The 67,470-nt window shown below is 41.4% G+C and overlaps 1 protein-coding gene across 2 annotated transcripts; it reads right to left on the bottom strand.

The window, feature by feature from the left end:
* Positions 1 to 30,060: 30,060 nt before the first annotated feature.
* LOC120575217 (mucin-5AC-like) lies at positions 30,061 to 44,712 on the bottom strand. Of its 2 annotated transcripts, XM_039825904.1 has the most exons (7): positions 44,686 to 44,712; positions 39,687 to 39,743; positions 35,167 to 35,187; positions 34,691 to 34,853; positions 34,329 to 34,594; positions 32,058 to 32,203; positions 30,061 to 31,977 (listed from the first exon to the last, which is right to left on the bottom strand). In XM_039825904.1, the coding sequence occupies exons 2-7, from the start codon at positions 39,739 to 39,741 to the stop codon at positions 30,418 to 30,420; spliced, it is 2,211 nt and encodes a 736-aa protein (XP_039681838.1). In that variant the 5' UTR covers positions 39,742 to 39,743; positions 44,686 to 44,712; the 3' UTR covers positions 30,061 to 30,417. The 2 variants fall into 2 exon arrangements, with proteins under 2 accessions (XP_039681838.1, XP_039681839.1); XM_039825905.1 differs by lacking the exon at positions 44,686 to 44,712 and having other exon boundaries at positions 39,687 to 39,756.
* Between the last annotated feature and the right edge of the window lie 22,758 nt (positions 44,713 to 67,470).

Here is a 67,470-nt window from a genome sequence, read left to right as displayed (position 1 = left end):
GGCATTTGGAAAGCCTAAATAATTGATAGTGGTTTTAATTGTTATTCTTCTCCTGTCAGAATTCCCAGAGATGTGAGCCTTGTGACAGTTGAAGGTGTCTTCTTAGAAAGAGACAATGCAGGTAAGAAAGAACATCTTTCTACTAATATGTACCCAGCTCTACTCTGTTACATGTAGTTATATATTTGGTATGTTCTGCTTTTCAGGTGTTGCCTATTTGGGAGCTTTCCATCCCTTTCCCAGCAGTGCATGATCTTCCTGGGGATCGGGCTGTGTCGGCTGCCTCAAGGTTGGTGCTGCAGGCACGGCCACTGCTCTCTAAAGAGCAAGGAGGCCTTTCTCCTCGCTACATTTCGTAAAATGTAAAATAGATCAAATGTGCTGTTTACTGGAACTTGCACTAAACATAGTAGCACGGATGTAGAGGAAGATAAATAGGCCTATCAAACTAAAATACTAATGTGTGGTTTATTAGTTAGGTTTATGTTCCACTATATTCCTGTTTGTCAACACACACAAGTAAAAAGTACAGAAACGTCAGTGTGGAGAGTGATGCAAATTTTTGTCTGTTTTCTCTTCAAAAGGACCGTTGTTCTTCAGAGTGTTGTGACTGCTGTCCAAACATTTCCATATGTGACCAGTGCTTCAGATTTGTGGAAATGTGTGACTGTCGCCTGTCAACCATGCGCTCATGTCGTGTCGTTTCGTGTAAGTAGCCTTCAAACACTCCACACCATTAATGAGATAAGTGGATACTCATGAGCCCTTTTCTCATCCATCAATATGTTGTTAAATCACTTTGATATTGAGCTATATAAATAAAATGATTTGATGTGACTAGTGATGGGACAACCGACTCTTTTACGCGAGTTGGTTCAACCGGACGGTCGTTGGTTGGCCTACCGAGTTAATAGATTCGGTCAATGGTTCGCGTGCCCTTGGCGGCGGAGGGGAGTGATCGCGCGTTTACTTCCCCCGCTAGGAACCAAGACACCGCAGAAGACTCAAGCGGTTGTGGTTACGTTCGGTCTCGACATACTATTTACACACTCATACTGACCAACACTAGACTCACGCACCAGCCCCGGTCGGTAGCCTGCGTCTCCTTGTGACAGTCTAACTACCATGTAGAAACATTCACTTCTAACATTTAACTTAACACAACTACCAAGATACGTGTATTTGTATGTGATATAATACTTTCCCCTTGGTAATGTAGCCTATGAATTTCCATGAACACAATTCTAAAATGCACGAGACATAAAGGCTTCTGCTATCGGTTGATAACTCAACTCGAGAACCTAGACACCCGTTTGATTATAGACTCATGCATTAGGCACGGTTACGGTCTCATTCAGTAGCCTGGTGAGCGGTCTCCTCATGACAGCCTACCTACCATGTAGCAACATTCACTTCTAACATTTAACTAACTACCAAGATAACATGACGTGTATTTGTATGTGATGTACTTCCCCATCGATAATGTGTGAATTGCCATGAAGACAATCATCTAAGAGAAACAAGGCTTGGTTAATAACTCAAAATAATAACTCACGCTTGATTACATTAGACTCGAGCGGGCCTGCCGGTTGCATGGTTACATTCGGTCTTGTTCAGTAGCCTGGTGCGCGGTCTAGGTAGCTCATTTCCTGATTGATTCTACCACCACCATTACAGTGGAGGCGCTAATGAGCTACATTACTACACACACAGTAGCAGAAGAATACCAGCTACACACAACGGCACGAATGAGGTAAAAGAAAAAAACAGGAGTGAGTCGGTTCATTAACGTATGGCAGTCGCTTCTCCCGGTTCAGCGACACAAGTTGGGTTAATTAACCGGCTCTTCGGTCAGTTTGTAAACAATAGACGTGACTAGTTTTCAAAGCATCAAAGTCAGATATTGGTTTAATTTAATTTAAACTCGCCTGCCAGGACAGGACATTTTTCTTTGTCCCAATGACTTGCAAAGAAGACTTGAAACCAATATGTATACATTTGAAAATCTATCATTTTCTCTCCATTTTGGTCTTTTCATCCACACTAAGCCAGTGGTTTCTACCTAAAATGGGTCTGCAAAGACACTTATGCTGAGGTCGAATAGTCAAAAAATGATGTCCTATGTCTTTTTCTAAACATTTTCTCCTTGACCTCGATAGAAAGCGTCATGAGGTGAAGAAAAGATATGTAGGACAATTCATTAAGTCTTAGGGAAAGACAACACAGTTCTCCCTCAGAGAATCCTACTGCACTTACACTCGATGTAATTATGCAATGGCGGATGTTATTGACGTGGGTCTGTTGGGTGAAACTACAATGTTCAGAAAATGGACTACTAAAAGCGTATTAGATACTTTGCCCTGTGTGTTGGAATTGAAATAAAATAAGAAATATAGGCTACCAGTCACAAAAGTAAAAGGAAATGGTTGCTGAGAATGTTGCTCACACTCACCTTCCTGTCCACTTATATTTATCCTCATGAATCCTAATTAGTATGATTATATGAAAATAATTCTTAAATGTATGCAATAAGCATATAATTTGTTTTTGTGAACGGCCAAATGGTGCATTGCTTTAAATGTTGCTGCCGCAAGGAATTGTGGGACAGCATTATCTCCTTTCCTTTGGTAAAGGATGGTCGAGTGTACCCTATGCTAAAGGAGATGAGAAAAGCGGTATTGAAGGACTTTTCCTGAGCATTTAGAGAGTTCCACCAGCTCTTATCATGGCTGCCACTTATACCTCTTTCACACCACCCACCAGGGTTGGGCTAGGGTTGTCTGATCAGGGTTCAACCCTCCTTTTGGAACTTCAAACCAAGCCAGTCTACATGGGTATATCCCTGGTCATGACAATTCAGAGATCACCTGGGTCAACTGGGAGAAATGCATCATAACATTTACCTTAAGTGGAGGACAGCTATAACACACTCCAGTCCTAGCCAGCAGAACTAATGTTTTAGTAGTTACTTGAATCTTACTTTCTGATTGTTTCGCAGTGATTACATTCTAAAGCACAGAGAAATAACCATCAAACACTTCTCACATGGTTTTGTGCAGAATTTGCACATTTTATCTTGTTTGTTCAAAGTGTACGGCAAACATAGGCAGCGACCAGTGACAACTGCCCCACTGCATTTCCAACCAATCACATAATTTGTCCCGCCTCGGCTGTTAGCGACCCCAGGTCGTGCGCAATTCACATTGAAATCGACTCGACAACTCTCTGACATATTCAATCACATGACACAGGGGACGGAGCTCATAGTCTGTTGTCAGAATGTAAAGTGTTGTCTAAGTGCTCCTTGCCAAAAAGCTCACCGTACAAAGTTTAAATACATCATTTTAGTGAACTCTTGTGTCTGATATGTTTTCACACAGTGTGCCAAATGGGACTGTGCCTGCACCTGTCAGCCTCCGGAGTGTGACTCCTGCAACTGCCTCTGCTTCGAGATCCGGATCAAGTAGAAGACGAGGATCGAGGTGCACCAATGTCAACTGAGTGACCACAATTACTTTAGTTTCTGAGTTCTTTAAAATATGTTTTTAAAGTGTATGCCTTTTATTAGAGAGTTTATAGTGGAGGGATAACAGGAAAAAGTGTTGGGGAAGACTGCGATTTATGCTCAGCATATTCATTTTAAAAAATGAATTTATAAAATGAATGGAGTTAATGGATGAAACAACCAGACAGTAAATATGTGATAAATTAAATACCTGATAAATCAACGTACTTCATCACATTGATTCAAAAATGTACAGAAAAACAGTTTTGCTCATTGAATTTAAATATCTAATGTTGATATTAAAACATTAGATATCTGCTATAAACCCATATAATATGATACCATATTATATTATACATGTTGATACTTCTGTACTTTATAATCTAATAAAATTGAAATGTCAAAGGGAGCGATCTATTGATGCAAAATCACAATGACAGTTTTGTACTAAGTTTGTATTTTGCATACTGACTGCCCAGATACATAGTATAAATAGAATGGCAAAATCTCTGTGGACCAATTTATCGCCTCATATCATTTAGCAGCATGCAGCTAAATCAGGTCCCTCTCAGCTCAAGGACACATATTTCCTAGGAAAAAAGAACTGGAGCACACTGATTCATTTGCAGCCTTTGATTGTGCAAACAGACTAACATTTCAACAATTCAGTGTCTTCAGCAGAGTCAAAAGAACGTTGTATTCAGCTTTCAGAATTAGAATATTACTCAGAAACAGGGTTTTTAAATTGTCAAAGAATGATAAACCTCAACATAAAAACTTCTTAACTGACACTATCTGTTGTTTAACACTTCATTTTGAATTCGAGAGGACATTTTTATATCTTTTACTTTTGATGAAATACAGAATTGTTGACCTGGTTTTGTTGATACCTTTTCTATTGCATATTTTGAGAAGTTTGGAGTTCATTAGTTTAAAGCTAATGTGTAGTGTATCTTTCAGTACTTTCCTGACTTCCTGTCAGTAGTTTCATCAGCAATCTCCTGAAACAGCTAGTCACTGTTGTTTTTATCAAACAAACAGGTAGGAAAAGTATTTTTGGGGACTATTTTCAGTGGTGGTTTAATCTACATTTGGTGCTCTAGTGAGCATTTGTGGCAGCAGAACTGTGTATGTTTTCATGGAATTTGGTGACTTGAATAAAATATAGAATATCACCCGACTTATACTTTAATGTTAGAAAATGTTGTAAGTACTACTAAAGTAGCTTTGTGCTGTTATTTTAAACATTCTGTTTTTGTTTTATTCTGAAATATTTTAAAAATGGATCCATCTAAGTGGTTTCTTTGGCCACTTGAGGTCAGCCTTTATCAGTCCCATAGCTACTCTCTCTCTCTCTCTCTGTGGGGTTGCAGCAGCTCTCCACTTCTATTCATTATGGTAGCAGAAATGTTGTCCATTTTGATTCAGAATAGTCGTATTGAAGGGTTAGTTGTAAGTGACAGACAAATTACCATAAGTCAATTGGCTGACGACACAACTTTGTTTCTAAAAAATGAAAATGAAATTCCTTTAGCCTTACAAATTATCAGAGGTGGAAAGTAACGAAATACATTTTCTCACGTTACTGTATTGAGTAGTTTTTTTGTGTATTTTGTATTTTTTAAGTAGCTTTCAAAATCGGTATTTTAAAATGTACTTGATTAAGTTTTGAAGGATTGTATTTCGCTACATTACAATCCCAATTTCATTTTTTTTTAACGGCCGTTACAGAGTAAAAAAAAAAAAATGAAAGGAAGAAAAAAAAATTGCGCCCGGAATGACTACCCCAGACCAGAGCTCTATCACTCTGCACCAGACCATAGACTGTAACTTTTTTTGTGCGAACGTATGCAGCTTCTTTTATTTTATTCTTTTTTACATTTTTACAAAGCGTTTGATTCTTTTGAACACCCTTTTATTTTGAAAACTTTACATCACTTTGGATTTGGGAAAAAATGTATGAATAAGATGCTTTATAATGGAATCAATAGCTCGGTAGCTCTAGGCATGGCACCTGTCCTCGATTTGAGATTAAGAAGGGAATTCGTCAGGGTTGCAGCAGCTCTCCACTTCTATTCATTATGGTAGCAGAAATGTTGTCCATTTTGATTTAGAATAGTCGTATTGAAGGGTTAGTTGTAAGTGACAGACAAATTACCATAAGTCAATTGGCTGACGACACAACTTTGTTTCTAAAAAATGAAAATGAAATTCCTTTAGCCAGAGGTGGAAAGTAACGAAATAAATTTACTCACGTTACTGTATTGAGTAGTTTTTTTGTGTATTTTGTATTTTTTAAGTAGTTTTTAAAATCGGTATTTTAAAATGTACTTGATTACATTTTGAGTGAAGGATTGTATTTCGCTACATTATAAATCCCATCCGTTACTGAGTAAAAAAAAAAAAATGAAAGGAAGAAAAAACATCGAGCCCTGAATGAGTAGGCCTACACCAGACCATAGACTGTAATGCACCCTGAATGCACCAGCATTATTTATTTTGCGTGAACGTATGCAGCTTCTTCTTCTCTGGTTGTAAATCGCAATTAAAAAGAAGTAGAAGAAGAACTGCACCGTCGGACCCATGGATGTCGGACCTGGAACTGAGAGGGAGACGTTTTAGCATGGACGTAAATCAGCTGTTATCCCTCAAAAATGACTTGACTGAAGCAGAGTGCGCACCGACATCTGAAGCTTGGCTAGATAATTATGCTCCAAAGCAACAATGATCCAGGGATGCAGCAGTCAGGACCAGCTTTGTGATAAATGACAAAGTCGCCAAAACAGTAAGCCATTTTCTGAAGGGGCAGACTGATCTCATGAATTTTTTTTTGCGTGTTATCAAGACGCATAATCGCATTTTTGCGTGTATATCAACGCAAATCGGTCGTCATTGTCCTACACTGCGAGTCAATTTCCGCCGTAGCGAGTAGTATAAAGGAACGGGGGATTGGGTAAGGAGGTAGCTTGGGGTGGCGGACGGGTAAAACACAGGACCTTCGTTTTTTTTTTTTTAAGTTTTTGTTTTTAATAAGCCTTACCCAATGTTTCTTTCCTAAACCCAACCATTTGTTGTTGTCGTAAGCGTGTTTTTGTCGTTATTTTCCGTGCTTTTGTCACTGTTTTGTTACTAAAACCTTTCCCTGTGTTCTTTTTCTAAACTCAACCATTTTTTTTTTTTTCTTAACAGGCGTGTGACGTTGTTGTCGCGATAGCACGTCGCGTTCTTGCGATAACACGCAATGTGGCGGGGCCACGTGGTGGGTATGTTTACATCAGCTGTATAGCGTGTATCATACACGTGGATAGCTGAAAATGGCGTACAATAACACGCCATTTGGCTTTATGAAAGTGGCGTATATATTTACGCAAAGTCATGATGCCATGTTGGAAGGGGAGGTAATTAAAGAGTGTTTGGTGGACTCTGCTGCGCTAATATTCCCAGAGGAAAAAGAGACGTTTGAGAACGTGTCGCCTGACATAAAATTAATATTGAGCAGAATAAGTTTAGCCTACTGGTCTGGCCCTCCACAACAGTCCCTGTTTCTCATGTGGCCCATTGGGAAAATGAATTGCCTACTCCTGCCAGGACAACGTATGTAGGAGACTGGCTGAATTATTTTTTGGTTTGGTTTGAATTAAAATAGCCCCCCCACATCATTACATACCCTTCACCAGACCTAGAGATTGCCATGGTTTTATGTCGATTAGCCTAATAGCTGGTTTGATTTGCATTGAGAGATGATTTTATGGAAAGTACACCATGCCAATCTCTAGGTATGGTGAAGGGTATGTGATGATGTGGGGGGCTATTTTAATTCCAAACTAAACTTAATCAGGATGCATAGTATCCTGGATCCATGAAATAACTGGCCTTTATAATAAACATCTTCCTGCCTCTATGGGAATCTAACATAGGGGTGTATTGACTTTAGTTGCTAGCAGTTTAGACATTAATGGCTGTATGTTGAGTTATTTTGAGGGGACAGCACATTTACACTGTTATACAAGCTGTACACTTAATACTTTACATTGGAGCAACGTGTAATTGCTTCAGTGTTGTCTCATTAAAAGATATAATGAAATATTTACTAAAATGTGAGGGGTGTACTCACTTTTGTGAGATACTTTAATTAACAGTCTATGGGTCTAACCCATTTATGGTGAATAACACGTGATTTGGCCTTTATTTGCATTATAACTGTTGTTTGTTTGCAGAGGTGGGTAGTAACGAGTTACATTTACTCCGTTACATTTACTTGAGTAAGTTTTTGAAAAAATTATACTTCTAGGAGTAGTTTTAAATCACTATACTTTTTACTTTTACTTGAGTAGATTTGTGAAGAAGAAACTGTACTCTTACTCTGCTACATTGGGCTACAATGAGCTTGTTACTTTTCTTTTTACCTCTTTGGTATTCTACGCGTCATTGTTTGTATTCCCCCCGCGTACGCCTCATTTTAATGTTTTATTTTGAAAGAGAGAGAGATTTTGATTTTTACAAAACACTTTATTTACATAATTATAATTTGTGCAGGTTCACAATTAAATAAAGTGCTAATGCATTAAAATCTCAGTAGTTGTATTTAAAAGAAAAATACTATCTGATAAAAACTTGTGCAAAAACCAGCTCATCATCAACCACAGAACAAACAATGTCATTAAAACACCAACGTAGTTTAAAAGCATCAATGTCTCCGATATGTTTGTAGAATCTGAACTCTAACCAGAGTCTGGCCCTGATGTTACAGAGCCAGACTGCCCTGGCCTCCTGCCCCTCCCTGTTCTCCACCCTGTTCTTTCTGCTGATATAAATCGTCATTTTGGCTTCACCTGAAAGGTAGTTCAGGAGCTGCCATTTTTCTTTTTGTGCCTTTTTATAGACAGCTCCCATAATAAAAACCCTCTCAGTAAAAACTACGTTAAAAAGACTAAAAACCAATGTTAAGAGAGAAGAACTCAGTGAGTCTCTTACACCCAGTGAACATGTGGTAGACAGTCTCTCGCAGTTCACAGAACAGGCACTGGCTAAAAACAGTCGGGTTAAGAACAGAGATAAAAGGATTGGAGGCGACAGCACCATGTAAAATCCTCCACTGGAGGTCAGCGGTCCATTTTTTGAGGGGAGGCTTATATAAAACCCTCCACTGGGGACAAGGATGTCCCCCCCCCCCCCCCAACCTGTCATTCCAGACAGTGGGGGGTCTGCCACTCAGTCCTTTTTTATTGATGGCTTTCACACAGTTCTGGTAGAGTGTCACTTTGTCTGCTCCGTGCAGGGTAGGGCTGGGTATCGTTCAGAATCTTTCGATCCGGTGCCAATTTCGATACCTCAGTTTCGATACCGATTCCTAACGATACTTTTTTCGATACCATATGTTTTAAAATCCATTTCAACATCAACAAAAATACATTAAACACAAAGCTTTTATTTCCACCTTAATTGTGAATCAAAACAGTTATCAAAATTTTAAAAAATCTGGTAAAACTGCTCACTCAGAGTAACATTAATAAAAGTGCCTTGCCTTGCAAGCTCAGCCTGTCAGTCAGTCATCAGGGCAGAGAAACCACCGTTGTGGCTGCTTGTAAGAGGAAGTGGAACGGTAACGCAGCACCGACCGCTTTCGGCTCGCCATTAATATCATATCACAGCAAACGCTGTCTGCGTGAAGTTTTTAAAAACTGTAACCACACTTGAAACCAACCGTGACTCTGTGACTTTAACAAAACTGCAGACAGTTTACTCCGTCCGCACCTCTCCGTGTGCGTATGTGTGTGTGTGTGTGTGTCGGTCGGAGCTCCGCTCTGTGTCAATATGCAGAGAGGACAGATAAGCTTGCGCTTACACGCTAAGACGCTTTTGGAACCGAAATTTGGCACCAAAAGATAAAGAATTTTTCGATACTCATAGGATTGGAATATTTTTTTCGATACCATAAAAGTAGCGACGTTCAGTACCCAGCCCTAGTGCAGGGTAAGCTTGCCCGGGCTACTGACAGCTAGCAGGGGGCCGGTCTCCTCTCCAAACTCTGGGCTCATGCAGACTTCTGGGAACAGGTCTGTGGGGTCTGGCATAGTCTCTCCCCGGCTGTACTCCATGAGGAGCCTCCTCTCTCTCCCACTCAGCTTCTGGGTCCATAGGTTGAGGATTCGTTGTGTGACCCGGATGGAGGTCATACCCAGGAGAGAGCCCAGAGCCCCGGCCCCCGATAGTCCAGGCCCTGCTGCCTCCACCAGCTGCAGCAGGCTCAGGGTCCTGGATCGGTTCAGGGCTGCCAGCAGATGTCCAGTCTGCTCCCGTTGACCAGCGGCTCCTTCAACAACCAGTGCAGAGAGTCAGACCTATCATTCAACGTACAGTTAAAAAGGGCCCACGATTTAAACACGCCCTGATAAAAAGGAGGAAACCCACTTAACTTTAAAAAATTTAGGATCAGTTAAAAACAGAGCAGCATCCAGCCCCAGTTTACTCACATGTCTGAGGATACAGCTGGTCACGTTCCTCCACACCAAGTCAGGCGGCCCCGTCAAAAACTTCTGTATAAATTGAAGCCTGAAAGTGGCCGTTCTGCTGGCCAGGTGGACAAGGCCCTGTCCCCCCTCCTCTCTTGGTAAAAACAGCACCCCCTGTGGCACCCAGTGTAGACCCCCCCCAAAAAAATCCACAATTTTTACAAGCTAAACGGTGCCACAAAAGGGATGCAACCAGATTATTTAAAACTAAAACTCTACCTCTATAAGACATCTGAGGGAGAAGCCACTTCCATTTGTTCATTTTATTTTCAATTTTGTCCATGACGGTCTCCCAGTTTCTCCGCACCATGACCTCAGTACCGAGGAACAGACCGAGATATTTTAAACCGTCCTTTTTCCAGACCAAGTTTTGGGGGAGAACCGGGAGACCGTCATGCCATTCACCAACAGCGAGGGCTTCACTTTTTTGCCAGTTCACCCTCGCTGCAGATAAAATATTAAAACCCGAAACAGTGTTTTCTAAAATATCCAACTCATGCTGGCTCTTAATAAAAACAATGACATCATCAGCATAAGCCGACAAAACCATGTTCTCACTAAAACCAGGTAAAATCAGACCTTCAATGTTGTGGCGTAGTCTGCAGAGGAGGGGTTCTAGGGAGAGTGCATAGAGCATCCCGGACAGAGCACAGCCCTGCCGGACGCCTCTACACACTCTAAAAGGAGCACACAGACTGCCGTTAAACTTCAGCACACTCTCAACCTCACTGTACAACACCTGGATCTTGGCTATGAAACCAGCGCTGAACCCAAACTTCCCCATTACTTTCCAGAGGAAGCTGTGTTCAACGCGGTCAAAAGCCTTTTCCTGGTCCAGAGAAATTAGACCAGTGTTAAACCCCAACGAGCTGGAGACCTCCAAAACATCCCGAATGAGGTGGACATTGTCCACCATGGACCTGCCGGGCACACAGTAGGTCTGGTCCCGATGGATGACCTGCTCCATAGCTCTCCCCAGCCTGGAGGCAAAGACTTTGGACAGAAGCTTGTAATCCACACACAGCAAAGACACAGGGCGCCAGTTTTTTTATGTCCTGTAGGTTTCCTTTTTTAGGCAGCAGCGTAACAACTGCCCTGCGGCAGGACATGGGCATGGAGCCAGAGGCCAGACTTTCATTAAAAACATCTAAAATATCGTGTGCAAAGATGTCCCAGAAGGCTTTAAAAAACTCGACTGTGAGGCCATCAATGCCTGGGGCACGTCTCCCCTGCATACTCTGAGGTAGCCCACTCAGGAACTCCTCCTGTAGAGCCTCCTGCTCCTCATACTCACTAGAGTAGAGAGAGGAGTAAAACTCTACAGCTCGCCTTCTTATCTGCCTCGGCTCCATGATCTCCTGCCCTGTGTCTGAGAGCAGTGTGTGGATTACCCGCCTCTGCCCATTCTTCCTCTCCAGGCCGAAGAAGAAGCTAGAGGGAGCATCCATCTCCGAGATGGTCTGGAATCGGGACCTGACCAGTGCACCCTGTACTTTAACGTCCAGCAGGTCTGCTAAAGCTAGCTTTTTGATTTTGAGGACTTCAAAATGTCCTCGATCTCCTGTGGACTCACTTAATCTCTCTAGGTCCACTATATCACTCTCCAGGTCCTGCATAGATCTGGTGATGTCACGTGTGACGTTGAGGGTGTGCTGTTGACATAAAAGCTTGCTTTCTGTCTTACCATGGTCCCACCACTGCCTAAGACTGCTAAAATCACCCTTTCTCTGTCTAAAAATATTCCAAAAATAAATAAGGACCTCTCTAAAATTTTTGTCAAAAGTTAAAACCGAGTTAAAATGCCAATAGGCACTTTTCGGTTTCACATCTCTTATAAAAACATGACATAAAACCAAAGAGTGATCAGTAAAAACAGCAGGAACAATATTACACACTTTAAAAATATTAAAATGTTGTTTAAAACAACAAATGCGATCAAGTCTGGCTGAGGAGATCCTACTCTCTCTGAGGTGGGACCATATGTATACTGTCGGCAGTCTGCATGCATCCTTCTCCATACATCCACCAGGCCATAGGTGGAGACCAGCCGCCCCAGAGCATGCTGGGAAGCTGGATGCGGCTCTGCATGGTTAGGATCTAAAAGAGCATTTGCAGTACAGTTAAAATCCCCACCCAAGAATAAAAAATCCTCCGATGCACAGTCATTTAAAACCCCACCTACCTTTTCTAAAAAGATCTTTCTCTCTGCACCGGTTGTTGGGGCATACAGGTTAATAAAAACAGCCGTAAAATGATCAAACCGAGCTTTGACTAAAAGAAGCCTCCCCTCGATAAAATGCTTGACCTCCAGTGAGACCGGAGAGAAAGCTGTGGAGAAGAGGAAGCCCACTCCTCCACTCAGAGAGGAGCCATGGCTCAGGATGGCTTCCCCTTCCCACTCTCTCCTCCAGTCGGCCTCGTTGCTGCTGTCAGTATGTGTTTCTTGTAAAAATAAAACATCAATGTGTTTCATTCTCATGGTTTCATAAATGCTGGCTCTTTTTGTTACACTCCTGGCTCCATTTACATTCAAACTTCCAACTTTAAAAACATCCATAATAATTGAGATGTTAAAAGCAACAACAATAAACAATAAATTAATCAACATTGGAGCGTATTTCATCATAGACGTAGTTGTTTTTTTACTTTAAGAACAAGTTTTTTCAATCTAAAACCCTCTTGAACTGTGATTTCAGGCTCCTCCTTTCGGCTGTTGTGAAATCTAACAGAGGAGCAGAAAAGAACCAAATCGGGAAAATACTCTTCTATTTTTACACCTTGCTGATTTTTTGTTTGTTTTAGGAAACATTTAATTTCAACAGCAGTATATAACTTCCTCTGTTGACTGTTACTGTAATAGGGAACTTCACTCTCATCAGACACACATTCATCACTCTCACTACCATCCGTACAAACCTTCCTCACACTCTCCTCACTCACTCGGCTCGTCTTAGCCTCACTGGAGGCGCTGTTTGATTTCCGTCTGCGTTTAGCAGGTAGTTTGGATTTAACTGCAGCCTCTACTTCCATCACTACCTCCTCCAGCACCACCTCCTCTACCCGTTCACTCCACCTAACACTTTGCTCACCTACCGTTTCATTTCCCTCCTCAGTTTCATTCTCATGGTTTCATAAATGCTGGCTCTTTTTGTTACACTCCTGGCTCCATTTACATTCAAACTTCCAACTTTAAAAACATCCATAATAATTGAGATGTTAAAAGCAACAACAATAAACAATAAATTAATCAACATTGGAGCGTATTTCATCATCTAGACGTAGCTGTTTTTTTACTTTAAGCACAAGTTTTTTCAATCTAAAACCTTCTTGAACTGTGATTTCAGAAACCTCCTTTCGGCTGTTGTGAAATCTAACAGAGGAGCAGAAAAGCCTCTACTTCCTCCATCACTACCTCCTCCATCACTACCTCCTCCAGCACCACCTCCTCTACCTGTTCACTCCACATAACATTTTGCTCGCCTTCCGTTTCATTTCCCTCCTCAGTCTGCACCTCCCCTGTCTCCCCAGACTGTCCCTCCTGTGTGTCCCTGAGCTCACCTGTCCGTTCCCCAGACACCCCTTCACCTTTTTTTTTTCTTTTTCTTTCTCCTCACCCACTAAACTACTCTCATCTTCACTCACACTCTCACTCACAACATCCACACCAACACCCAGTGTATTTACAGTACTACTCACCCGGTGCGTCCGGTCAGACACGGCATCGGCACCTCTCTCTCTCTCTCTCTCTCTCTCTCTGTCCGCACCGAGCTCCACCTGATCTTCTATAAGAACGGTGCTGCCGTTATCAATTGAGTAGGCCTATTGATTGGTCAGTAGGCAGTGCTTTTACACCGGTTGATCTCTGATCAACAACTTAACCTGCTCCCGACCAGGTTAGGCGTCCAGCATGAGTTACCACGGCGATTGAACCCGGTATCAAGTGATCCACCTTCGTGATAAAGAAAACCCTGGGTTGAAACTGAAGTTAGCTCGTTAACCCCAAATCTTGCTTCATAGTACAGGCATCTGGCCTCATAATGAAAGCATGGTTACCTTAGTAAAAGTGTAGCTCCATTACAGCTACACTACCTTGTTCTAGTTCTGCCTGCAGAGCCTGGTAAAAGAAAGTAGGTTTGGAAATCTGTGTTACTTGTGCTTATTTATTTTTATGTATTATTATTTTATGGATTATTTTAATGTAAGCTATTTTGTAATTAATTCATTTTTATTTATTTTATTGATTGGATGAACTATAATTTGCCTAAAGATGATTATTTAGTATTTTTGTCTGTCTGATTGAATGCTTATGTTAAAAAATAAATCAGACATTACTCAACAGTTACTCAGTACTTGAGTAGTTTTTTACTCTTACTCAAGTAATTATTTGTTATGGGAGCGGTTGGGTTTGTTTGTTGTCGTCCTTGACACAGAGGACAAGACATGTTGCTGGAGCGGCTGAAAGTAGGTCAAGGGGCGTGGCCGGGCGATCCACCTACTACCTGCACAGCTGATGGCTATCCTGCAATCTCTTTCTGCTCAGCTGTTGCTGATTCTCACCTGTGCCTACGACTGCTGTGCCGCCGGCCTTTCGCTCCTCAAATTTTCCATCTCCTCGTTTGGAACCCTGTGAGAGTTGTTTTTGGACACGCCATGCTCTGCCCACGCCGCTCCAGTCCTGTCTCCTCCACCAGCGCAGCTGACTGTCTCTGGCTGCTGAGTGTTTGTTTGTGACATTCATTAAAGACATTCTAAACGTTTTTCTCCGTGTCTGTGTGTGATACTCCGTGTTCTGGGTCTTAGCCACAGCCATAACATTATTTGGATGGCTACTTTTTACTTTTACTTGAGTCATATTATTCTGAAGTAACAGTACTTTTTACTTGAGTACAATTTTTGGCTACTCTACTTGTGAAGAAAAGAAGGATGGCCCTCAGAACTAACAATGTATGGTACTTTTACTTTCAATTGATTGTTTGAAAACATTTTATGGGATGGTCCGAACTAAAATTGCACATTATATCTTTCTAAGGGTCTTAAATAACGTGTGACATGGGTTATGTTGTTATTACATGTGTATACATTTGTATAGATGTTTATACCCTTGTATAGATTTGTCTTTAATTAAAAACAAATAGTTTTGGATTTATGACCCCTTGTCCTATTTTCTCTACATGGGAGAGATCCCCCCCGTTTTACAGTTAAAAAAAAAATGTAACTAAGTAACTTTTACTTAAAGTACATTTTAAATGAGTTACTTTTACTTGAGTATTTTTTCAGATAGGTATTTTTACTTGTACTTGAGTATTTCATCAAAGTATTAGTACTTTTACTTGAGTACAATATTTTAGTACTTTTTCCACCTCTGCCTGTCACTGCTGTTTATTATTTCTGAACTACTTAATATTTTCAAAAATGGGTGGAATAGACTTTTTTTTCTGCGATGTGATTTTGAATGCAATTCGTTACAAGTCAAACTTTCTGATTTCCATCAGCAGGTCCTTCTCTATTGGAAGTTAATCTACAAACATAATTTCACACCTCATAATACTACAGTTTGGAATAATAGATACATATTGATAAGCAGAAAATCTGTGTACAAGGAGGAATGGAAATCCAAGGGAATCTGGGCAATTGCTCATTTTATGGAAAGTAATGGACTCTTGTTACAGCACGAGGAGTTTTGTGAGAAATATCAACTTCAATGCAATGTCAAGCGATGGTTGAAAGCTATACCAATGTCTCTGAAATCAATGGTGAGAGAAGACGTTAGGTACTCCAAGGTTTCTCCTGGTCTGATGCAGCTCTCTATCCAAGGAATTTAATTCTGTGATTATAAATGTACCAAAAAAGTTATTAGAAATATTCTATTGGAGGAATAGTATCCCAATCCAGTAAAAAGACAATATATGTTGAAAGAATTTGGGGATGGAGAGGTTAAGAAAATAAGAAAAAGTTATATCTCATTTCCTCTTCTCACGAAGGTAAAAGAGGTCAACTTTAAAAAATTTAATGAAATCTACCCAGCAAACAAATTTTTAAGACTGAGATTCAATTTTGATACTAATAACTGTGTTTTTTTTGTGAAAATGAAATTGAAAATTTAGAACATGTTTTTTTCGGAGTCGGTGCAATCCTTCTGGAGAGATCTGCAGAGCTGGTTACTACTATTATAAATGTAGATACTTTAAGACCAAATCCTCCCTGATCCATTGGAATAATGAGTTAAATCTTTTGTGCAAGTCATTGAAATGAGTTAAAGATTTTAAAAAAAGCCCTTGAATTGATCTATTTATTTGAAATTCTTAATTTAATTTGAGATAGCCCCTTCTCTTTATTTATTTTTTATTTATTTTCTTTTATATCATTCCTTATGTTGTTTTGTAAGGTATAAGCTCCTAGGTTTTGTTTTATATGCTCGACCCGAGGCAATAACTCTGTTTTTTAGATGGATTTGTGATTGTGCCTTATTTGTTTGTACATCTATGTTCTGAATAAATGAACAATAACATTTTTTTTTTAAAGTATGCAGCTTCTTCTCTGGTTGCAAGTCACAATTAAAAAGAAGTAGAAGAAGAACTGCAATGTGTCGGACCCATAGACTGTACCATAGTGTGAGAGCCATTTGGGTTTATGTTGATTATGTGTTGCTGTTAAACCTCCCGCCACTAGGGGTAGCTGGGGCGCTGTCCTTTGAGTTGGAACAGAGGTGATTTAATCAATGTCGAATTCGGCACAGGTGGGTGGAAGGAGAAGGGAGCAAACAGTTTTTGACCGTGCAACATGGTATGAGAAGGAGAGTGGAATTAATGTGTATGTGTTTTAATGCTTACACATACAAATGGACTCTATGTATTGGAACTGTCTAAGTGTACAATAAATGCTTACTGGTGAAGCTTGACATTGGCTCACATAGTGCACGCGTCTTAATAGTTCACTTATCCACCCAGCAATCTTGGTGGACGTTTTTGAGTAGCAAAGGGTCCCTACAATTAAGTCAAAAACTGCTCAAAGGAGGAAAACGAGGAGGCGGATTTTGCTATTGGTGTTGTTGCGTCGCTGAGAGGACGACGGGGGACCATGCCATTTTTGCTTCGTACAACGTTGGATTTCTTCGTTGAGGACAACGTTGGATTGTTTCGCTGAGGACAACGTTGGATTGCGCTGCACATAGGCACAGCCTATCCATCCCCAACACAGATCCTCACCTGAGTCAGACCGGAGCCAGCGGAGACCGGAGCCAGCGGAGCGTCATCAGCTGTGAGCCGGCCAACGCTAAGGTATGTGTAGCGCTACAGACAATGAATGGCCATTACTGTAAGTGTGTGCACACGTGACTTTGCGCGTAAAATCCAATGCATTGGTACTGACCGTTTACGCACTCGGAGCGCGTTTTTCGTTATGGGACTATGCAAAATGCATTATTGACTATGAGTGAAGAGTTTAAACCTGACTCTGAACTCGTAGCGCGGAACGAATCGGACATTACAGACTCCGCTGTTAAAGGTTCGGACCCTTCTGTTAAAAAAAGAAGTGTTAAACTGACCGAAAAAGCGCTTCTGGGGAAAATTGGTAACCTGCAACAAGAAAGAAAGGTAAAATTAAAGAGGGCATGGAATCTGAAAGACACAATTGTTGGTTTGATGAATGAAAAGGGCTTTGTACAAGAGTTGAAAGGTACTTTTGCAAAGTTTATTGCTCGTTGTGATGAAGCAAAAGAAATACATGCAATGTTGATGGGTTTTCTACCTAAAGAAGAGGCGGAAAAACACGACATGTGGTTTAAGGTAAAAATGCTCAGTGCCACTGAATTTATTTCTGATGTAAACAAATGGTTGATTTACAATGAAAGTTGCCAACACGCTGAAAGTGTTGGTATGGATGTGGATCCTCAGGACAGCATTTCATGCGTCCAATCCAAAGCTTCCAGCAAAGGCTATGGGCGGAAAAGTGCTGTCTCAAACAGCAGCAGATCTTCAACTTCATCCATAAGGCTTCAAGCTGAGGCAGAAAAGGCTGCGCTGGTAGCACGTGCTGCTGCACTAAAGGAAAAACATGCTTTGGAGGAGCAAGCGGAACAATTAAGAAGGAAAAAAGAACAACTTGAAATTAACACTGAAATAGCCACTTCTTCAGCAAAGCTAGCAGTGTTGAACACTACATGTCATGGCAGTACACGTTCAGACGGAATGAGTTCCTACTTTGAAAAGGGAACAGCACTGAATCCTCACGCTGAACAATACATCCCACAGCAAAAGGACAGTTCTCAGCAAAAATATGCAGAACCTGCCAACACTCATGCAACAGTGGAAAAAACAATGGAAAAGGAAAATGCAGCCAAACAGGCAGGCTTTGAGTGGAAAAGGTCTGATCAAACAAAACAGAGGCAAGGAGAGTTAAATCCTTCTGGTCATCTGGTACCGCATACCCAAGGCAATCCTCAACTTTCCGGAGACTTCTATAATCTGTTACACAGGCAGAACGAAATAACAGCCACCCTTGTACAGATGCAGAATTCACAGCTGCTGTCTCACAGAGAAGTTCCCGTGTTTGATGGAAGTCCTCTGGAATATAGATCATTCATCAGAGCTTTTGAACAATGTGTGGAGGTCAAGACAAACAACAAAGGAGACTGTTTGTATTATTTGGAGCAATTTACTAGGGGGCATCCTAAAGACCTAGTGTGCAGTTGCCAGCACATGTTGCCAGAAAGAGGCTATGCAGAGGCAAAAGACCTTCTACACAAACACTTTGGACAAGAAGTAAAGATCGCAGCTGCTTATGTTTCTAAAATAATCGGATGGCCTTCTATTAAGGCAGAAGATGGTAAGGCGCTTCAGGCTTACGCATTATTCCTGAGAGAGTGTTGCAACGCTATGGAGGATTTGCAATATTTGGACGAACTCAATATGCCAGCCAACATGAAAACAGTAATTCAAAACCTTCCTTACAAGCTCAGAGAGAAATGGAGAACACTTGCGTGTGACATATCTGAAAAGCAAAGACGTAGACCTGGCTTTAAAGGGGTGATAGAATGATTATATAGGGTATTTCACACTGTTCCTTATGGTCTCCTAATGGGGTATGTAACATTGGTTGGGCTGAAAATGGCCTGGTTGATATTTTATGGGCCCTTATGTATCCTTGTGTTTTGGCCCTATTTGTAACAAGAGCTTTTCTTCCAAATATGGTAAGGTCATGAATATTTAGATGAGCTGCGCGGTGATTGGTTGAGCGACTTGCCATACGCAGACATTAGAGACGCGCGCTGATTGGTTGAGCGAATCCCCAATACACATACATTAGAGAAGCGACATAATCTCATATTCCAGACACTGCAATGTTTCATTACCAAATTCACTTCTGAGACTTTTTTAAGCGAGAAATCAACTATATAAAGCTGAAATATGGGCCGTTTTACAAAAATTTATGGCTAATTGCAAATTTGGTAAGACGTGTCGGACTTTAGGAGCTCCACACAGTCTGACGAAAGCGGCAGCCTGCTGGGCTCCATACCCAGGGCAAAGTCACCCCTTTGTGGATACTGCACTACGGGGCTCCGCGGCCAGCTCCGGCATAACTATAATATATTTACGGTTTGAATTTCGTCCCGCCACTTTGATTTTAAGGCATTTTTATGAGCGTGAGGCGTCTTTGTAGGACGAGCAGCTGCTTGCAATATGTCCCATTCATTACAACGGGAAAATACCGCGCAGCTAGCTGCACTGTCGCCATAACTAAATTATATTTACAGTTTGAATTTCGTCCCCGCACTTATATAACATCATTCCCCAATGTCTTATAAAGCTAACCGTTGTGTCTCCGATTTGATTTTAAGGCATTTTTATGAACGTGAGTCGTCTTTGTAGGACCAGCGGCAGCTGCTATATGTCCCATTCATTACAATGGGGAAATACCGCGCTAGCTAGCTACACTGTCGCCATAACTAAATTATATTTACAGTTTGAATTTCGTCACGCCACTTATACAACATCATTCCCCAATGTCTTATAAAGCTAACCGTTGTGTCCGATTTGATTTTAAGGCATTTTTATGAACGCAAGGCGTCTTTGTAGGACGAACAGCTGCTTGCTATATGTCCCATTCATTACAATGGGGAAATACCGCAGCTTGCTCACTTTCGCATAACTAAAGTATATTTACAGTTTGAATTTCGTCACGGCATGAATATTACAGGCAGTGTTTGGAATAACGCCGTTTAAAAGAACGGCGTTAGGTAACGACGTTATTTTTTCAGTAACGGGGTAATCTAATTACTTTTCCCGTCATTACAACGCCGTTAACGTTACTGGACGTTAAATGCGGTGCGTTACTAGGCACTGATTGAATAAACTGTGTAATCCGAACGCACCCCTGGCTCGCAGCTAGTGAGGAGGTGGGTTAATAACGAGATAAGAGATTATGATTGGCTAAGGCAGAGTCATGTTTCATGGTAGCCAATCAGAGCCAGTGTTTTTACACACATGCCAGCACACGCGCCACACACACACACACAACAGCTAAACAGATTCAGCAGAGATGGCGAGTCAGGAGCAATCCAATGAAAAGTTGGCGTTCAAGGTGGAGATATAAGCACTACTTCAAATTAATTGTGGTCAAAGGCAAGAACGTGCATGTAATGTGTACATTATGTCCAGGAGTGAAGACTTTGTCGACATCCGTTGTAAGAAATGTAATGAAGCATCTCACACCGACACACGCATCTACAAAGCTAGTGGCCAAAACCAGCGATACCTTCACCACCGATGATAGCTCGCTATCCACTAGCAAAGAAGGACTCGGAGCAAAGTCCTCCAAGCAGCAAAAGCTAGATCTGTCTGCCTCACAACAAAAACCTATGACACAGGCTGAAGTCAACCGTATGATAGGCAGGTATGTTGTTAAAGTATATGTGTCATATAAGTTTATATGGTGTAACTGTTTACTTTTCTTACAAAGATAATACTTGAAGTGCAGGATAAACCTCTTGCTGTCTGTCGACGTGCTATAAATATTGAAAGTTATGTACGTTAAACACCTGTCTGTTCTACTCATTTCAACAGACTTGTGAAAACTGCTAAAAAAAAATCCAAATTCTTTGACATATAGCAACTTTTTTTTAAAGTAACGCAAATAGTTACTTTCCCTGGTAACGAGTTACTTTTATTATAGAGTAATTCAGTTACTAACTCAGTTACTTTTTTGAACAAGTAGTGAGTAACTATAACTAATTACTTTTTTAAAGTAACGTTCCCAACACTGATTACATTTTCCTCAAAGGTCTTACAAAGCTTAGCTAACACTTGTCCGATTTCGGATTTCAATTGAATGTATTTTTGTGAATGTCAGAGTTAGGAGGAGGCTAGCTAGCTCTCATTGATGGACTCCATCTCACCGCGGATCTATCAATGAGACTCGCGGACAAGAGGCGTTTATTTCCCCGATTGTTTGTTTAAATAACTCAACACACATACCCATTATAAGATTAACTGGAACTTGCGGGCTGTGGTAAAAGATTGCGGGCGGTAAAAGCCCGTTCGCTGACAGCTGGGTCAGGGGCGATGTAGCAACGCAGGCAGCACCAACACCGGCACTAAACTCCGACACACAGTCGAAGAAAATTTGCAATTAGCCATCCATTTTCGTAAAGCGGCCCATATTCAAGCTTTATATGGTTGATTTCTCGCATAAAAAAGTTTCAGAAGTGAGTTTTGTAATGGAATAGCAGAGATCTGCGTGACCTAGCTAGATTCAGAAGACTACCTGATCTCAGGTCAGTTGTGTAGCCTATGTAAATGTTGGGGCATGACTGTTCTCTTAAGGTTCCGGATTTTGAGGTGCTTACGCAAGCAACTCAGCTTTGTTGGGATTCGCCCGTTTTCAGAGGCAGTTTCAAAATATGAGATTTTCATAGTAAAGGGGTGTCAGTGGGATTTTGAGCTTCTATGTATGTCCTATTTACCCACCAAACTGTCGTTATTCAACTATGACAGGGTAAAATCGGTTTTGCATTCTATCACCCCTTTAAGGATATCGTCAAGTTCATTGAGTACCAAGTTAAAATAATCTCTGAACCAATTTTTGGCAATATACAAGATACAAAAGTTGTAAATAAAGGAGACAACAAGGCAAAGATACAGCAAAGGGCACAATCCAAAAGAAATAGCTTTGCAACTGCTGTCTTTATGCCTAAGGAACCACTTGTGAACGCAAACAAGAAAAGTATTCATACTCGAACACAAAGCGTATCATCTACAACGTCAAGCTCAGGTTCCTGCTTGTATTGTGCACAAGGACATGCATTGGAGCATTGTCCACAGTTAAAACAAAGAATGCATCGGGAAAAGTTGGACTTTCTAAAAGCAAAGGGAGTTTGCTTTGGATGCTTGTGCATAGGGCACATGAGCAAGGAATGTAACAACCATATATCCTGCAAAGTTTGTAAACAAAGGCATCCCAGCATCCTTCACATCGAGAAAAGCCAAAAGAGCAAAGGTGAAGGCCAGTCTAAGGAACTGTCGGCAGGTAGAAACACTGTCTCTACCTGTAGTCTTACAGGGGCCGGAGGCAGTAACGGCATCCTTTCGATCTTACCTGTTAATGTTAAGTGTACAAAGGGAACAAAGGTTGTTCAAACGTATGCATTTTTGGATCCAGGAAGTACGGATACTTTCTGTTCTGAAAGCCTTATGGAACGATTAAACGTCAAGGGGAAAAAGGACAAAAATCCATCTACGCACAATGGGCCACAACACCACTGTCCCAAGCTACGTTATCAAAGGTTTGGAAATCTCTGAACTTACCGGCAAGCAGTTTTTCGAGCTTCCTAACATGTTCACACAAGGGGAAATGCCAGTGACAACAAATAACATCATCACCGAAGAAGAGTTGTCTAAGTGGTCTTATCTAAAGGATGTACGTATTCCACGGATCAGCGCTGGTGTCGACTTGCTGATTGGCACGAACTCCTCAAGGTTAATGGAACCATGGGAGGTGATCAACAGTGAAGGAGAGGGACCATATGCAGTAAGAACCCTATTGGGGTGGGTTATTAATGGACCTTTACGTGGAAACAGTGCAGAGCAGTGTGAGCATGGCTACCCTGCTGTCACTGTTAATCGGATTGGTGTTGACAAGCTGGAAGAGCTGCTGATAAGACAGTACAATCACGACTTTAATGAGGACTTCTTTAATGACAAAGAGGAAATGTCAAGAGAAGAAAAGAAATTTATGGAAAAAGTGGAAAGTTCAGTGCAACTTAAAGGTGGCCACTACATGATGAAACTGCCTTTTAGGACACCACATGTAAACATGCCAAACAACTTCACTGTCGCTAAACAGCGCGTCAGTGGTTTGAAAAGGAGGCTTCTGAAGGACGAAACATTTCACAAGGAATATACGGACTTCCTCACTGACGTCATCAACAAAGGATATGCTGAGCGAGTGCCAGAGAGCCAGTTGGATCGCTCTGAGGGAAAGGTCTGGTATCTCCCTCACCATGGCGTGTACCATCCGCAGAAAGGGAATCTGCGCATCGTGTTTGATTGTGGGGCAGACTTTAAAGGTGTCTCCCTGAATAAAACGCTTCTGCAAGGACCGAATTTGACAAGCTCTTTGTTAGGAGTCTTAACAAGGTTCAGGCAGGAACGCGTGTCAATCATGGCGGATATACAGTCAATGTTCCATCAAGTCAAGGTTGATGATGAACATATAGACTTTTTGAGGTTTTTGTGGTGGCCAGAAGGAAACTTGGAGAAGGAACTTGTGCAGTATCGTATGACTGTTAACTTATTTGGAGCTGTATCTTCTCCTAGCTGTGCGTGTTATGCTCTGCGAAAAACCGCTAAAGACAATCAAAACAGTTTTTCCGCAGAAGTGATTGACACAGTCACAAGAAACTTCTATGTGGACGACCTTCTGAAGAGTTCACCCTCTAAAGAAGATGCTATGCTCATGGTTAGAAACCTTACTGCCATCTGCAGGCTAGGAGGCTTCAATCTCACGAAATGGAGTAGTAACAATCGTGAAGTGTTGTTGCAAATTCCAGAAGGACATAAATCCAAGCACTTCAAGGAGCTGGATCTGGACAGAGACAAGTTACCAGTTGAACGAGCTCTTGGACTACTTTGGTGCAGCGAATCTGACACCTTAAAGTTCAAATTTAACATCAGAGAACAACCTCATACAAGGCGTGGAATGCTATCTCTGATCAGTTCTGTGTATGATCCTTTGGGTTTCTTAGCCCCATTCACAATCCCAGCTAAGATCAATTTGCAAGACCTATGTCGACTGAAGTACGGTTGGGATGATCCAATACCCCAATCCTTTCAACAAAGGTGGAACAAGTGGTGGAAAGATCTTGTAAATATTGGAGGATTCAAGATCGGTAGCTGTTACAAGCCAGAAGGCTTCGGACAGATAACTTCTGCTCAGTTACATAATTTCTCTGATGCCAGTGAGACTGCATACGGCACCGTTACTTACCTCAGGTTGAAAAATGACAAGAACAAGGTCCACACTACTTTCGTACTTGGCAAAGCGAGGGTGTCTCCCCTAAAACAAGTGACTATTCCTCGCTTAGAATTGACAGCTGCGGTTCTTGCTGTTAAAGTGGATAAGATGATAAGATCAGAGCTGCAGCTTCCATTGGGGAAGTCACAATTTTGGACGGACAGTACATCAGTATTGAAATACATAAAGAATGATACACATACTTTGGATACAGACCTTGATGATGACCCAGAAGTTAAAAGGAACTTCACAGTGAATGCTGTGGTCACTGAAGACGTCTCGAGTGCCACGCATAAACTGATCACTTAATTTTCCAGTTGGAAAAGGTTGAAGCTGGCCGTGGGTTGGATTCTCAAGTTAAGAACGATATTGACGACTTTAAGTAAGAAAAGGAAGCAGTTACAGTCGGCAGATGACGACACGTGTCAACGGACTGTCAGTTTGGGCATACAGAAATGTAAAGCTGCCTTAGAGGACAAAAGTTGTCTGCAGATGATCTCATTGAAGCCGAGACCGCGATTGTTCGTTTCAGTCAACAGGAAAGGTTTCACAAGGAAATTGCAGCATTAACATCTGGGAGGTCCAAGGTAAAGAGAGAGAGCCACATCTATAAACTTGACCCAGTTTGTGAAGAAGGGTTTTTAAGAGTTGGGGGACGGCTAAGCAAAGCGTGCATGCCCGAAGCTGCAAAACACCCACTTATCTTAGCCAAGGAACAACATATCTCCACCCTTTTACTCCGCCATATTCATGAGCGACTGGGCCATGGTGGTAGAAATCATGTACTCTCTACTCTAAAAAAAAAAACCTATTGGATTACAAACGCCAACTCAGCGGTGAGGAAAGTAATTGCTGGATGTTACTTCTGTAGACGTTGCAGAGGTAAGGTGGGTGAGCAAAAAATGGCAGATCTACCCACGTGTGTGCCTGATCTTCCACCGTTCACAAATGTTGGTGTGGATTATTTTGGGCCAATTGATGTGAAGAGAGGACGTACCATTCTAAAGCGCTACGGAGTACTTTTCACTTGCATGACAAGTAGAGCAGTCCATTTGGAAGTCGCTTACTCACTTAATACAGATTCTTGTATTAATGCATTAAGAAGATTCATCTGCCGTAGAGGACAAGTTTCTACGATGGGATCAGACAATGGAATGAATTTTGTAGGGGCTGAAAGGGAGCTCAGAGAAGCCCTAGCTTCAATGGATCAGGACAAAATTCAAAGGACTTTGGCACAGGAAGGAATAAAGTGGAGTTTCAACCCCCCTGCTGGATCCCATCACGGTGGCGTATGGGAACGGATCATACGTATGGTCAGTAAGATTCTGAACGCTGTTCTTCGCCAGCAGTGTTTGGACGATGAGGGATTCCAGACTGTGTTATGTGAAGCAGAAGCCATACTTAACGATCGTCCTATTACAAGATTGTCTGAGGATCCTAATGATCTCGAGCCATTAACACCAAATCACATCCTGTTAATGAAAGGAAAGCCTATTCTTCCATCTGGACTCTTTGAAAAAAGCGATCTGTACATTAAAAGGAGATGGAGACAAGCTCAGTACATAGCTGACCTCTTCTGGAAGCGATGGACTCAAGAATACTTACCATTGATGCAAGAACGACAAAAATGGAACGAAGTACAAAGAAGTTTCGTACCTGGAGATGTAGTTGTTGTCGTCGATTCAACAGCACCCCGTGGATCCTGGATACTTGGACGTATATTGCAGACGTTTCCTGACAGGAAGGGACTTGTACGTTCTGTCAGTCTTCAAACAAAGACCAGTGTAATCAAAAGACCAGTGACGAAGATTTGTCTTCTTTGTGAAGCAATGGACTGATACGAGACTAATAAGAATAAATGAAAGTTCTACCTGTGGTCATTGGAAGGCCAAGGAATATTCGTTTGGGCTATGGGAAGTTATTTTTTTGTAGTTTCGTTTCAAGTTCAATGGCTCCTTGTGTTACAGTCGTGAATTATTTTGTCTTCTGCCAGAAACAATTAGGGGCTGGTGTGTGAGAGCCATTTGGGTTTATGTTGATTATGTGTTGCTGTTAAACCTCCCGCCACTAGGGGAAGCTGGGGCGCTGTCCTTTGAGTTGGAACAGAGGTGATTTAATCAATGTCGAATTGGGCACAGGTGGGTGGAAGGAGAAGGGAGCAAACAGTTTTTGACCGTGCAACATGGTATGAGAAGGAGAGTGGAATTAATGTGTATGTGTTTTAATGCTTACACATACAAATGGACTCTATGTATTGGAACTGTCTAAGTGTACAATAAATGCTTACTGGTGAAGCTTGACATTGGCTCACATAGTGCACGCGTCTTAATAGTTCACTTATCCACCCAGCAATCGTAGTGGACGTTTTTGAGTAGCAAAGGGTCCCTACACATAGACAGTTAATTTTTATTATATTAATATTAAGAAATATACAGTCTATGATCGGACCCATGGATGTGTCAGCGAGCGGCGAACCGGGCGAACTGAGCGGGAGACGTTAGCATGGACGTAAATCAGCTGTTATCCCTCAAAAATGACTGATGCACAGCGGGCACCGACATCTGAAGCTTTGTTAGTTAGATATGCTGCAAAAGCAACAAGGCATCCAGGGATGCAGCATTCAAGACCTACTACACATACTACATCTAACTATCTCCTAGGGCTAGTTAGGTGTGTAGAAGCTAGCTGCTATAGTCTGGGCGGTGAACATTAGGGTCTGTTAATATTAATAATTATAATTAACAGTCTATGGGTCTAACCCATTTATGGAGTCAAAACATGTGATGTGGCCTTGATTTGCATTATAACTGTTTATGTTTGTGAAGAAAAGAAGGATGGCCCTCAGAACTAACAATGTATGGTACTTTCACTTTCAATTGATAGTTTGAAAATATTTTATGGGATGGTCTGAACTAAAATTGCATATTATACCTTTCTAAGGGTCTTAAATGTCATTTGTGACATATGTTATGTTGTTATTACATGTTTATACATTTGTATAGATTTTTCTTTAATTAAAAACAAAATAGTTTTGGCTTTATGACCCCTGTCCTATTTTCACTACATGGGAGAAATCCCCCCCACCACGTTTTACAGTTTTTTTTTTTTTTTTTATGTAACTAAGTAAATTTTACTTAAAGTACATTTTAAATAAACTACTTATTACTTTTACTTGAGTAGTTTTTCAGATAGGTATTTTTACTTGTACTTGAGTAATATTTCATCAAAGTATTAGTACTTTTACTTGAGTACAATATTTTAGTACTTTTTCCACCTCTGCCTGTCACTGCTGTTTATTATTTCTGACTTAGGAATTTATACCCAAAGTTATACTTTCTAAAAGGTTTTTATCCAAAGCGACTGCCAGATAAACATTCACACACCAATGGCGCAGCATCGAGAGCAATTTGGGGGTCAGTGACATGGGACTGTAGGGCTTGTCCAGGGATCAAACCACAGACTTTCCCATTGGTAGACGACCGCTCTATCACAGCCACAACCGCCCACTAGTTAGGCTCAGGTGTCAAGTCTCAGATACATGTACATACAAAATACCTAGTTGGAGAACTGTGTAGGAATGGCCATAATGTTTCAATCTTTTGATTTGGGAGTCAACTTCGAAACACTCTATCACTACCACACTTCAGAAAATTAACGTCACATTATTTGACGGAAATTCATGCTGTCTCTTTTTTTTGGTAGTGAAATATTCTAGCTAAAAAACTAATAATGAAATGAGTTTACCTTCCTTTTTATCAACAAGACAATATCATTTCAGTTTAGCTTTTCTTAAAGGATATTGTTTTTATTTAGTTTAAGTTTACGACAAGATTTTTCACTGCTTATTTAAGTTTCAGTTTTAGTTTACGATAATGACATATATATGTGTGTTTTCCTTGGTACATATCATGGTACATATCATATATATATATATATATATATATATATAAAATTAAAGACACAGAGAAAATGTTTGTGTGTTTTCCTTGGTACATATCATATATGTATGTATGTATGTATGTATATATATATGATATGTACCATGATATGTACCAAGGAAAACACACAAACATTTTCTCTGTCTTTAATTATATAAATATTAACCAAAACATCAATATTCATGTGCTTCGATCAAAAATATAACAGAATCTTAGCATGCATATGCTCACAGCATAAAGGAAAATGCCAGAGAATCAAGCGAACAGAAAGGACTTCCCATTTACAGGACAAGGCTTGGCAAGACTTAGAATTAGCATTAAGCGTTCAAACCAAAGAAATATCCATTTAAAGTGCAGCAAATACAGTTTGAGTACATAAACTGCTTCAGATAGATATAAACATACAGTAGCTCTCTGAGGTAGATGATGGACAAGCTGATCAAAGTTACTGTATTCCTCAGGCCTCCAAAATATGCTTCTGTAGGTTTCATTTCATTACATGTGTTAAAGCCTTCACTGACATAAAGTTAGCTTGAATCTATCTGCAAAGTAATTATGAATGCATCCTTCTTCTTCTGTCAGTTTAGGATGACACTTTAAGTCAATGACAAATAATCATTTTAGGGTATGTGCATAATGTCTGGATCCTAAATGGATGACACATAGATGTCCCAATTAACAATCATTCTGTTCTAAAAATGAATTCTCAGTTAATAAAAATAAATCATTTATATATTACAAAGGTTTCACACATTTTATCGTTGTAATGATTCAAAAATAATAATTATTAATTAATAATAACAAAAACAGATGTGCAGATGTCCGTATGGTCCATGTAGCTTCAAATCCAAGAAATTCTAAAATGCTCAGCTACATATTACCTAGACATTTATTTTGTGCAACTTAAACAAGTCTTCAATTACACCCTTCATTTTAGACTGATAGCAGTAACCCTTCTGAACCTCAGAACATTTACATTAATTTGTGCTTGTCACATCATGTACAGTAAATCCTTCCAAAAAAGTTGGAGGCTTCTATAAGAAAAGTTGGAGACACGCTGAGAAGACGAGGAGATGGAAAAAGAGGAAGACCAGGGAGTGAGCAGGAGTGGCACCGTTGGAAGCGGCAATGTTGGGGAGAGTTGTGTTGGTGCTGTTGCTGGCGCTGGTGTTGTTGGTGGAGTTTGAAACTGGAGATAAGAACCCCACTGTACGAGCCAGGAAGGTTTGGAAGGTGCTCAGTTTGGGGAATTGCATCACTGCATCTCGTGTTTATCTGGTGGTTTCCAGCTGATAACACTGCTGCCTGGAACCAAGAGCCACCCAGCTTACACATCAACGGACCTCCAGAATCACCCTGAACAAACAGACATGCATGTTCAACATTTGTATGAAGTGGACATTCAATTTAAGGTTAAAGTCTGGACATGACAGACACTCACGTTTGGTTGTGGTGGTTGTAGTGGTTTTAGGGAGGGTGGTTGTAGTGGTTTTAGGAAGGGTGGTTGTAGAGAGGGTGCTTGTAGTGGTTTTAGGAAGGGTGGTTGTAGAGAGGGTGCTTGTAGTGGTTTTAGGGAGGGTGCTTGTAGAGAGGGTGCTTGTAGTGGTTTTAGGGAGGATGCTTGTAGAGAGGGTGCTTGTAGTGGTTTTAGGGAGGGTGGTTGTAGAGAGGGTGCTTGTAGTGGTTTTAGGGAGGGTGCTTGTAGTGGTTTTAGGAAGGGTGGTTGTAGGGAGGGTGGTTATAGTGGTTTTAGGGAGGGTGCTTGTAGAGAGGGTGTTTGTAGTGGTTTTACGGAGGGTGCTTGTAGGGAGGGTGGTTTTAGTGGTTTTAGGGAGGGTGGTTTGTAGAGAGGGTGGTTGTAGTGGTTTTAGAGAGGGTGCTTGTAGTGGTTTTAGGGAGGGTGGTTGTAGTGGTTTTAGGAAGGGTGGTTGTAGAGAGGGTGCTTGTAGTGGTTTTAGGGAGGGTGGTTGTAGAGAGTGCTTGTAGTGGTTTTAGGGAGGTTGGTTGTAGAGAGAGTGGTTGTAGTGGTTTTAGAGAGGGTGCTTGTAGTGGTTTTAGGGAGGGTGGTTGTAGTGGTTTTAGGAAGGGTGGTTGTAGAGAGGGTGCTTGTAGTGGTTTTAGGGAGGGTGCTTGTAGAGAGGGTGCTTGTAGTGGTTTTAGGGAGGGGGCTTGTAGAGAGAGTGGTTGTAGTGGTTTTAGAGAGGGTGTTTGTAGTGGTTTTAGGGAGGGTGCTTGTAGAGAGGGTGTTTGTAGTGGTTTTAGGGAGGGTGCTTGTAGGGAGGGTGGTTTTAGTGGTTTTAGGGAGGGTGGTTGTAGAGAGGGTGGTTGTAGTGGTTTTAGAGAGGGTGCTTGTAGTGGTTTTAGGGAGGGAAGTTGTAGAGAGGGTGGTTGTAGTGGTTTTAGGGAGGGTGGTTGTAGAGAGAGTGCTTGTAGTGGTTTTAGGGAGGGTGGTTGTAGTGGTTTTAGGAAGGGTGGTTGTAGAGAGGGTGCTTGTAGTGGTTTTAGGAAGGGTGGTTGTAGAGAGGGTGCTTGTAGTGGTTTTAGGGAGGGTGCTTGTAGAGAGGGTGCTTGTAGTGGTTTTAGGGAGGATGCTTGTAGAGAGGGTGCTTGTAGTGGTTTTAGGGAGGGTGCTTGTAGGGAGGGTGCTTGTAGTGGTTTTAGGGAGGGTGGTTGTAGAGAGGGTGCTTGTAGTGGTTTTAGGGAGGGTGCTTGTAGTGGTTTTAGGAAGGGTGGTTGTAGGGAGGGTGGTTATAGTGGTTTTAGGGAGGGTGCTTGTAGAGAGGGTGTTTTTAGTGGTTTTAGGGAGGGTGCTTGTAGGGAGGGTGGTTTTAGTGGTTTTAGGGAGGGTGGTTGTAGAGAGGGTGGTTGTAGTGGTTTTAGAGAGGGTGCTTGTTGTGGTTTTAGGGAGGGAAGTTGTAGAGAGGCTGGTTGTAGTGGTTTTAGGGAGGGTGGTTGTAGAGAGAGTGCTTGTAGTGGTTTTAGGGAGGGTGGTTGTAGTGGTTTTAGGAAGGGTGGTTGTAGAGAGGGTGCTTGTAGTGGTTTTAGGGAGGGTGCTTGTAGAGAGGGTGCTTGTAGTGGTTTTAGGGAGGATGCTTGTAGAGAGGGTGGTTGTAGTGGTTTTAGAAAGGGTGCTTGTAGAGAGGGTGCTTGTAGTGGTTTTAGGGAGGGTGCTTGTAGTGGTTTTAGGAAGGGTGGTTGTAGGGAGGGTGGTTATAGTGGTTTTAGGGAGGGTGGATGGAGGGAGGGTGGTTGTGGTGGTTGGAGGGAGGGTGGTTGGAGGCGGTGGCAGGCCAGCACAGCTGATGCTGAGGTCACTGTCAGTTCCAGTGGACGTGAAGGTGACAAAGCCCGGCTGGCTGCTGGTGATCTGGCTGTTGATCCAGGACTGGTATTGGGACACTCTGGTGTAGACTCCTGGGAAATTAGGCAGGGCACAACCTTTTCCAAAACTTACGATTCCCCCCAGGATCCAGCGGCTGCCCTGCTTGCTCACCAGCGGACCACCTGAATCCCCCTTTAAGAAGAGAAACATTTAGGAGAGAAATCTTTGCAGGAGATTAAATCTGACACCAACACAGGCGTAAAGATGTTTACCTGACAGGAGTCCTTCCCTCCAGCACTTAACCCGGCACAGATCATGTTGTTTGTGATTGAGCCCACACGATAGTCACAGTTACACTCTCTGTTCCCCACGATTGGCACATTCACCTCCATTAGGTTTCCTGGGGCAGGAAGGGAAACTAAAGAGAAACAAATGCAGTAAATAAACAGCACGTGATGAATTATGAGTGTTTGATTACTACATCAGTAGGTCTATGACTCTAAACGACCATGTATTTGCCCATTAAAGGTACAATCAGGAGTTTATTTAGTTAAACAAAGTCAAACCAAAGGACAGGTCCACTACAACTTCAAAATAAAGAACTGAAACCTGTTAACCCTCTCACATTGACAGATCATAGACAGTGTTGCGATCTCTGCCTCCCCCTGGCGGCTTGTTGGGGAGATGCATATGTGTGACGTAGTGAAACAGGTGTGTTCTGGGAAGTAAAAACAAAGTATAGCGTGGGAATCAGTCTGAGTCTACGGTGCGAATGTAATAGTAACGCAGTCCACGCTCCAGCCGAACGCTACCAAGCAAAGTACCTTTTATGCCCGTGAATGTACCACTGTGAGTAATAAAGCCTGAGTTCATTGCTGCAACCAACCGACGCCTCACCGTTTTGTGCTTCTGCTCTGTTAACCCGGACCACTAGACGCAAGTTATCTGCCACGAGCCAAGGGATTAGTTTGAGACCAGCTCGCTCCCAACTACGGTTCAGAGCATGGAGGGGACGAATAAAAGTAATGTTAGCATTGATCTTCTGATGCTGTTAAAGCTGTTTATGCTGTTTACATCACCTATTGAAGATTTCCATGAAATATGCTGTACATATTTATGTTCCCAAGAGGATGAATCCTAATTTTTCAGCCTACCACTGAATGTTTCCTCTCACCCCCTCTAATTTCTAAATTAATTTCAAAATCTGTCTGGGTGTAGCTACATGCACCAACAAAGACAATGAAGAAGAAGACGGATTGCAACCGAACATGGATGAAAACAATTTGAAATGTTTTGTTTTTTTTAAATCGGCTTGTGGAAATGTTTTTTATTTTTTTTTTTTTTTATGAAGATAACACATTGAACACTTTGTTAGACCTACAGGAGACACACAGTGTGATTTGGTGAGAAACGTAACCTTTAAACTTAAAGTGATGGTTCGGAGTAATACACCCTAGGGTCCTTTGCACCATGACACACACACCTCCCCAGAAGCTTTTTTCACCTGGGTCGAACATTGGGAGAGTTAGCTAGAGTATCGTTATCAGCTGAATAGCTTAGCGCAGGGGCTAATGGACCCACGTTTGTATCTTGTAAGTTACCCCACTAATAATGCCCGAAATGATACCAAACGTCTACAAGTAGTACAAATAGGTTATGCTCTCATAAAACGATGGATTGGAAAGTTTGTAAGTACACCAGAAGTTTATGAACACTTGCCTGCTCTCTTCAGCTCTCTGTTGCTGCTGCTGCTGCTGCTGCTACCTGCAGTTAGACGAGTGCTTAGGGCCGTCTACAAATTACTACACCGAAAAGAGATACAACAAAAATATTTATTAATTTAATGATTAAATAAGGTAATGTCTCCAAACTTACCTCAATTATAACTTGTCTCCTGCTAGTTATACTACAGCACTTACTTAAAAAAAAAGTTAAATTAAAAAATATTTTTGTTGCATCTCTTTTCGGTGTTGTAATTTGTAGACGGCCCTAAGCACTCGTCTTACAGCAGCAACAACAGCAGAGAGCAGAAGCCAGCAGGCAAGTGTTATTTACATAAACTTCTGGTGTACTTACAAACTTTCCAATCCATCGTTTTATGAGAGCACAACCTATTTGTACTACTTGTAGACGTTTGGTATCATTTCGGGCATAATTAGTGGGGTAACTTATGAGATACAAACGTGGGTCCGTTAGCCCCTGCACTAAGCTATTCAGCTGATAACGCTACTCTAGCTAACTCTCCCAATGTTCGACCCTGGTGAAAAAACCTTCTGCGGGGGTGTTTGGCTCGAGGTCATGGTGCAAAGGTACCTAGGGTGAATTACTCCGAACCATCACTTTAACCAAGAAAACTCCACAGGTGAACTTTAGTGACCTTTCCTCTAGCACCATCACCAGAACAAACTCTTTACTGCAGAGGCTCTTTGCAGCAATTTAACTTTTGTATCGTGGGGTGTTTTATAAAATATTGTGTGAGTAAACTCAGTTGTTGTCACCATTGTATTGAAAGAAAGAAGTAACCTAGCTGCTCTCTGACCCACCTCCGGATGCAATGTTGCCCCAGCCGGTCACCCAGGAGCTAACGCCGCTGAAGAAGGTGCTGCCTGGAGCTGCCAGGCAGACAGGAACAATGAAATCTGTGAAGGTCACCGGTGAGGAGAGCTGCAGGAGGCAGATGTCGTTGTCATTAGCTATGGCGTTATAGTTAGGATTTACGATGATCTTTGTTACTGTCCGAGACACCCCATTGGGGTTGGGTCCCTGTAGACTCTGGAGACCCAGAGACACAGTCAGACTGGCTGGGATGCTAAAGAGAAACAAAACAGTGCAAAGAAGTTAAGAGCAGAGCAGTTAAGCAAACACAAAAACCCCCGTCTAAGAGAATCTGCCCCTTAGTGCTTACCTTGAGAAGCAGTGAGCAGCAGTCACCACCCATTGACTGTTAATGAGGGATCCTCCACAGAAGTGTCTCCCAGATGTTCGCAGGCTGGCTTGCCAGGGCCAGTTACCCGGAGGGGCGTTCTGTCCTCCAACAATCCTGGTGTTGAGCCGAGTTATACCGCACACTGCAGAGAGACAGACAATAAGAACACAGTGAGCAATACTCCCCTCTCCCTGGATTACCACTGAGCACTGCTGGGATTATAAACTTTAACTGTTGGTTGAGAATTATGATGGGATGCTCTCAGGTGTTTCTAATCCAACAGTCCTAAGTAACAGAGGAGAAACTATTCTTATTTCAATTTAAGTCTATACATTTCATTGCTTTTACTGGGTTTGACAGCAAATACTAACAACCATGAATATATAAACAACTAAAGTCCAACAACATGTTGACAGCCAGGTGAAAGTAAAGAAGTGTGCATAAAACTGACTTACCATCTAGTTGTGAGTGAGACTCTGAAAAATAGGAAACAAACACATAATCACATTTAATTTGATTATATTAGTAAATTTGTATTTACTGATGCCTAATCTGATCATTCGTAACCATTGAAATAAAGTATAACCAAAGTCATTCAAACACAAATATTATTTCTTCGTCATGAAGATGGTACTGTGATTATACAAGATAGAAAAGATAACATCTGATACTGTAACAGAGGCAAAATTTGATTAGATTTTTTTTATGAATGTGAACTATGTGGAAATTATTTATTTTTCTTTGACTAAAAACTGTCAGAGTAGTTAAAGGAGCACTCACCCATTCAGTATTGCTTCCATAAAGTTTGTGGGACTCACAAGACAACCTTACTTTTATTATTTTTGCTCTTGCATCACGTGTTGATCTTGATTTGATTATTTATTTATTTTATTCAATATCTAAATGTTATCGTTCATTTTCATATATATACTGTATATCTCATTAATATATATATATATATATATATATATATATATATATATATATATATATATATATATATATACAGTGCCTTGCGAAAGTATTCGGCCCCCTTGAACGTTTCGACCTTTTGCCACATTTCAGGCCTCAAACATAAAGATATAAAACTGTAATTTTTTGTGAAGAATCAACAACAAGTGGGTCCCAATTATGAAGTGGAACGAAATTCATTGGCTATTTCAAACTTTTTTAACAAATAAAAACTGAAAAAGTGGCGTGCAAAATTATTCAGCCCCTTTACTTTCAGTGCAGCAAACTCTCTCCGAAGTTCAGTGAGGATCTCGGAATGATCCAATGTTGACCTAAATGACTAATGATGATAAATAGAATCCAGCTGTGTGTAATCAAGTCTCCATTAAATGCACCTGCTCTGTGATAGTCTCAGAGGTCCGTGTAAAGCGCAGAGAGCATCATAAAGAACAAGGAACACACCAGGCAGGTCCGAGATACTGTTGTGGAGAAGTTTAAAGCCGGATTTGGATACAAAAAGATTTCGCAAGCTTTAAACATCCCAAGGAGCACTGTGCAAGCGATAATATTGAAATGGAAGGAGTATCAGACCACTACAAATCTCGAAGACCCGCCGTCCCTCTAAACTTTCAGCTCATACAATGAGAAGACTGATCAGAGATCCAACCAAGAGGCCCATGATCACTCTGGATGAACTGCAGAGATCTACAGCTGAGGTGGGAGACTCTGTCCATAGGACAACAATCCGTCGTATGCACGCAAATCTGGCCTTTATGGAAGAGTGGCAAGAAGAAAGCCATTTCTTAAAGATATCCATAAAAAGTGTTGTTTAAAAGTTTGCCAAAAACCCACCTGGGAGACACACCAAACATGTGGAAGAAGGTGCTGTGGTCAGATGAAACCAAAATCAAACTTTTTGGCAACAATGCAAAACGTTATGTTTGGCGTAAAAGCAACACAGCTCATAACCCTGAACACACCATCCCCACTGTCAAACATGGTGGTGGCAGCATCATGGTTTGGGTCTGCTTTTCTTCAGCAAGGGACAGGGAAGATGGTTAAAATTGATGGGAAGATGGATGGAGCCAAATACAGGACCATTCTGGAAGAAAACCTGATGGAGTCTGCAAAAGACCTGAGACTGGGACGGAGATTTGTCTTCCAACAAGACAATGATCCAAAACATAAAGCAAAATCTACAATGGAATGGTTCACAAATAAACATATCCAGGTGTTAGAATGGCCAAGTCAAAGTCCAGACCTGAATCCAATCGAGAATCTGTGGAAAGAACTGAAAACTGCTGTTCACAAACGCTCTCCATCCAACCTCACTGAGCTCGAGCTGTTTTGCAAGGAGGAATGGGCAAAAATGTCGGTCTCTCGATGTGCAAAACTGATAGAGACATACCCCCGCGACTTACAGCTGTAATCGCAGCAAAAGGTGGCGCTACAAAGTATTAACTTAAAGGGGCTGAATAATAATGGGCATGTGTTCCAATAGTACTGTTTTTTGCAAGGCACTGTATATACAGTGCTCTGAAAGAAGAATACTTTCGCAAGGCACTGTATATACAGTGCCTTGCGAAAGTATTCGGCCCCCTTGAACTTTTCGACCTATGAGCTGAAAGTTTAGAGGGACGGCCGGGTCTTCGTAGATTTGTAGTGGTCTGATACTCCTTCCATTTCAATATTATCGCTTGCACAGTGCTCCTTGGGATGTTTAAAGCTTGGGAAATCTTTTTGTATCCAAATCCGGGCTTTAAACTTCTCCCAACAGTATCTCGGACCTGCCTGGTGTGTTCCTTGTTCTTCATGATGCTCTCTGCGCTTTACACGGACCTCTGAGACTATCACAGAGCAGGTGCATTTATCGCGGAGACTTGATTACACACAGCTGGATTCTATTTATCATCATTAGTCATTTAGGTCAACATTGGATCATTCAGAGATCCTCACTGAACTTCTGGAGAGAGTTTGCTGCACTGAAAGTAAAGGGGCTGAATAATTTTGCACGCCCACTTTTTCAGTTTTTTATTTGTTAAAAAAGTTTGAAATAGCCAATGAATTTCGTTCCACTTCATAATTGGGACCCACTTGTTGTTGATTCTTCACAAAAAATTACAGTTTTATATCTTTATGTTTGAGGCCTGAAATGTGGCAAAAGGTCGAAACGTTCAAGGGGGCCGAATACTTTCGCAAGGCACTGTATATATATATGAATATGTGTTTTATTATGTGTATTATTTAGTATGTATATATATGTTTTACTGTGCCTTATAAAATTAAAGTTCATTGTGGGGTAAAAAAACAAACAGAAAAAAGTTCCAGTACAATCCCACCCAGTCTTAATTATTATTAATTATTAAATCTTGACTCGATAGCATGAGACAAACACTAAGTATGCTGTTATTTATTTCTATTATTTATGAGTGAGTGGTGTTGACATACAGTACAGTGCATGTCTTTCTCTTCCAACAGCCATATGTCTGCTATCCAATCAAACTGGTTTGGCTGATAGGGGACATTTTGCTCTCAAAGCATGTCTTTTTATTTGTGCAACTGCCACATTGTGTGATGACAGGCAAAGGATGAATGTTTATTGTCTGTGTCTGCACCGACAGACATCTGATGATCACTGACTGACAGTTTACAACACGACAATCCCAAAATGATGCTGTATGCTTATACTTCTACTGCATTTACTGTGGCTCATCATACAGTATTGCCACTACTACTGTTATTTCTCCAGTCTCCGATGATGCTTTAATAAAACATCCCAGCAGCAGAAGTTAAAGGGGCACTCAACTCATTTTACACATAAAGTTCAGTTTACTCTATAAGACTACTACCAGGCCTGCAAAAAATAACTGTATAATATAAATTATAAAGAACCATGATGATGGCCTACACTTCAACAGTAAGTGAACATATCACTAAATCACATCTTTCCTACATACAGTGGCATAAAGCATTTGCTGTGATGGATGACTAACACAATTGTTTTTCAATCAGGGATTTAACGTGTGTACCCTGAAACCTGTAGCACACATTCCTCTGAGCAGTGATGAAAGAAACCTGTGGCGACCACAAAACTTCCTTAACCAGTTCGAGACGCTGTAATCTGTCAAATCGACTAAGTTAAAAGAGCATAAGGCAGACTTAAAAATCTCAGCTATGCAACGACTTAAAACGTATTAAAATCTATTGAAGGTGTGAGCATGCAATATATGTGTCTCATCTGCTTCATCAAGATGGTCTGTCAGTCAACAGATAATTCACAGGCGTGATGTGGACTAAATTATACCACATTATACACAGTCCTCCATCTTTAAACTGCAGAAACGTAATTCTTTTTTTTACACTAAATATAGAATTGAATTATTAAAATGCATGTGAATTTTAAATTGGAGCTCAAAGAAAAGTAAAAAGACTACCCGTTAAATCCATGATTTCTCTGATGATACTGTGAGGCTGTGTCCGTTTATGACTTTATAACATTCATTTCTTTGGTTGTTTTGACCTCCTAGAAACATTATAGACAGACACGATTACTTTTGGACTTTAAAAGAGTTTTAGAGAATTTACTTGACCTGGACACTCCTAAATTTGATCACTTTCGTACATTTGACATCTTTTGCACTTCTTAAATTCTTTTTATCTACCGGGTTTCTACTGATTTTATTTTATAATTGGTCCTATTTAGTTATATAATAAAGCACCTTTTGCTTGCCTGTGTGTCAGAAATGTGCTATATAAATAAACTTGCCATGCCTTTTATTCATGCACACTTTGAATCATAACGTGCACTCAGTGTGACAGGATCACAGAGATGAAGGGTTTTTGATCCCCAAGTACTTTTTATTTACTTCAAAAGTAGTATTTTGAATACAGGACTTGCACTCGTTTTACGTCACTACTTACTAACTTTATTCATTACAATATTTGACTTCCTCCTCAGTGTGCTTCCACTCAGGAGATCTCAAACATGATTGGTTCAGGTGTGTGCAGTGAGGAGGGTCCTTACCGTGTGTCAGGAGAGTCAGCAGAGCCACCGCACCGATCACCTTGTAGAGAGCCATACCTGTAAGTACATGCCATCAGATGTACTCCGGCATTAAATAATCTTCTTGTGCCCTCCCCCTTCCCCTCTCTCTGTATACCTCCCACACAGTAACACAAACATTGTTACCTGTCCAAAGACTCGCCCTACCCCTCACCGCAAACCACCTGTTTAACCGCATATAAAACATGTCCTCTCTAGGCTACAGTAACTACATTCACACTAGTACTGTTCTTATTATGTATTTTTTTTTAATGAAATGTTCTTGTGAGCTGTTATAAAAATCAGTGTTGTGAGACATTTCTCCTCTAAACTTCTCCCATTTCATTTCATATAAGGGTGTGCAAAAACGAGATTCAATCTCTACCGATTCGAAATCGATTCATAGAATTCCAAAAATCGATTCATATTTTTTTTCTCTCATTTTGACACTATTGTCCTGAAATGACATTAGCTCACCATTCCCATAGATGGCGCTGCGTCGAATTCACACTAATGCCTGGGCACTCTTGTCATAATCAGAAGAAGAACAAGTGCAGCGGAAGAAGTTTAGTCGTCGCAAACAGTGGCAAACCCAAGGGGGTAAGCGAGCGTCCACAAAACGTAGCTCCTATGGAGCCATTTTGTTGCTATGAAGCCATCACCCGCCGTTAGCATCCCATTGACTGCCATTTCATTTCTCTGTAGAAAACAACGGCGTCACTTTGTCCACTTCTTTAACTGTCTATGGGCAAACCTCACAGAATTATTCAACCTGCTCCATTCTCATTGAAGGCGAGAGTTTGGACACATTTCGGCTTTTATAACCTCAAGGGGAAGACAGAACTAGATAGGAATCAGGCTTTGCAAAGCGAAACTTAAGTATTTTGGAAACACCACAAACTTGAGAACTCACATGGTACGGCATCACCCAGAGATTAACATTAAAGACGTGGACGAACAACAACCTAAAGTACCTCCTCCTAACGTGCCAGTCAACCAACGCACTCTCTTTCAATGCTCTAAACTTCTACTGTTGCGTCAGAGAGAGTGTTCTCAACTGCCGGAAACATCGTAACTGTACAGCTCCAAAACACATAGACCAGCTTCTGTTTCTGCAAAAGAATGTACAGATTCCAGCCAGTGGTGGACTTTGAACTGGTTACACACACACAGACACACACACACACCTAAATGTGTATCCATTATGTGATTCTGACACGTCACAAAAGTTCTGTTGAATGGACTGTAGTTGCCACAGTTCTAAAAAGAAAGGGCCTAATTTTAGGAAGTTTAACGTGCCCAGTCGAGTTCACATTTCAACAGTCAACCTGGTAGCTGAAGTACTCCTTGTTTCTTTTCTTTTAAATTGTATGTCTACTGCAATCAAATGGAAAAGTAACTACATTTACATGTGAATCGTTTTTTGAATCGAGAATCGTTTTTGAATTGAAAATTGATATTGAATCGAATCGTGAGCCTAAAAGTCGGAATTGAATTGTGACATTTTCGGAGTCGGACACCCTTAATTTCATATTTATATATTTCACATTTTACAAAAATAATCAAAGATTGGTTTCTTCGTCTTCTTCTTCTTCTTCTCTTCCATTAATCATCAGACGACCCCTCAGATTTGTCTGGTTTTTTGACCCGTTGGGGTGGCCTGAGCCCTAGGTTGGGAACCACTGGACCAAACTATCTAACTGTAGATAAAGTTTTTAAAGTAGCTGCACCTGGAGCAGCTACAACAGTAACATGCTGCTCTCACGTTGATGCTTAAGTATTAATATCTAATAATGTCACATAGAATCAGATATCAGTCACAGAGACACTTCACTACGTGTACTTTTACTGCATGGCGCCGAGAAAACTTCTGTACCTTTACTGCTGATACTTTAACTGCATTTTACTGACTTTTTATATAGGACTTTGAATGAAGGACTTTTACCTTGTTTTTTTTACATTACTATATCAATACTTTTACTGAATTAAAGAAATACTTGTTCAGCCACTGTTTAAAGCACTTGATGAGTTCCAGTCAATGCGTCAGTGCTTTTGTTTATTTTACCATTAAGTGGATGGCTTAGGTTTACCTCCCCTCCCAGACATGTTGAAGACAGGAGCAATACTGAGTGCAGACTAGTCGTGCAGAGCATCTCACTCGGCAACATTCCTGTATCGCCGCACAGGTTGAATGTGACACTCGCTTTCCTCTTTAGTCCTACTATCAAATAAATAGCATTACAAAAGATGGCCAAAGTGGAGCTCATTTGAAATTCTTTTAAACATGTTTAATGTTTCATTTATAAAATGCATCATATTTTATTTCTTGATCATATGTTTTAAAGCTACATTGTGTAAGAATTTCTCCCATCTAGCGGTGAAATTGTATGACAACCAACTGAATATTACTTTCTAGCCCCTCCCATTCCCAGCGCGTTCTAACTCCTATGGTGGGCGTATTATTCCAAGAAGTATGACTTTGTCTGTGAGTGTTCCTTCCAGTGTAATAATAGTTTTACTTTATTTTGGTACCATTTCATTGCTAACATCAGCTATCAGGTTCCCAAACATATGCAAGCTAATGTTAGTAAAGTATCAGTGCTATTGTTATTCTGTATATTGTATGAGATTAATAGTGTAAAGCAATGTTTACAGCGTAGGAGAGAAGATACGGAGGTTTGTGTTTTTAATATATTTCTCTGAGTAGTATGAACAATGTCAATGAAACCGAAATTAGCTCTTAGTATCTCCATCGTTTACACGTAGCTGTTCTAGCTGTAGCTAGTCTGTGTTAGAGCTGCACATTACGTGAGTTGTCTGCCAGAGAAATCACGACACATATGATTACTTTTACGTTAAGGTAGACAATCCTTTTTCCATCATTGACATGAGGAAAAGTATTCTAGACGTTGTTCTAGTGTTATGCACAACCATGCTATAGTTAGCCAAGCAACTATAAAACTTTGAATTTACACAAATAGCCAGAATTACTTTTTGAGAAGAAAGCAGGCAACTTCGGCATCCCTTTTAAAAATCCTTGCGCTTTATGAGCTCTTTCCATCTTTGAAAAGCCACTCCAATATTAACTTTGGTCTTGTTGCTTTGCCTGTCACGTTGTTGTTTTAATTCTCTTTTTAACTTCCTTGGCGACTCTGTTACCTTCTCCCCCTCCCTGGTATTCGTCACGGTGCCACTGAGTTTAAAAACGCGAAAGGCGGAGGTATGTCCCTCTTTGGCTAATGTATTTTAAAGCTGGAGGCACAACATGGCGGCCATCATTTGAGCGAGTCACTCGTATGTATTCTGAATGATTCTGAATGGCAGATTCTACGCTTACGAGAATACTTTGATTAGTTGGAGGAAGTAATTACACATGAATGAGCACATATTTGTGAAAGAACAAAGAGTTTTTTGCTAAGAATCAACTCAAAAAATTACACAATGGAGCTTTAAATGAAAAACCTAAACTGGCAAACTACAATTGTAGTGGAGTAAAGGTATAATGTTGCAGAAAAAAAGAATATTCAACAACATCAAAATTGTAATTAAGTGCAGTACTTGAGTAAATGTACTTTTTCACACCACTGGTTATTACTTTATAATTGTGCAGTGCTTTGCTTTTAAATCAACCAGTGAGACACACATGATGCTGACGGTGATGGAATGTCTTTCTGACTGACGATGAGATGATTTGTAAAACAGACAGCAGGAATGTGGAGTTAACATATTATTCTGTAATGATTGAGATCAAACCTGTAAAAATACAGCCCGGTTTGGTCCTTTTTAAATGTCAAACCAACTTATTATAGTATTTAAGAAACTAAACTGTTTAGGCATGCCTATAGTTTTCATTATTTCACAATTAAAACACCATGACAGAAGACATACAGATTTAAAGGTTAGTGTATGTGCAGGGGAGGAAGGCTTACAGAAAGTCCTCCCCAATGTGACAAAATCAATCAGTGTAAACACAACAAGAAGACATAAGGGAATAACAAGAGCAGATAAATCATTATGATACAAAAAACAATAACCAAAAGGATAAAGAGAAATAAGGAAAATAAACAGTAAAATCAAAAGTGTAATATGTCCTTACAGGAAGAATCTAATCAATCTAATCAAAGAGCAGCTCCAACCTCCACTAGACGTAACAAAAACCACAGGATTGAAATACTCCCACGCTGATTCACAGGTTGTTGAACGACTAAATCTGAATCTGAATGTTCTTTATGTTCAACGATCAGCTCACATTTTACACACATCACTGATGTGTAAACACACTTCTAAAGAATTCATATTTGAATTCTTAATACAATAAGTACATGGCTAGATGTGCACTGAACGTTTATTGGCTGCAGGAATAATTCCTCCGGTTCATTCCTCACAGACAGTGATTGAAAGGAATCTCATGACAGCTCATTATTTTGTTTACATGGTATCTGTCATTCGAGTCTGACCAAACCAGAGGCAATCACTCCTCATGAAGCAGATAAGCTTACAGTTTGACTCTTAATAAATAATACTTCAGGGTGTTTTTCACATTAAAGATAATTACTAGATTTGAAAGAAAATGTTCAGGGGCTTTAAAGTGCCCATATATCACTTTTTCTGGGATTTGGGGTGTTCTTTTGGGGTGTTCTTTTGTGTCTCTGGTGCTTCCACACACATTGGGGTGTTCTTTTGGGGTGTTCTTTTGTGTCTCTGGTGCTTCCACACACATACAAACTTTGAAAAAAATCCATCCATGCTGTTTTGAGTGAGATAAGGTTTCTGAATGTGTCCTGCTTTCAGTCTCCTAGTGAGCTGTTCAAAATCGGCTCGAACTGTGACGTCACAGTCCGAAATGAGCTGGCTAACCACAACCGCTAGCTCGTTAGCATGCTAACGCTAATGCTAACGCTAGCATGCTACGTCGTTCTCAATAGCAAAGCACTGCTACAACACACACAAGTTCACCATAATCTACAAAAGAACTACTTACATGTGTGCCCTCATTTAGAAGTCTCCCAGCTAATCCTGCCTTGTAACTGACCAAAGTTGTAGAAACAGGCTTTCTTTTACTGTCTCTAGAGTTAGCTAGCTGACATGCTCTACATCTGAGCTACTGAGCATGTGCGAGTGCAATCAAAGATAGTACAGAAGAAGAAGAAGAAAAGAGGTCTCACTCTGTAGCTAAAACAGAAACCAGGTGAAAAGAGGATCTGCAGCAGTGAGAGAGAGCTGTGCAGTACAACAAAAATATGGTGTTTTTTGAAAATTAAACCATGTAAACCTATTCTGGTACAATCTTAAAATACAGTTATGAACCTGAAAATGAGCATAATATGGGCGCTTCAAAGGTTTGTAAAAAACAGTGATACAATATAAAGTAAAACTTGGAGAAAAGCTTAAACCCAAAAAAAAAAAACGACAGACGTTCTGTCTGTCGTTTTTTTTTTTTTCAGACTTTCAACCCTGCACACAGAAGTTATTTCTGTTTCAGTTCCTGAAGGTGACACAGCTGATTCCCCATTAACCTCCATCTATCAACACAGACTTTCTGCAAACTGGTCAAACTGCACCAGGTTTTAGAGGAAATGAGCCATATGTGGTTTCAGGTACAGGTTGTCATTGTTTGGGAACAAAAGGGAATCAGCAGAAACTGTCAACATCATAAAGGTCAACGTCATGGTTTACTGTGATCTCTGGGCGTGTTTCTCAAGTGAGCGCTTTTAAAAGCCTCTTTTTCAAAGCTCTGACAAGACCCAGAAGTGTCCAAAAATAGTGAATATGTCAGGCTGAGTCACAGGGACAGGACAGGAAGCATCAAAAGTAAAAAGCCCACTGTGACTCTTTTCATTTCTAACTGATTGGACTGTACTGGGACTGGGATGTTCTTGTATTTGTATTCATCTTGAGGCTTTTACGTAATCACCTTTTCACGGAGCTGCTTGCAGTGATTCCCAACCAGGTGTACTTGAGTGTAGCATAACAAAAATAACATCAGTCATGATGATGAATATATCCACATATTGAGTCAGCTGTAACACTTTAATTGTAATTGAGTCAAGTAATGGATAATTGCATGAAATAGTTTAAGTTAGTGGCAAATAGCAGAAATAATTAGCTAAGGCCTACTGGTTGAAGTTGAAATAGTGAGCTATTGGACCAATGGTGAAAAATGCTTATGTTATAAATAACGGATAAATGATTGAAAGAGTTAGCTTAAAGTAATGAATGCACAGCTGAAATAGTATTGCAAAAATAGTAAAAGGTTGAAATAGCTAAAACAGCTGAAACATCCAGCATCTGACCTGTCGGCGGTCAGAGCCACTCCTGCCCCTTGTGTCCTGTCGACACCCCTGTCGACCTCTGTTTCTGTTGCCTGGTTGGCTGGCTCCTGCCCAGCTGACCCGTCGCCTGACTCCAGCCCCGTTGACCAGTCGCCTGGCTCCAGCCCAGCTGCCTCTTCGCCTCCGCCTTGGCTGACCTGCTCGGCCTCCAGAGGTGCGCTGCCCTCGTCGTCCTGCTCGGCCGCCAGAAGGGATTTTCCTTCGCCGACGGCCAGCCAAGAGTCCTTGACGTCCTGTCCGGCGGCTTGAGTGCCCTCGGCATCCTGTTTGGCCGCCAGGAGGGATTTGCCTTCGCCAACGGCCGCCCAAGAGCCCTCGATGTCATGCCCGCCACCTGAGGGGTTTTGCCTTCGCCATCGCCCGCCAGAAGGGTTCTGCCTTCACCGCCGGCCACCGGAGGTTGTTCCCCCTTAACTGCTGCCAGCAGTCCTGCTGGTCTTAGCAGTGCAGTCCCCAGTGCCTCAGTGCCCTCTGTCATGAGTGCCCTCTGTTCCCTGTCTCCAGTGCTCTTTCCCCATTTCCCATTAACTCTCTGCCTCCCCCGGACTCTCTACGCCCTCCTTGTGCCATTTTTTGTTCCCTGGACACTTTTTGCTTTTTGATCCTCTTGACTATTCCCCATTCGGTCCCTCTCCGCCTTCTCTGGGTTGACTTTTTGTTTTGTCCGGGACGTCTGGGATCCTGTTTTATTTTGATAGTCTGGTTTTCTGTCTTGTCTCGTCTAGTTTTACTTCCTGTGTTTTCCCGCCTTTGTTGATTACCCTGTCTCTCCAAATGTGTTTCACCTGCTGTGTCACCTGCCCCTTGTTACCTCATTACCCAGTGTATTTAGTCCTTGTGTTTCCTTTGTCTCTTGTCAGATAGTTTTGTGTCCGTTTGCGTCCTTGCCTGTTAGTTGTGTGTTTGTGTCTCCCACTGTCAGCTCTCCTCAGTTTCTGTGCTCCCTGGATTCCCTTTGTTCACAAGTTCCTGTTTTTTTTGGATTCCCTTTCCGTTGTGTTGGAATTGGTTTTTGCCTGCTGCGGCTCACAGGATTCCCTTGGTTTGTTTTTGTGTTTGACCAATAAATCCTCCACTTGAACCTTCTCCTGCCTGCCTGCCTCTCTCTGCGTTTGGGTCCTATTATTCCCTGCTACCGTAACACACATCATATTTTCAAGAGCAAACAGGATCTGTCAGTTAAACATTCACACATGCTGAGCTCAACAATCCAAGTATGAAGCCTAAATAATTGATAATAATGGTTTTAATTAGGGCTCGAGCACAAAAGCGCAAGGCCCCAACGGTGCTTTGTACTGAAAGTGTGAAGGAACCTATTGTTTTTTTGTCAGATTATTATTATTTTTCCGAGTCCTTCGTCACATTTTTGAGGGGGTTGGCATGCACGAAAACTCACAAAAATTTGCACACATGTTACAACTGGTGAAAATTGCAAAGTTCTGTAGTGATTTGGCTTGGGCGTTGCCAGGGGTTCCATAGCACCCCCTAACGTGTGCCTTAAATTGACAAAAGTAATAAGTTAATATACTAACTTTTGAGGGAACATAGGTCTCATCTTGAACTCCATGGAGCTATCAAAAATTTCCGAAATCTTGGTTTTCATGCAAAAATCTTCATTTTTAGGACTTTAAGATGCACGAAAACTCTAAACATTTTGCAGCCATGTGCAGAATATTAAACTCTTTCATCTGAATACAAATTTAGGCTTGGGAGTGGTATGGTTGCTCTATAGCGCCCCCTAATTAGTTTTATCCCTTGGGCACATTTTTGACGGCCTCAATATATACGAAAACTCACAAAAATTGGTGTTATAATTGGCTTGAACTTGAAAATAGTTGCTCCGATCTTCACCAGATTTAATACACATATTGGTCTAATCATTGCGGATCCAATTTACCTTCATTAGCTCCGCCCAACCGGAAGACGGCCATTTTTAATTATGCATTTTTCAGGTGTTTTATATTCTTTTGAACTCGTCCTAGGCCGTGATTTCAATCTTCTTGAATCTTTGCCTGTAGTATATGTTGACCCTCATAGCGAAAAGTTATCCAAAGAATTTTGATAGTTGAAAAAATACGCAAGTTACAGCAACTTCCTTTCTAAACAGGAAGTTGCATTGTCTTGGCAAAGATTATTTGCATTGCCCCGAACCTTGACAAGGTTGTTCCTCAATGCGCCTTTTGGCCACCACTCCCAAGCCTAAATGTGTATTCAGATGAAAGAGTTTAATATTCTGCACATGGCTGCAGAAGTTTGAGAGTTTTCGTGCATCCTAAAGTCCTCAAACAAGTGTTCGTAAAATGAAATCTTTTTCACAAAAACCAAGATTTCAGAAATTTTGTAATTTTTTCTAAAAATAGCATGATGGAGTTCAAGATGAGACCTATGTTCCCTCAAAAGTTGGTATATTATCTTATTACTTTTGTCGGAATTAAGACGCACGTTAGGGGGCACTATGGAGTCCCCTGGCAACGCCCTAGCCCAATTACTACAGTACTTTGCAATTTTCACCAGTTGTGACATGTTATCAAATTTTTGTGAGTTTTCGTGCATGCTAACCCCCTCAAAAACGCGACAAAGGACTCGGAAAAATAATAATAATCTTACGAAAAACAATAGGTTCCTTCGCACTTTCATTGCTCGGGCCCTAATAAAAGGATGTGCCTTGGAACAATATGAACATAACAGAGTGCTCGGGCCCTAACAAAAGGATGTGCCTTGGAACAATATGAACATAACAGAGTGCATTTCCCCAAACGAAATACACACACCCCTCCCCTAGTTCACACTTCCAATCGGCCCCAAAACAGAGCCCAACTATGGAGCCACGCTGGTCCACCCAAGTCCACATGATGAGGAACAGCATGCCCAGCACCGATGACAGAGCTCCCATAAAACCCCAAAAGTGAACGTATATATAGCCTATTGCAATTAGAGGTAGCCTACAGTGCAGTGTAAAGTGTAAACAGTCCTGACAGGTCAAAGTTTGCAGATTACCTGTAGTGCGACCGCATTACGCACATTACTAATCATTTATCACTGCTGTATCCCTTGCCCCGAGTGTCAGCCTTCAGGTCCCGCACAAACGCCTCCGCTTCTGCTGCTGTATCGAACGTATGCCGTTTTCCTTTGATCGTTACCAGAAGTGTAGCAGGACCAGCCCGGGAAAGTTGTGATCACCAAGCATGTCAGGAATCCACTTTTCCAGAAAAGCGCACATATCACTTCCCTCTGTTGACCCACCAAGCGCAGATTCGAGCGGCGGGCAATTTTAAGAACTAACCCTTCCATAGCTGCTTTCATGGAAGCGGTCTGTGTTTTCAAAAAGGCTACATCATCCTCACTGGTGCTAATTCTGTCTTCTGCTTCGGTCATTCGGCCGGTCAGTGCCTTCAGCTCACCCTGTACTCCCTGAATAGCACTAAAAAGACCGTGAAATCGTGACGCAAATTCTTCCTTCATTGTGTGGATGGCATCGAGAATTGGGCCAGAGCTAGCGGTTGCGTTGTCGTCGTTAGCATTGGAGCTTGCTAGCTCGGCCGAGCTGGGGCTACCTGGTGGTTTATTAGTGTTTTTTGAGGGTTTGACCACCCATTCTAAGTTTCATGTAAATCGGAATAACTTTTGCCAAGATACAACCATTCATGTTTTAACAGTCACCTACTGGAAGTTGATCCTCCATAACTTGCGCATTTCGTTAGCTATCAAAATTGTCTTGAGAACTTTTAGTCACGAGGGTCCACCGAGTCTTTATCCAAGTTTTCGTGCAGATTGGACTCACGGCCCAGGAGGAGTTAGACAAAGTATGTTTCCCATACATTGCGATGTGAATAATTAATTAAAGCTGCAAGCAGCGATGACGGGCCCTCGCTTCTTGCATTGGGGGATACTGGCAGACGCAACATCACATGTAGACCACACATTCTAAGTTTCATGTAAATCGGTAAAACTTTTGCCAAAATATAACCGTTCCTGTTTCCCTACAGGAAGTTGGCCATTTTTAATTATGCATTTTTCAGGTGTTTTACATTCCTTCGAACTCGTCCTAGGCCGTGTTTTCAATCTTCTTGAACCATTGCAGGTAGTACCTGTTGACCCTCATGACGAAAAGTTATCCAGAGAATTTTGATAGTTGAAAATATGCGCAAGTTATAGAAACTTCCTGTCTAAACAGGAAGTTGCATTATCTTAGCAACAACTATTCCGATTGGCCCAAAACTTGACAGGGTTGTTCCGCATGGCCGGATTAGCATCTGTGCCAAACTTGGTGGTAATCGGCCATTAGATGGTGCTGTTTTAATTTTTTTAAATTAATCAGCAAAATATTGATATATGGGAAACCTATTCTGTCTAACTACTCCTGGGGCGTGAGTCCGATCGGCACAGGAAGTTGCGTATCTTACCAAGACTTATTCCGATTGCCACCAAATATGACACAGTTGTTCCGCATAAAGGCTTGAGCATCCATGCCAAATTTAGAATGAATCGGCCATTAGATGGCGCTGTTAGAATTTTGTTTATTAATTATTCACATTGCCATATATGGGAAACATACTTTGTCTAACTCCTCCTGGGCCATGAGTCCAATCTGCACGAAAACTTTGATATAGACTCGGTGGACCCTCGTGACTAAAAGTTATCAATAGAATTTTGATAGCTAACACAATGCGCAAGTTATGGAGTAACAACTTCCTGTAGGTGGGTGTCGAAACATGAACGGTTCTATCTTGGCAAAAGTTATTCCAATTTACATGAAACTTAGAATGTGTGGTCTACATGTGATGTTGCATTTGCCAGTACCCCCCGGGGCAAGAAGCAAGGGCCCGTCATCGCTGCTCGCAGCTTTAATTTTTATTTTTCTTTGTTTTTTTCTGTCTAACACTCAACTCCAGCCCACGTATAGACTACACATTATCATATCATGTCTGAAATTCAGTTCATGTCTTGGAATGTAAGAGGTTTAAACAAACTTGTCAAGCTAAAGCAGGTTATGAATAGGATTAAACAACTAAAAGCTAAGATAGTCTTTCTCCAAGAGACACACTTGACTCCTGAAGACGTAGCGAAAGTGAGGAAGAGATGGCAAGGTCGTGTTTTTTCAGCCTCATTCAGTTCTCACTCACGTGGGGTGATTACTCTAACACATAATTCTTTACCATTTCATCTCATTAATGTTGATGAAGATCGGTTTGCTAGATATCTCATTATTCAGTGCGAAATTCTTTCAGTTAGGCTAAATCTTGTTAATTTATATGGACTCAATGGTGACAATCCCTCCTTTTTCCAAAATCTATTTTTGTCCCTGGCTGATTTGTCTGGCAATTTCATCATAGGTGGAGATTTTAATTGCACTCTCCAACCTGACATAGATAGATCCACGGGGTTAGATTCCTCCCAAACTCAAACAAGAAAGGAATTGTTACAATCTATTAAAGAACTTAACTTAGTTGATGTATGGAGAAAATACAACCCTGATAAGCTAACCTTTTCATGTTATTCTGCCACCTGTCAGACATTTTCCAGAATTGACTACTTTTTGGTCTCCGCATCTCTGGTATCCATGATTTAAAAAAAACGGGTATGACAGCATCATAATTTCAGACCATGCACCAGTTTTAGCTAGTTTGACCATGCCACATTCTTTGAATTATTCCCCAAGATGGCGCCTTCAATCTTTTTGGCTTAAGGACCTGGAATTTATTGAGTTTGTGGGGATACAAATCAAAGACTACTTTGAGCACAACACAACTCAAACATCAGCTGCTATTCGGTGGGAAGCATTCAAAGCCTTCTTGAGAGGCCAGATGATAGGTTTCACAAGCTCTAAACACAAATCTTTGAGGGTGGAGATGGAACACTTAGAAAAAAAGATAAAAGAAACCGAAACAGAACACTTTACAAACCCTTCTCAAAGGTCATTTAAAGAACTTAATGGACTTAGAGCTAAATATAATGTTTTATCTGTAAATAAAGCCACTAAAAGCCTGTTGAGACTGAAACAGTCTTATTATGAGCAAGGGGAAAAGGCTAGTAAGCTTTTAGCATGGCGTATTAAGCAGTCAGTTACTGAAAGAGCAATAAACACAATTCAGACAGAAGATGGTTTGGAAACCAGTGACCCGAGGATAATAAATAAAGCCTTTTTGGACTTCTATACAAATTTACAGTGCCTTGCGAAAGTATTCGGCCCCCTTGAACTTTTTGACCTTTTGCCACATTTCAGGCCTCAAACATAAAGATACAAAACTGTAATTTTTTGTGAAGAATCAACAACAAGTGGGTCCCAATTATGAAGTGGAACGAAATTCATTGGCTATTTCAAACTTTTTTAACAAATAAAAAACTGAAAAAGTGGGCGTGCAAAATTATTCAGCCCCCTTAAGTTAATACTTTGTAGCGCCACCTTTTGTTGCGCATTACAGCTGTAAGTCGGCTTGGGGTGTGTCTCTATCAGTTTAGCACATCGGAGACTGACATTTTTGCCCATTCCTCCTTGCAAAACAGCTCGAGCTCAGTGAGGTTGGATGGAGAGCGTTGTTTGTGAACAGCAGTTTTCAGTTCTTTCCACAGATTCTCGATTGGATTCAGGTCTGGACTTTGACTTGGCCATTCTAACACCTGGATATGTTTATTTGTGAACCATTCCATTGTAGATTTTGCTTTATGTTTTGGATATTATTGTTGTGTGGAAGACAAATTCTCCGTCTCCCCAGATTTTCTCATCAGGTTTTTTTAACCCATATTTTCAGAATGGTCCTGTATTTGGCTCCATCCATCTTCCCATCAATTTTAACCATCTTCCCTGTCCCTGCTGAAGAAAAGCAGGCCCAAACCATGATGCTGCCACCACCATGTTTGACAGTGGGGATGGTGTGTTTCGGGTGATGAGCTGTGTTGCTTTTACGCCAAACATAACGTTTTGCATTGTTGCCAAAAAGTTCGATTTTGGTTTCATCTGACCACAGCACCTTCTTCCACATGTTTGGTGTGTCTCCCAGGTGGCTTTTGGCAAACTTTAAACGACACTTTTTATGGATATCTTTAAGAAATGGCTTTCTTCTTGCCACTCTTCCATAAAGGCCAGATTTGTGCAGTATACGACGGATTGTTGTCCCATGGACAGAGTCTCCCACCTCAGCTGTAGATCTCTGCAGTTCATTCAGAGTGATCATGGGCCTCTTGGCTGCATCTCTGATCAGTCTTCTCATTGTATGAGCTGAAAGTTTAGAGGGACGCGGGTCTTCATAGATTTGTAGTGGTCTGATACTCCTTCCATTTCAATATTATCGCTTGCACAGTGCTCCTTGGGATGTTTAAAGCTTGGGAAATCTTTTTGTATCCAAATCTCGCTTTAAACTTCTCCACAACAGTATCTCGGACCTGCCTGGTGTGTTCCTTGTTCTTCATGATGCTCTCTGCGCTTTACACGGACCTCTGAGACTATCACAGAGCAGGTGCATTTATACGGAGACTTGATTACACACAGCTGGATTCTATTTATCATCATTAGTCATTTAGGTCAACATTGGATCATTCAGAGATCTTCACTGAACTTCTGGAGAGAGTTTGCTGCACTGAAAGTAAAGGGGCTGAATAATTTTGCACGCCCACTTTTTCAGTTTTTTATTTGTTAAAAAAGTTTGAAATAGCCAATGAATTTCGTTCCACTTCATAATTGGGACCCACTTGTTGTTGATTCTTCACAAAAAATACAGTTTTATATCTTTATGTTTGAGGCCTGAAATGTGGCAAAAGGTCGAAACGTTCAAGGGGGCCGAATACTTTCGCAAGGCACTGTATACAGTACAGACTATTCAGCCTCAGCTCGAAAGACAAAAATAATTTTTGGATCTATTAGACATCAGGCTCCTTGAAGAAAATTCCATGGCCACTCTAGAAGCTGATATTAGCAGTGAGGAATTGTCTGCGGACATCAGTTGTATGAAGGGGGGGAAGACCCCTGGGCCCGATGGGATTCCCATTGAAATTTTCAAGACTTTTCAGGACATGTTAATACAACCTCTGCTTGAGATGTATAATGAAGCACTGGACACTGGGTCTCTTCCCCCCTCTCTAAATATGGCTGTGATCACACTGTTGTTAAAACCTTCGGAAAATGTCCACCCTATGTGAATCCTACAGACCAATCTCACTTCTTAATAATGATCTCAAAATTCTTTGTAAGGTATTAGCTTGACAGCTAGAAACACTTTTACCACAAATGGTTCACTCTGACCAAAACGGTTTTGTTCAGGGACGACAAGGCTTCCACAATATACGAAGAGTGCTTAACATCGTCTTTGAAAAATCTGGATGTTCAAATTCTGCTATCTTGTCATTGGACGCCGAAAAAGCCTTTGACAAGGTGGAGTGGCACTATCTATTTGAGGTTCTTCAACGATTTGGTGTTAAGGGGAAATTTCTCTGCTGGAAATTAGACTTCTCTATGCTGATCCCCAAGCTATGGTCTTAACGAATGGACTGTCCTCAGCACCCTTTAAATTGCACAGGGGAACGAGACAGGGCTGTCCCCTGTCTCCACTGCTGTTTACCCTGGCAATTGAGCCATTTGCCATGGCAATTCGTAATAATACCAACTTTCCTCGAGCCAAACACCCCCCCTTGAAGCTTTTTTCACCTGGGTCTAACATTGGGAGAGAATAGCTTAGCGCAGGGGATAATGGACCCACGTTTGTATCTTGTAAGTTACCCCACTAATAATGCCCGAAATGATGCCAAACGTCTACAAGTAGTAAAAATAGGTTATGCTCTCAAAAAACAATGGATTGGAAAGTTTGTAAGTACACCAGAAGTTTATGAACACTTGCCTGCTCTCTTCAGCTCTCTGTTGCTGCTGCTGCTACCTGCAGTTAGACAGTGCTTATGGCCGTCTACAAATTACTACACCGAAAAGAGATACAACAAAAATATTTATTAATTCAATGATTAAATAAGGTAATGTCTCCAAACTTACCTCAATTATTACTTGTCTCCTGCTAGTTATACTACAGCACTTACTTTAAAAAGTTTTTTTAATTAATAAATATTTTTGTTGCATCTGTTTTCGGTGTTGTAATTTGTAGACGTCCCTAAGCACTCGTCTTACAGCAGCAACAACAGCAGAGAGCAGAAGCCAGCAGGCAAGTGTTATTTACATAAACTTCTGGTGTACTTACAAACTTTCCAATCCATCCTTTTATGAGAGCATAACCTATTTGTACTACTTGTAGACGTTTGGTTCTGGGCGTTATCAAGTGGGATATTAAATTATAACGTGGGTCCATTAGCCCATTCAGCTGATAACGCTACTCTAGCTAACTCTCCCAATGTTCGACCCAGGTGAAAAAAGCTTCTGGGGGGTGTTTGGCTCGAGGTCATGGTGCAAAGGACCCTAGGGTGAATTACTCCGAACCATCACTTTAATTATCATCCCTCTAAATCTCTGCTAACAAGCTGAAACTAATTAAAAAGTATTTCTCAAAAATACTTTAACGGTTTGGCATAATTGTCTGGCACACCTGGGAAAACCTCCTAAATTATCTCAATTCTCCCCGATTTTTGGTAATGACAACTTCCGACCTGGTAGAGCAGACGCAGGCTTTAAAATCTGGGCATCTCAAGGTGTGGCTAAGGTAGCTGACCTCTATTATGAGAATGTAACCCTTATGTCATTTGAAGAACTTAAATTGAAATATGGGATTCCTTCCAAACATCTTCTTAAATATCTGCAACTTAGAAGCTTCATCCTATCCAAACAGTGCAATAGTTTGAAACTCCCTCTCCGATCCACTCTGGAATATTACACTCTAAAGTTCTTACGCTCTAGGGGACAGGTTTCATTACTGTACAATTTGTTTGTAAGTAAGTCTAACGAGTCATCTCAAAACTTACTACATGCGTGGAGAGCGGACTTACAGGAGAATATTAAAGATGAGGAGTGGTCAAAAGCATGTTCTCTAGCTCAAACCCAATCCATAAATACTAACTCTAAACTATTGCAATATAAGTGGATAAGTAGACTGTATATAACCCCAGCTAAATTGCATCGCTTTAATTCTAAAATACGATATACCTGCGTCAAATGTAATGACCAAAAAGGAACTTTATTCCATTGCATGTGGGAGTGTCCACGGATACTCTCATTCTGGAGGAAGGTATTGGACCTGGCAAGCCAGACCATTGGCGAGGAGGTACCCCTTAGCCCTTAATTATGCTTACTAAATCTCTACCCAGACAGCTTTATAACCTCTAACAAAGTTATGTCTCTACTGAATATTTGTTTTTTAGAAGCCAAACGATGCATTGCTTGCTCTTGGAAATCAGACACACCTTGTGGCACATCACAATGGTTGAGGGGAATTACTTTTTATTTAGCTCTAGAAAAGATAAGTTACACAACAAAAAATAAGCTTGACAAGTTTTGGAAAATCTGGAGCGTTTCCTTCAATTTTCTTGAGCATAACAGTATGGATGTGGATGGTTGGAGTGATAACTAGCTGGATCCAAGCGTTTTTTTTTTTTATAAATAATATAACATTCTCTTAATGCCTGTAGTGTGCCATCTGTACTATACAGCGTTGAGATAAACAATGGTGGTATGTTTTTCATGTAAGCATACACCTATGGATGTATGGACTTTGGATACTACAGCTACTACATTTGATCCTTGGTCTTTTTTCTGTTTTATGTTATGTGCCTTGTACTGTTTTTGTCTGTAAAATGTACAAAAATTTCAATAAATACATGGTTTAAAAAAAAAAAGTGTGGTCTACATGCGATGTTGCGTCTGCCAGTACCCCCCGATGCAAGAAGCGAGGGCCCGTCATCGCTGCTTGCAGCTTTAATTGTTATCCTCCCCCTTCAGAATTCCCAGAGATGTGAGCCTTGTTGAAGGTGTCTTCTTAGAAAGAGACAATGCAGGTAAGAGAACATGTTTCTACTAATATGTACCCATCTCTACTCTGTTACATGTAGTTATATATTTGGTATGTCCTGCTCCTCAGGTGTTGCCTATTTGGGAGCTTTCCATCCCTCTCCCAGCAGTGCTGATGATTACTCTGAGTCTCTACATGATCTTCCTGGGGATCGGGCTGTGGATCCGATCCTGCCTCAAGGTTGGTGCTGCAGGAAAGGCCACTGCTCTCTACAGAGCAAGGAGGCTGCAGTTTGTAAAATGTATAATAGATCAAATGTGCTGTTTACTGGAACTTGCACTAAACATAGTAGCACGGATGTAGAGGAAGATAAATAGGAAAGTAAACCTTGACCTATCAACACTAAACTCAAGTCACCATGTGGAGAATGTGACAATTCTGTGGCTCCCTCCAGTGTTAGAAACCAGACAAAGCATGCCTTCCTAGGACAAATCTATAAATTTTTTTTCTTCAATTTTCTGGGCTTGCTCTACTCCAGGAAAGTTGTCTGAAGTTATTCATGTTTTTTCTTAGGGTGTGATTGTCTTATTTTTCCAAAAACTAAATGTTATTCTATCACAATCATTTAACAAATGCTATAATCATATAACATGATACACCAAGTCTAACATTTTGTACATTTCTACAAACTCAGTGATGACTGAAGGGAGCAGTTATTTCTGTGTAATAAGCAATCATATTTTGATCTGGTCCCTCTTAAAAACAGTATTTTACATTATGCCAGTGTGAAAACACTTTTCCACAACGTACCTGAAATAGAGCAGATTTTCTGAAAAAAAAAGTTTTCACTTACCTATTCATGTATAAATTACAGAGAGAGTTGTTGTGAAGCATTTGGCGTCATCATTTTTTGATCATCTTCAATTCCTCCAGTTTGCATATAAAAGATCAAGACTAATGATGGAACCTTGAACTAGTTAATACAGTAGCTGAACATGTTTTAATTATTATGATTGGATTTTATTTGGATTAAATGAAAATACTAAGGTGTGGTTTATTAGTTAGGTTTATGTTCCACTATATTCCTGTTTGTCAACACACACAAGTAAAAAGTACAGAAACGTCAGCGTGAAGAGTGATGCAAATTTTGGTCTGTTTTCTCTTCAAAAGGACCGTTGTTCTTCAGAGTGTTGTGACTGCTGTCCAAACATTTCCGTATGTGACCAGTGCTTCAGATTTGCGGAAATATGTGACTGTCGCCTGCCAACCGTGCGCTCATGTCGGGCCGTTTCGTGCCCGTCTCCTTCTGTAAGTAGTCTTCAAACACTCCACACCATGACTGAGATAAGTGGATAATCAAGAGCCCTTTTCTCAACTATCAATATGTTGTTAAATCACTGTGATATTGAGCTATATAAATAAAATTGACGTCTGACTTGACGTGACTAGTGATGGACAACCAACTCTTTTAGGCAAGTCGGTTCAACCGGACGGTCGTTGGTTGGCCTACCGAGTTAATAGATTCGGTCACCGGTTCGCGTGCCCTTGGCGGCAGCGTGGGGGTGATCGCGTGTTTACTTCCGAAGACTTGAGCGGTTACGGTTACATTCGGTCTCGACATACTATTTACACACTCATACTGACCGACACTAGACTTGTGCACTGGCCACGGTTACATTCAGTAGCCTGGTGCACGGTCTCCTTGTGACAGTCTAACTACCATGTAGCAACATTCACTTCTAACATTTAACTTCACATAACTACCAAGATAACATGACGTGTATTTGTATGTGATGTACTTCCCCATCGATAATGTGTGAATTGCCATGAACACAATCATCTAAGATGCACCACAAACAAGGCTTGGTTAATAACTCAAACTTGCCGAGAACCAAGACACCACTTGATTACATTAGACCCGAGCGTGTCGGCCGGTTGCATGGTTACATTCGGTCTTGTTCAGTAGCCTGATGCGCAGTCTAGGTAGCTCATTTCCTGATTGATTCTTCCACCACCACTACAGTGGAGGCGCTAATGAGCTAGATTACTTATTACCTATTACACACACAGTAGCAGAAGAATACCAGCTACACACAACGGCACAAATGAGGTAAAAGAAAAAAACAGGAGTGAGTTGGTTCATTAACGTATGGCACTCGATTCTCCCGGTTCAGTGACACGAGTTGGGTTAATTAACCGGCTCTTCGGTCAGTTTGTCAACACTAGACGTGACTAGTTTTCAAAGCATCAAAGTCAGATATTGGTTTAATTTAATTTAAAGTCTGCGAGGAAAAACCTTTTAGAATAGAAAAGAACTTACTTGCCTGCCAAGACAGGACATTTTTCTTTGTCCCAATGACTTGCAAAAATGACTTGAAACCAATGTATATACATTTGAAAATCTATCATTTTCTCTCCATTTTGGTCTTTTCATCCGCACTAAGCCAGTGGTTTCTACCTAAAATCGGTCTGCAAAAACACTTATGCCGCAGTCAAATAGTCAAAAAATGATGTCCGATGTCTTTTCCTAAAAAAACTTTCCTTAACCTCGATAGAAAGCGTCATGAGGTGAAGGAAAGATATGAAGGACAATTCATTAGGTCTTAGGGAAAGACAACACGGTGCTCAGAGAATCCAACTGCACTTACGCTCGACGTAATTATGCAATGGCGGATGTTATTGACGTGGGTCTGTTGGGTGATACTACGATGTTCAGAAAATGGACTGCAAAAAGCATCTGGGATACTTTGCCCTGTGTGTTGGAATTGAAATAAAATAAGGAATATAGGCTACCAGTCACAAAAGTAAAAGGAAATTGTTGCTGAGAATGTTGCTCACACTCACCCTCCTGTCCACTCATACTTATCCCCATGAATCCTAATTAGTATGATTGTATTGTATAATGAATGAATGAGACGGGATGCCATGGGTTAGCTTAACGACAACTGTTTACTGTTCCAAAACCCCGGGAAGCCCTTACATTGCATTATGGGTACTGTAGTCTCTACCGCGACTACAGTACCCATAATGCAATGTACACACCTCCTCTTTTTAGCTCAGCAATAGACTTTTAACCATAAGCCATACTTTTAACTTAAATGTGTAGGCTTCTTTACATTAATTACATATTGTATTTGTTTAAAGACCTAGGAACAGTATTACCTGTTAAACGGATATAAACTTTACACCTTCACATGGACTTTTAACTCATAAATCAAGTCTCTCAGGAACCTTTGAAACTCTGCTTGCCCTAGTGACTGTCGGTTGTTCAGGAGGATTCCCTGTGGCTCTAAGGTGGATTCTGTTCCTCCTTAGAATGCCCCTGTCAGTCTCTACCAAGTATGACCTTGGCGTATTGGCAGTTCTCACCGCAGTTCCTGGAGCTTCCTCAGTGGTGATCCACACTTTCTGTCCAGAGGTGAGCTCTGGAAGTGTTCTGGAACGGTGGTGGAAGTTGTAGTGTGCAGCTTGCTTACGCCTCCCTTCCTCATCCTTCCTGCGAAAAGCCTGCAAATCTGGCCAGTTAGGATCCAGTTTACTTGGAGGCTGAGGTAGAGATGTGCACAGGTTTCTCCCCATCAGTAACTGTGCTGGTGAGAATCCATGCTCCAATGGTGTGGCTCTGTACACCAGTAATGCTCTGACATGGTCGGTGTCTTTTTTCCAAAGGCTCTTAACCGTCCGGACAGCACGTTCTGCCTCGCCGTTTGCTTGTGGGTAACGAGGACTGCTCGTTACGTGGGTGAAGCCACTCTCTTGTGCAAATGTTCTGAATGTCTCTGACGAATACTGTGGCCCGTTTTCGGATACTACAGTCTCTGGATATCCATGACGGGTGAAAGCCTCCTTCACAGCTCAAACGGTCGCCTCAGCTGATGTGACTCTGAGCTCTGCTACCTCAATGTAACGAGAAAAGTAGTCCACAATAAGCAGGTACGTTTTTTTTGACCACTCAAACAAATCCATCCCCACCTTTTGCCAGGGCTGCTCAGGGACTGTGGTCTGGATCAGTGGCTCTCTGTACTGTGCTCTATGTTTTTGCATTGTTTCACATTTGTCCACTGTCTCTCGGATCTGGGCAGAGATACCCAGCCACCATACTGATTCCTGGGCTCTGCCACGGCACTTGGAGATGCCTTGATGACCTTCATGGAGTTTATTCATTATGCCCCCTCTGAGTACCTGAGGTATAACGAGTCTCTCCCCTTTCATGAGAAGGTCTCCTGCAAGAGGCAGCTCCATTCTGACCTGCCAGTAGGATGCCACGTCTGGTCTCAGTCCACGTTTCTCTGGCCACTCTGTTAGACAGTAGTGCGCCACTGTTTTGCATATTTCATCTCTTTGTTGTATTTGTTTGATTTCCTCTTCTCTGTGGCAGGAAGTGAAGACACAACAGCATCCACAAACACCTGGACCTCTTTCTCCAGTTGTAGGTCGTCAGAGGACGGCATGTCTCTCAGTGGAGCTCTTGACAATGTGTCTGCAGTGATGAGGCTTTTTCCTGGGACGTGGACAATGTCATATTCGTATCTCAAGAGTCTCAGACGAAACCTCAGAACCCTGGGTGGCAGATCATCCAAACCTCTGGTGCTCAACAGTGGAACAAGGGGTTTATGGTCTGTTAGCAGTGTGAAGTGCAGACCCTGTATATAAGAGGTTAGTCTTTCACACGCCCATGTTACTGCTAGAGCCTCTTTCTCGATCTGCGCATAGCGTTTTCTCTGTGTCCGTCAGCCCTCATGAGATGTATGTCACCGGCTGCCAGGAGTCATCAGTCTGTTTCTGTGTGAGAACAGCCCCTATGCCGTACGCTGATGCATCTGCTGCCACTTTTATTTCAGCTGTGTTTGAATACTGAACAAGTGCTTTTTGTGAGCCCAGGTCTTCTTTCAGCTTTTGAAAAGCTCTCTGTTGAGGTACACCCCAGACCCACTCATTTTTCACTCTTAGTAGGTCTTTCAGTGGCATGGTGAAGGTGGCCAACTGTGGCACAAACTTGGCCAGATAGTTTGCCATGCCCATCAGGCGGCGCACATCTTCCACGCATGTCGGCTCTGGCATCTGTAGGATCGCTTTAACTTTGTTTGGATCTGGTTCAATGCCTTTTGCTGTTACTTTGTGACCGACAAAAATTATGTGCTCTTTAGCGAACTCGCACTTCTCATTTAGAGTGAGGCCTTCGTCCTGCATTTTCTGGAGCACACGATTAAGTCGTTGGTCATGTTCCTGTCTGTTCCGTCCATACACCAACTGCATGACATACCACGCCCTCAAAAAAAATAAGCTGCCTTGAAGTCAGTCTCAGTCTGTGTCACAGTCACTTCATCAACCCTGTGTATTAGTCCCATTGCTACTATTGCTAGTATGCCCAATAGTGGTTGTGTCAGTCCTGCCACAACATACACATCTTGATTAGTAGAGCGCCCCTTTGCCATAATTTTGCATTCAGTGGATCACGACCTGGTCCATATAGTCTTTTAAGTGGTCTTCCCAGCTTACCATCTCACTCTGGTTTGAAGACACTTTCTGGTATGGATGTGACGTCTGCTCCCGTGTCAAGCTTGAAATGAATGGCTTCTCCATTCAGATGAACTTTTTCCATCCATGGTGCTGTATTTTGTGAATTAACTTCACCTAGGAATGCATAATCCTGCGCGTCACTGTCTGATGTGTCTTGTGTGACAGTGTGTACAGCCTGACCACCACGGCAGGCTACCGCATAATGTCCTTTTTTGTGACACTTTTGACATTCAACGTCTTTAGCTGGGCAGTCCTTCCATGCATGTTTGCGTCCTTTTCCACATTGGCCACACTCCTTTTCACTATGAGCATCTGATCTTTGACCTTTGTTTATCTTTTGTCCTGTGTACTGTAACTTTTTTCCTTTTTTCATGTGTGTTTTAATGGCATCCACATTCATTTTGGGATCTCCTCCCACTGTATTGTTGTGCAGTATTGTCTGTTGTCTCTTAATAGTCTCGCTTTGTCTCACTTTTTGTATTGCCTTTGCTAGTGTTAATTCTGAGTCCATTTGTAGCACAACCGTCTTTTATTCCAACCACAATTCGGTCTCTTATGAGTTCTTCTTTAAGAACACCAAAGCTGCAGTGATCTGCTAACATGTGCACTGACGTAATGAACGCTTCTGCACTCTCTAGCTCTTGTTGACATCTCATGTTAAACTTGGCTCTTTCAAAAAAGACATTGTGTTTGCCCACACAGTGCTGTTCAAATGCAGTTTTAACAGCTATTTTATTTATTTTTATTTTCTTCAGCCAATGGCAAAACTCCCAAAATATCCTCTGCTGCATCTCCCAGTGTATATAGGAGTGAATTCACCTGATATTCGTCGGGTTTGTCCTTTAATCCTGATGCGACACGAAACCTCTCAAATCATCTGATCCATCTCGGCCATTCAGATGGATTTGAGAAGTCAAATGGATCTGGGTGTGATATTTGTACAGCTGCCACTGCCATTTCGTCTTTTCCCCCGTTGTTTTACGTTCAGGAAAAACTTTTGTGTCGCGCCGTTTTCTCCTTTTCTCTTCCCCGTGTGTGCGTCTCCCGCCAGGCCCCTCACAGACACAGCTAGGCTCGCTGGCTTTTTCCGCGTTCGCCAGCATACATTGTATGTCGTTTTCAGCACTTAATTTCCGCTAGCTACTAAACTGCTCCTCATGTATCTACTCACTGAGAGAAACTTCTGTAGCTTGTGGCAGAGTTGAGTACGGAGACTTGGAGTTCTTTTTCACTCTCTGACACCATGTATAATGAATGAATGAGAAGGGACGCCATGGGTTAGCTTAACAACAACTATTTACTGTTCCAAAACCTCGGGAAGCCCTTACATTGCATTATGGGTACTGTAGCCTCTACCGCTACATGTATGAAAATAATTCTTAAAGGTACGCGCAATAAGCATATAATTTGTTTTTGTGAACAGCCAAATGGTGCGTTGCTTTAAATGTTGCTGCCGCAAGGAATGGTGGGACGGCATTATCTCCTTTCCTTTGGTAAAGTATGGTCGAGTGTACCCTATGCTAAAGGAGATGAGAAAAGCGGTATTGAAGGACTTTTCCTGAGCATTTAGAGAGCTCCACCAGCTCTTATCATGGCTGCCACTTATACCTCTTTCACACCACCCACCAGGGTTGGGCTAGGGTTGTCTGATCAGGGTTCAACCCTCCTTTTGGAAATTCAAACCAAGCCAGTCTACATGGGTATATCCCTAGTCATGACAATTCAGAGATCACCTGGGTCAACCCGGGAGCAATGCATAACATTTACCTTAAGTGCTAGAAATGGGCGGGGCTTTACACGTCATATTCAGTGAACAGGACAGCTATAACACACACTCCAGTCCTAGCCAGCAGAACTAATGTTTTAGTAGCTACTTGAAGCTTACTTTCTGATTGTTTTGCAGTGATTACATTCTAAAGCACAGATAAATAACCATCAAACACTTCTCACATGCTTTTGTGCAGAATGTGCAAAATTTATGTTGTATTTCAAAGGACATAGGCGGCGACCTGTGACGACTGACCCACTGTCATTTCCAACCAATCACATAATTTGTCTCACCCCGGCTGTTAGTGACCCCAGATCGTGCGCAATTCACATTGAAATCGACTCTAGTCTACCCTGATCAAACCCACCTGGCGACCTGGGCCGCAAAGCCGAGCAGATCGAGGAGGGTTACCCCATTTAAACATACAGTCGACCTGGGTCAAACCCTGATGGAGCCATTGGTGTAAAAGGGGTCTTAGATACTTCCAGGTCATTTCCCTTATTAAACTTCATAAGCAAAAAACAACTGCCTCTGCTTCGAGATCCGGATCAAGTAGAAGACGAGGATCGAGGTGCACCAATGTCTGATGCTTGCAACTGTCCTGCTCAATAGTTTAGAGGTCCTGTCATTGTGCTGTTTATTATTTCTGATTTAGGAAGCGTTATCCTTTTTAAAGTGCCCGTATTATGAAAAAAAAAAACTTTTTCTGGTATTTGGGGTGTTCTTTTGTGTCTCTGGTGCTTCCACACACATACAAACTTTGAAAAAAATCCATCCATGCTGTTTTGAGTGAGATACGGTTTCTGAATGTGTCCTGCCTTCAGTCTCCTGGTGAGCTGTTCAAAATCGGCTCGGACTGTGACGTCACAATCCGAAATGAGCTGGCTAACCGCAACCGTTAGCTCGTAGCGTTTAAATTAGCATGCTAACACTAATGCTAACACTAGCATGGTACCTTGTTCTCAATAGCAAAGCACTGCTACAACACACAAGTTCACAATAATCTACAAAAGAACTACTTACATGTGCGCCCTCATTTAGAAGTCTCCCAGCTAATCCTGCCTTGTAACTGACTGAAGTTGGAGAAACAGCCTGTCTTTTACTTCTATGGAGCTAGCTAGCTGACATGATCTACATCTGAGCTACTGAGCATGTGCAGTGCAATCAAAGATAGTACAGAAGAAGAAGAAAAGAGGTCTCACTCTGTAGCTAAAACCGAAACCAGGTGAAAAGAGGATCTACAGCAGTGAGAGAGAGCTGTGCAGTACAACAACAATATGGTGTTTTTTGAAAATTAAACCATGTAAACCTATTCTGGTACAACCTTAAAATACAATAATAAACCTGAAAATGAGTATAATATGGGCACTTTAAAAGGCTTTTATCCAAAGTGACTGCTGGATAAACATTCACACACCGATGACGCAGCATCGAGAGCAATTTTGGGGTCAGTGACATGGGACTGCATGGCTTGTCCAGGGATCGAACCACAGACTTTCCCATTGGTAGACGACCGCTCTACCACAGCCACAGCCTGTGCTCACAGCATAAAGGAAAATGCCACAGAATCAAGCAAACAGAAAGGACTTCAAATTTAAAGGACAAGACTTGGCAAGACAACAATACTATGCGTTGTCGGTGGGGGCGACACTGCATGTATTGTAGTAGTGCCCTATATTTAAAAATAGGATACTATATTGTACATTATCCAAAAATATTGAATCAACTTAGCTGAGCAAATTCATCAAACATAGGACTACTGAGTCACATTTTTCGGTATGTATCAACGTTGTGTGTGTGTCTATGCTGTGTGCCCTCCTCAAGAGGCTGAAATAGCGTACAGCAGGAGAGAGAGAGAGAGACCCAAATGTATTTATATATTTTTAAAACCTGCTAAACCATGTTTACGCGACCTTTTATTCATGTATTGGTCAGTGCTACCCAATCGTAGTACACTGTACTGGTGAGGAAACACGCCAGCATCTGATAAAAAGAAGTCAGCCATCCAGCTGCTCCCTGACGAGAGCCACTCTCCGGGAGGGTCTGGCTCTGCCGACCGAACACCGTGGAGCACTTTGCTACCCCCTGTTGCGTGGGCGGTGTATTGCATTTCACGCATCATCCGTGACGCTTGCATCTACTTGCGTCCACTGTTTAGACTATGAAAGGGAGCGCGTCGCTCGCGTTGCTTGTTCGCGTTGCTTGTTCGCGTTGCTTGTTCGCGTTGCTCACGTTGCTCGCGTTGACTCTGTAACGGCCCTAAGAGCTAATTTCGGTTTCATTGACATTGTTCATACTGCTCAGAGAAATATATTAAAAACACAAACCTCCGTTGCTTCTCTCCTGCGCTGTAAACATTTCCTTACACTATTAAACTCGTACAATATACAGAATAACGATAGCACTGATACTTTACTAACATTAGCTTGCATATGTTTGGAAACCTGATAGCTGATGTTAACAATGAAATGGTACCAAAATAACGTAAAACTATTATTACACTCGAAGGAACTCTCAGTCGTACTTCTTGGAATAATACGGCCACCGTAGGAGTTATAACGTGCTCGGAATGGGAGGGGCTAGAAAGTAATATTCAGTTGGTTGTCATATACAATTTCACCGCTAGATCAGAGAAATTCTTACACAATGTAGCTTTAACAGATGGCACATAGATGTCCTAATTAACAATCATTCTGTTCTAAAAATGAATTCTCAGTTAGTAAAAATAAATAATTTATATATTACCAAGGTTTCACACATTTTATCGTTGTAGTGATTACAAAATAATTATTATTAAAGGTATAGTGGAGGATTATCCCGAATGTTAGAAAAGAACCGCCCTCTCCACTTTTTGAAAAAATGCACATGCGCTACACTCTACCTGCTCCCAAGAGGGAACGCCTATTAAACGTGTGCACGAGAGTGCACTGTTTACAAGTTGCTGTCGGCATGGCTCATACAAGCCTACTTTCGCTAATCGCTAATCATAGCTTGCATCAACTTTTACTAGCAGTGATTTTAAATGGATTTCTCCAAATAGCATGCCTTTACCTGTTGAGTAGAAACTTCGCGACTTAGGCCTCAGTGGGAAGCCCAACTTGTGCCTTTAGTACGGTGGCCCTGAGAGGCCACAGCACGCAACAATAAAACAACACATGCAAATAAGACAACACGTGCAAATAAGACAACACGCACTAATAAGACAACACGTGCAAATAAGACAACACGCACTAATAAGACAACACGCACTAATAAGACAACACGCGCAAATA

This window comes from Perca fluviatilis, chromosome 15 (assembly GCF_010015445.1).
Source record: "Perca fluviatilis chromosome 15, GENO_Pfluv_1.0, whole genome shotgun sequence".
NCBI classification, from domain to species: Eukaryota; Metazoa; Chordata; class Actinopteri; order Perciformes; family Percidae; genus Perca; species Perca fluviatilis.
Note: the sequence above shows the minus strand (reverse complement) of the source record. Positions and strands in the feature narration are given on the sequence as shown.

Bases quoted from the DNA above. Each gene is read 5' to 3' on its own strand.
- LOC120575217 (XM_039825904.1), bottom strand. From the start codon at position 39,741: ATGGCTCTCTACAAGGTGATCGGTGCGGTGGCTCTGCTGACTCTCCTG. The intron at 35,188-39,686 runs GTAAGGACCCTC...CCTATTTTTCAG, and splicing joins GCTGACTCTCCTGACACACG to AGTCTCACTCACAACTAGAT. The intron at 31,978-32,057 runs GTAAACATCTTT...CTCTTCTTAAAG, and splicing joins GAGGGAAGGACTCCTGTCAG to GGGGATTCAGGTGGTCCGCT.